The sequence below is a fragment of the Vanessa cardui genome, chromosome 25, assembly GCF_905220365.1.
Source record: "Vanessa cardui chromosome 25, ilVanCard2.1, whole genome shotgun sequence".
NCBI classification, from domain to species: Eukaryota; Metazoa; Arthropoda; class Insecta; order Lepidoptera; family Nymphalidae; genus Vanessa; species Vanessa cardui.
In genome coordinates this window covers 7,207,584-7,275,205 of record NC_061147.1, presented here as the reverse complement: position 1 = coordinate 7,275,205, position 67,622 = coordinate 7,207,584, and the positions used below count along the sequence as shown (strand labels likewise).

Genomic DNA, 67,622 nt, shown 5'->3' with positions numbered 1-67,622 from the left:
ATTTTAAGTTAATTTTCAATTGAAATAGTTTGAGCGTTTGAAAAGAAAATAAGAGATAAATTTAAGGTTTGACTATGAATGCTTTTACCAAAAATAGTTTCGATATATCAAAAAACATCTAATGTTAAAATCTAACGGACATCACTACGCTATTCCGATGCAAGACGCAACACTATTAGTTGTATGCATCGTGCATTGGCCTGTACTGCCGCGTTCCTACTTACACACAAAGCGACATAACTGCAATATTTGCAAATTTTAAACCCAACTTAATTCCAAGAGTAAAAGGTTTAAAATCGTTTGAAATATATTGTTATTATGCGTCGTTTATGCTAAAAACTTTTTTAGAAGCTAGTTCTTATACTTATTTCACTATGAATTTTAGCTATAGTATTAGGTATGGAAAGAATCGCTTGTCTGTAGGCGTAGGTTTCTAGGACGCTGCTAGAAATCTTTGGTATAGCGGTATAATTAGGATGGGCTTGGCTTGTGGATTTAATAACTGAATAACTTTTTTAGTGTTAGTATTTATTGTACGACATTAATGATTTACTAAAATGTATTAATAGTGTTATTCTCAAATTGAATGCAATGTTTTTTGTTAATTGAAAATGTTCTAAAAATGATTCTTTTCATTCATTCTTTATTCGGTTCTATTCTATAATTTGAAAATGGAATATCCTTTCGATATATATTTAAAATTGTCAGTTGTATGTATATTTTTAAAATAGAACATTATTTAATGCTATTTATAAAAAAAAACGTATCAATATGTTTTATTTATAGAACAAAAATATAGTACATAATTATAAACAAAAATCACATATTTATTTAGTAATAAAGAGTTACAGAGCTGGTTTGGTCCAGTGGTTATGATACGTGAATCTAAGCCATAGATATCGCGTTCAAATCCGCCAAATAATTAAAGGCACATGGAGTGCTTAATTTATGTTTTTAATTAATTGAATATCCGATGAAGGAGAACATCGTGAACAAATTTGCATAAGCGGATGAGATCTAACACACACATATGAGTAAACGTCAAATTGTTCTTTTTTTTTAATTAAACAATTGTGGGCAAAGATCAAAATTTAAACAGCAAAGTTGACAGATGCATAATAAGCTGTTTACTGTTGCTGTTATAAATGTATTAAATAGACTATTTCAACGGACGTGTTCCAGTGAGCTTGTCTCGTCCAAGACGTGAATTTCTAAGTGGAATTAAACAATAATGTGTTACTTTACTTTACTAACGCTTCATTTTACTAACAAGACCGAAACCTGTCAAATGGTGAAAGTTTAATTAAAAACTTTCCAATCGCTATCGTTTTATGCGCACATAGCCTTATAAATTGACCGTATTATTTTTCAATGTGAAACATTCTTATTTTGTGAGCGAAATTTGTCTTGAGTGTATGAGGAAAAATTATAACTCGTGTAAATTTGAATGTGCACTTGTAGGACTCGGGCAAGACCGTCTAAGTAAATATCACCTACTCATATATTACATTGCCAAACAGCAATACTTAAAACTACTGTATTGCAGTTTGAAGGGTAAGTGAGTTAGTGTAACAGACACAAGAGACATGACTTATTTCCCAATGTTGGTGGCGCATTGGTAATATTTGAACTGATTAATATTTCGTGCGGTACTAATGTTTATTAGGTGTGATGACCAATAATTACCATATCCAATCCAATGCAAGCATGGTATCCAATATGCAAGTCTTTTTTTATACTTTCGGGTATATGACTCCACTCAATCTGAAGGTAAGTGGAAGTGGAGTCCAAACGCGAAGACAAATACAGTCAGTAGAATGACCTGCACTAGTCAGCCTCGCCATGATTTTTATATTTTTATGTCTACCAACTGATGAAGTAAAAAAAAACTTACATCTCAAAAAAAAATTTCATAGTGAAACATTTCATGGTCAAAACATTTCTTTCACGTGCTTTTAATTCTTGAACAACAACAACAACAACAAACAACAACCGCCTGTAAATTCCCACTGCTGGGCTAAAGGCCTCCTCTCCCTTTGAGGAGAAGATTTGGAACATATTCCATTCCACGCTGTTCCAATGCGGGTTGGTAGAATACACATGTGGCAGAATTTCTATGAAATTTGTAACATGCAGATTTCCTCACGATATTTTCCTTCACCGCTGAGGACGAGACGAATTATAAAGACAAATTAAGCACATGAATCAGCGGTGCTTGCCTGGGTTTGAACCCCCAATCATCGGTTTAGATGCACGCGTTCTAGCCACTGGGCCATCTCGACTCCTATGGATAAAAAAAACTATCTTGTTACTGGCAAATTTATATGCATCACTGTAGGTACCATTCAATGAACCTTAAGCCAAATAGCGACGTTTAGTTTTACTTTGTATGTGTGTTTATCGTTTCGGTGACAGGTTGCTGCGCCGTCATACAATGGGTACCATTCATCCATTCACCACTTGTCAAATATCAATAGTTCAATTTACTGTTTTGCTTAAGTTATTTTTAGTATCCACCAACCCACATTTGAGTAGCGTAGTGGAATATGTTTCGAACCTTCTCTATAAAGGGAGAGAAAGCCTAAGCCCAGCTGTAAGAAATTTACAGATTGTTAATGTAAAAAAAAATTTGCTCAAGTTGAAAACTCAAAATCATTGTATAATTTATTTATTTATTTCACACACAAGTTTTTGTTTACATTATTAAATGCCAGCCCTGAATTCCAAACTAGCTTTCGCTGTGTTTTGGAAAAATATAAAAATATATAATAATAGATGTCAATTCACTAGAATACCAATTAATGATAGTTTTAAAGCAATTTTTTATTAAACTGTAACAACCACATTAGGGCGTTTATTATTGACGACACTCTAAGTCTCTAACCTTTAAATACCTGGGGGCAATTCTACTAATATATAACGGTTATAGAACGTTCCAAATTCAACTATCCCCAAAAAAATATCAACTTATAGGGCTAATTGTACTTATTTTTATTGGTTATGGTTACGACCGTAACTTGACCGTTGTGTTCGTAAAATAAGAAAACAGATGAACAGCAATGATATCGTTTGGATTCGATTGCGATAAAGTCATTATCCTTTAGAAGAATCGGCGCCTTGACTAGAGTTTAAGAGCCTGAACGAGACAGATATTGTTTCAAAAATCGTTTTAAAAATATTTAAAATTGTCTTAAAGTTAATGACATATATCTTTAATATAAAAAAGGTATTCGTTCGTAAGGTTCTGATTGATTACCAAGTCAGTTATCTGTATATATTTAGATTCAAGAAAAAAATAAATTTGACGACCTCCATGGTTGAGTGGTGTGTACACCGCTTTTCATGGGTACGCCACTCTGAGGTCCCGGGTTCCATTCCTGGTTGAATCGATGTAGATTACCATTAGTTTTCTATGTTGTCTTGGGTCTGGGTGTTTGTGGTACCGTCGTTACTTCTGATTTCCATAACACAAGTGCTTCAGCTACTTATATTGGGATCAGAGTAATGTATGTGATGTTGTCTCATAAAAAATAAAAAAAATATTCCATCCACTGTATTACACTTATTGGAACTTACAGTACATATAGTAGGTATACATGTTGTATACCAACAACCGATCTTTATATCTATTGGTGTGTGATTTGTACAAATCAATGATCATTGAGCCAGTGTAATTATAAAAATAAGGGAAACAAAACATTAAACTATTTTTAAGGCTTAAATTTATCTATAATTAAGAATGTCCAAGAACACAATCAAAATAGCTATAGTTAAGTTCAAAACTTGCTCATTTAAGTACGAAATGTTATTATAACGTTAAATTATAAACATAAGTTATTATTATATTGCAAACAATAAAGCTGTAAGGAAAAAGGTATTGACAAGCGAAATATATACTTTGAAATTTTCTTCGCCCACGTTTTGCTCTTTAAAGACTTACCGCACTTTGCCCGCGGGCCGCGTGAGTAACTGACCGCGCCATCTTAGTCATAATAAATTCAATTAAATTTTCGTTTTACTGTTAATACTTAAATATATTATAATATATAAATTTATTACAATGAAAACTGAAGTAAAAACCTTACTGATTCATTAGTGTCGATATTTTTTCGAATAGTCGAATAGTCGAATTAGTTAGTACCTACTATATATTTAGTTGTTAAAATATTACGTCCTGAGTGTGTTAATAACTACCAATTTAATATTTTTTAAATGTCATTAATTTCGTATATATATTTTTATTCAAATATATTAAAAAAATTGTATCAAAATCACGCCGAAAGAAAAATAATCATAGACAAGATATACTTTAAAATTTTCAACGCCCACGCGTTTTCATTTCCTAACGAGTTACCGCGCTTTGCCCGCGGGCGGCGCGCATAAATACTACGAACTAGTAATATACATATATAATTGCCTAAACCATTCAATAAATTGGTATCCATTTAATTTTTCAATTTATTTTATTATTTTATAAACGAGACATAAGGACATCTCAGCAAAAAAACTTAAAAACATAATTTATATTATTTTATTATTATATTACTATTTGTAAATTTTATGATTGTCTTTGTATTTATACATGTGTATATTGTTTTGTATATTGACCACCTGATGGTATGTGATCACCACATCTGGAGTTGTAACAAAAGCTAAACATTTTTTTTATTTAAGATAAAAGATAATCGCGAATGCGCCATCAACTTTGAGAGCTAAGATATTATATCTGTGTACCTCTGGTTACACTGGCTCACTGACATTGTGTGAACACAAAAATAATGAGTATAATATGGTGCTTCCGAAATAGTCTTGCTAGCCCTACCACCAACTAAAATTAAATTTATATAATAATTAAATTTAATAAATATAATAAATAAAAATTAATAAATACTTTGTTAAAAAGTAAAACATTCGTTGAAACGCGCTGCGTCTTCTTATTTAAGTTTTATGTGTAGCTAACTTAGGCAACTTTAAGTCATACGGTCCAGATATCTAATCGATATACTTAACATAATAACTTAACAAAGTTTTTAGGTACGACACTTTAAAATAAAATTGTATCAATTCAAACTTATCACAAATTCTGATTACAGACTATAGAACCTAGTTTATTCTTTTTTATTGTAGACCACACAGTGAAATAAAAAAAAAAATACAAATGACAAAGATATGGCCTAGATATAACAGGCGTACAATTTTGGCGACCTTATCGCTACATAGCGATCTCTTCCAGGCAACCAACAGGTGTAGGATAGGTCATAGAATATAAGGTGGGTAGTGCTCTACTAATAAATAAAATAATATGAATCTATTAATAAAACTATGAAATAAATATAAATATAAATACACAAATTATATATCCATTATTTATATATTATTTTATTATTAATAAATTATATTGTCAATACATATAAAATAAATATATATATATATATATATATATATATATATATATATATATATATATATATATATATATATATAAATCTAAATACAACGAGTAAGAATATAAACGATGTCTTCAAAAATAACGAAAAAATAAATAAATTAACAGAATAAAAAACAGAAAAAAGAAATCATTATCGTAAAGGAACTTGAGACAGAAAGTGATTTTTTAAAAGTTTTTTAAAAATAATTAAGGTTTTGGCCTCCCGAATATTTAAAGGAAGGTTGTTCCAGAGCGTAATAACCTGAATTGTAAAAGATTTTTTATAAAAAATAGACTTATGTTCGGGCACCCTTAAAATCAGTCTCTTCGTAGAACGAGGGTGTTCTCCGGGTTTTCCTAAAAATATAAATTTTTCCTTTAGGTAAGGGGGAGTAACAGGGTGAAACAACACACAGTAAAGTATAGACAGGACATGCATATTCCGGCGAAGTCTGATGGGTAGCCAATTGAGACGGGAACGAAATTGTGATACGTGGTCGAATTTTCGTAATCCAAATATAAACCGAATAAGGGTATTTTGAAGTCTCTCAAGTTTATTTAACTGGTCTTCGGTTAAGTCCACAAAGCTTGTATCAGCATAATCCAAAATAGGAAAGAGTAGAGTTTGTGCAAGTATAATTTTGGTAGGAATGGGAAGAAAATTTCGAAGACGACGCAAAGAACTCAGAGCGACGAACACCTTCCTGCTGATTTCATTCACATGGCGAGTCCAGCTAAGAGAATTATCAACGAAAACTCCAAGGTTTTTGACAGAATCGCAATAACGAATGACAGTATTGTCAAACATTATCAGAGGCAAGGAGGACCAGTCGACTTTGGATAATTGTTTCCGGCTGCCAATAATTATGGCTTGAGATTTACTAGGGTTGACATTAAGACCAAAAGTTTTACTCCATTCAAGAATGATATTGAGGTCATTATTCATCCTTGTGATTGCCAACGGAAGATTCTCCACAGTCGACTGGGTGTAAATTTGGACATCGTCTGCATACATGTGGTAGAGAGAAGAAAGGTTGTGAGTAATAGAATTAATGAAAATAGAGAAAAGTAGCGGTGACAAAACGCCACCCTGTGGTACGCCAGCATAAATATCGCACCACGACGTGTAAGGATCATCAGTACGAATACGTTGCCGACGACCACGAGGATAACTGTGAAACAAGTCAATGACTGCAGGAGACACGTTAAGAGAGCGCAGCTGACTCAGCAGGACATCAAAGTCAACACTATTGAAAGCATTGCTGAAATCCAACAAAGTCATAACAGTGAGCTGTTTACTGTCCATGCCTAATCGAATGTCATCGGTAACTTTTATAAGGGCAGTAACCGTACTATGTCCTGGGCGAAAACCAGATTGGAAAGGATTGAGCAAGTTGTTCTTGTTTAGGAAGAGATTTAATTGAAAGTGAATTAGTTTTTCAAGAACTTTTCACAGGAAGAGTAATATACAGATAGGACGAAAATCAGAAAAGGTAACAGGATTAGCTTTCTTCGGCAGTGGTAAAATATTAGCGCTCTTCCATGCTTCAGGAAATACACAGCATGAGACACATTCATTTAGAATATATGTGATCACGGGAGCGATAATATCAAGGAGAGGAATGATCATAGTACGGCTAACATTATCGGTACCAATGGCATTAGATGAGACGGACAGCACGCTTTTCTTAACATCACACACAGTGAACTGACTTAACACAAAAGGAGGATGAGAAGGAGTTGAAGTCATAGAAAGTGAGTTAAGAGTACGTGATTTAGCTGAACTGTCAAATGAGTTCGAAGGATTAGAAAAATATTGATTTAGGAGTTCTGTATCAATATTAAGAACAGATGGATTATGAGAAGATTTACCAACTCCAACAGTCTCAAGAAATTTCCAAACTCTGTGAGAATCGCTATTCTCGACTGAAGCATGAATGTGGCGACGTTGTGCATCCCTACATAATGTATTGCAGCGATTCCTAGCTTTAATATACTTACTACGAATTTCGTCAGAATTATTTAATTTAAATTTACTTTTAGCAACATTTTTCCTGTGAATGCTAGTTTTTATGTCTTCAGTTAGCCAGGGTGTAGGAAGATGTTTCAGCTTTACTTGGTGAATTGGCGCATGAACGTCGTACAATTGATTGAGCAACGAACTAAAGACATCAACCCCTTGCTCAATACAAGACGCCGACTCCACTGCTGACCAATCAATATTACGCGCATCAGCACGTAGTTGTTCAACATCCATTCTAGCAAAATTACGCCGCAGAAGTATCTTAGGCTTAACTTTAGGAGGGCGCAGTATATACGAAAGAAAAATTAAATCATGATAGGAAAAGGCATCGGCAGAACACTGACCGTGCTTGGAAACGAAATCAGGAGAAGACACAATTATAAGGTCAAGAAGAGAAGGAGTGGAATTTGGATATCTGTGGGTCGCTGAAAGGGGAAGAATATGCATGTTACACGCTTCGCAAACAGATACAAGCTTATGAGCTCTGCTGTCATCCTTCAGTAGACATGTGTTGAAGTCGCCCATTAATATGGTGTGACCATAATTTGGGAAAAATGTTTCTACAAGGGCTTCGAAAGAAGAAAAGAAATTCGTTAATAGAGAGGGACTGTAAAAAACGCCAAGTAAAATTTTTGTCTGGCTTAGAGAAACTTCTACTAGTAAGTGTTCAGCCGAATCAACAGGAGGTGGCTGACATGACGAACTTACAATTTTAAAAGGAATGTAGGATCTAAGATAGATCGCCACACCACCACCAGTCCTGTTGCTTCGATTATTACGAATGAGATGGAACCCTGGCAAAGAATACGAAGTAGACGGTAAACAGGGCTTAAGCCATGATTCCGATACTAAAATTGCATGAATATCACGGGACTCAAAAGAGGCAAGCATGTCAGGATAATGGGCTGGAATACTTTGGGCATTTATGTGTACTACGTTAAGATTTTTCACACATTCAGAAAAGAGAGAATTAAGATTGGCGTTAAGAGGAAGGGAAGAAATAGCACTTTGAAGACTTAAGTCACTCAATGACTCATCACCCGAAGATACCGAAAGAAAAGTATCACTAAGAATACTACAATTTGAAGACATTGTAATTATAAATATATAACAATAAAATAAAAGTTAGAATAATTAAAATATGTATGTATATAAAAAATCTACAAGAGATTCCATATTTTTTTATTTACAATATAACAGGATATTTTATTACATGAACAGTTCAAAGTTCTACTTAAATTTACATGATGTTATAATATGTATCGAAGTGTAGATAAGTAAAAGGAACGATTAGAATAATCTTCCTTGGTAATGATAATTAGTATAAATAGTTTTAGCTTGTTAAACTTCTATTTAGGTATTTTCTATTAGGTTTTAATTTTTCTAATTTTATATTCAATAAATTTAATACATATGTATAATTGTTCCGTGTCGAATTGTTTGTGAAAGTCATGTCATGTACGCTAGTTATTGATATATATATATATATATTAAGAACATGATTGTCTACTACTGAAATTATGTAAGTGTGGTAAATATATATGTATATTGTTAGCGTGCTTAAATAAATAAATAATTAGTATCTTGTTTGTAATAACTAGGACTAGCATGACAAGTTCCTGTAGGTGAACCTTCACCAACAATATATAATCAGACATAGATAATACAAACAGACCATAAAGTAACCTCTTATATACTTTAAACTGCAATAGTTATTTGTAACTAGTTGTCGTCCGTGATTTTGCTCGCGTTTTAGGGGTTGGTTATCAAATATGTTAGACAAAAAAGTAGCCTACGTCCTTTCTTGGGGCTCAAGTTTGCTTCATTCCAAATTTCGTTAAAGTCGATTCATTGGTTGGTAGTGAAAAAGGGAAAGACAGACAGACAGAGTTACTTTTACATTTGTAATATTAGTATAGATTTTGTAACGTTCGAAGCAAAAATTTAAGTACAGGTAAATTACAGTACAGTACAGTAAATTTAGGTACATACGTGTACTGAATATTCCGATCGTTTTATCTAAAACTATCTAAGCCATTAAACCAACGAGGCAGAAGAGGTCTAATACTATAAGTATATAGTAAAAACAATACATTTACAAATGTACAATGAATTGAACATAAAATAATATATTGATAAAATAACGATAAAAAATCCGTGCAAGAATAAATAAAAAAAAAATGTTATTGCATCTCTTGTCGATTCTTTAGACTGTAACCAGAATCTGTAATGACTTTTTTGTAGTTTGATTTTATTAAACGTTAATTTTAAATTTTTAGTTAAAACTTTTTTTACAATTATAATTTATTTTCTTAATCATTATTTTTTGACGTTTCGGGATTTTAGGGTTGTATTTGCATTGGGTAGATTCGATTTTACCTTCATTGTATTTGGTGGATAATGTAGTACGAAAATGAACCAAATTGTATCCAAAACTTTCAGATATTCTCAGAAAATATTACTTGTCCACTGACCAGTACATTAATATGTTTTTATAAATAACCAAAGAACAGACGGTTCAATACCTTTTTCAGCTCTAATTGTCAAAAAATTTATTACTTTTGTTATCTGTCAAATTCAAATTTAGAATACAAAAAAAAAAACGAATTTCGACCACTAAACTACTACTATACTAACTAAACTTTGCCTCAAGATGAGAGTAGGTGTAAATGCCATTGTGTGTGAAAACCCTTCACGATCGATAACAGTTCAGGCGCACGCCATCGGCTTTACGTGTTATCCGAGGCACGGAGCCTTAACACAGCTAATTAGAAGACTAGAAAAAATAATATTATGTACAACACATTAAAAAAGTCTAATACATCTTTAAAGTTAATAAAGCTGAGAAATATTCAATTCCATGCAAATAATAAAACTTATTATAGACAAAGTAGTTTTTAGTACCAAACCCGGAATCGAACTCGCTACACCGTGAAACCGTGGCTCACGTCGCCACTCGATCAGTACAAATGCATGCAAAACATCGCACGACCGCCGTAATGTAATAAGACACATTTTTCTTTCACAAAAACATATGTTCTTAATGGTGTTAGAAAATTGATGTGAGTTCAACGAGGCGCTCGCATGAATAATGCTCTACCACGTATGTTACCATATAATTTATTAATATTTTTCAATATTTTAATTAAAGTAAAAAAAAAATGGCGCGATTTTATTGTTTTATGTATACTTACGTCAAACGTTTAAATTCAGTGATCAGTGAATGACCTTTGTTTTAAAGTTACATATTACTATTAGGCAAATATTAAATAAACTTAGTTGAAAATTGTCAACTATTTTTCGAAAGAAACGCTGCTGTCTAATAATGCTAGCTTAGTTACAAAATTAGATTTAAATAAATTCATAAAGATCATATCACAAATTTTAACTGGATATAACATTATTATTAGACATTTATCATCATCAAATCAAATAAGTACAATAGTTAACAACAATACAATATCTTATAAACCACTACAAGGATTTAAGCGAAGGTTAAATTCCGTTACAGAAAATAAATAAACATTATCTATGTCAATCGGTTAGACGTAAGAACAATCATATTTCATTAATATTTTAGTGTTAAAAACATAGTAAAGGTAAGAGATCGTTTTGTTTGTCGGCATTTTAGGTATTAGCATAATACCTACTGTTTGATTTATAATAGTTCGATTAGTATGTTTATCATTTATTTTTAAATATCTCGTGATAAAATACATTAAATAGATATTATATCCTCTACGATGTTTATTAAATGTCTATCTCTGACTATCTTGAAAAATAATGTCCCTTTTTTTTCAAGCCTACAATCCACTTATGTAACACTTTATTTCTTTGTTTAATAAAGTGCGTTTGGTTTTTTTTTGTAAAGTATTTTGTAAGAAATTATTGGATTTTTATAATATATTTATTACAAAATCCATGATTTGAAATCAGACAGAATGACAAACATCGTATAAAAAATTAAAGTATCCTTTTAAATTATTATCAGTGTTAACTTAAAGTTTTTTGACGGTTTTAAATATTACAATCGACATTCCAATCTGACAAGTTCCCACAATTCAAGCTATTGTAAAATTCTGTTACAATTTAAATAAATGTCACGGATATTATCTTGTTTTATTAAATACTATCTCTAATAGCAAGCTTTTCTTGGTATCAATTAAACTTTAACAATGTTTTATATATCTCAAAAATGTACGACAATTAAAGGTGTTATATTAGACCTTTATCAATCCAAATCGCATTGGTAAGTTTCAAGCAAAACTACACAATATTTATATCAAATGTATTTTATAATATTATTATAAAAAAAGATTACATATATATTTAATATTTAAAATATCTTCGATACTTTTTTAATGAGTGTATGGTATAAAATTAACAAGTTTGTTGTCGAGTCTTTTGATTATTCGATAGTTATATATTTATCCGTACTGAGAGTTAAAAATAATAATTATAACAATATAGTCATATAAAAGTTTCAACATTATGTTTACAGTGAAATGAGTATAGATTTCATTACAACCAGCCCAGTGACTGCTGGCATGCTCAGATAAATGCACAATATTTTCCATTTCAGAAAATATTGTTTTTTCCACTTTATCGATAATAATGTCACTCGCGATTAATCTTTCCGTATGAATGTGCAGGCGCGGTTCATTACATTGAAAGCAATAAAAATGGGAATTTCCTCGAACAAATCTCCGGTTTGAGGGATTACTATTCGAATTTCGAAACGTTAAACATTTGATAGTCAATAGGTAAAAGTGATTCTGATGATAAATTAAATACAAGTAGAGCATACTCCAATACCGTAGCATTATCAGGCAGCTCATATTTTTTACCGAGCATTCTTCGTCGCTGCAAACATTGCATTCCTTTGACGCAAAACAAGCCAATACGAACACCATGTACTATCATCATATAAACTTTACTATTTTTGCATATTAGTTTTAATAGGATAAGAAATTTTAATTGATATTAATTGGATTTTTTTTTGAGAATTTCTTTGTGAGCTGAGGCGACTTGAACACTCGAATAGCGGGTTCACCAGATTAGCGTCGCTCAATTTTCATGTTATTTAAATAAATAAATATTGGACAACATCACATACATTACTCTGATCCCAATGTAAGTAGCTAAAGCACTTGGGTTACGGAAAATCAGAACGACGGTACCACAAACGAGTCGAGATGGCCCAGTGGTTAGAACGCGTGCATCTTAACCGATGATTGTGGGTTCAAACCCAGGCAAGCACCGCTGATTCATGTGCTTAATTTGTCTTTATAATTCATCTCGTGCTCAGCGGTGAAGGAAAACATCGTGCGGAGACCTGCATGTGTCTAATTTCATCGAAGTTCTGCCACATGTGTATTCCACCAACCTGCATTGGAACAGCGTGGTGGAGCCTTCTCTTTAATGGGAGAGGAGGCCTTATCCCGCAGTGGGAAATTTCCAGGCTGTTACTTTATTTTACCTGCGGTTCGGAAAAGGATACACACTTGAGAAGAACCGGTGAAAGAAAATCAGCGGACTAATCTTTTTGTCTTTTGTTATATACATACATTGAATATGAAATCTCCAAAAAAGACAGATAGAGCTATGGGAGATGAGATATGCTCCGTCATGAAAGACATTGAATACAAGAACATTTTGTAAAACCTGATGGTAAGTGGTATTTTAGTTATCAATTATCATAGCATATCATCCCTATTTCTTAATAATTCTATTATGAATAGTATTGTTGTTGGTACTGTGTTAACTCCAGATGACATTAAAAGTTGGTAAAGTAAGCTTTCGTAAGCGTCTTAATTCAGACTTAAAGTTTTCTCTCTTCTTGGGTTGGTTCAAATCAGGTGAAGCAGTTAAGCGTTATATGGTAACGTATCAATTATAAGGGGGGTTTTAAAAATTTATCTAATACCTTACATGAACTTCTCCAAAATACGTTGTAAAAGAAATGCAAGATTTTCTTTAGAATTAATAAAATATAAAAATAACATTTATTACTTTAAAAATGTGTTCATCTATATGTGCCACGAATCGAGTAGACAAAACACTATACCATACGAATAGAACATATAGGCTTTTGTAGGTATTCCACTAATACTTCCCTATATGTATATATTTATGTTATGAGCCGACAATATTTTAAAGTAAAATAACATTGGCACAAAAAAAAATCATACGATCAAATTTGAACCTATGATCATTATTTACAATGTACATTTGTTACTAAGTCATCAGACTTTTAACAACGCAATTATCTAAGCCTAAACATTCAACTCAGACGATTAAACCTTAAAACAAAATCTTAACCGAAATGATACACCTAAAATATTCAAACGTATAAACAAATTGCGGTTACGCCAAACCAGCTTTACCAATAAAGGGCTATAGATTATTAACACCCTAAAAGCTTGAATAATAAAGGAATAGGTACCAGACTCCTCTATAAAGTATAGTCCTTTTATTAAGATAAGTGATCCACTGATGAAATATGAATCGTGATTTTTCGCAAAGATTTTATAAATAACTCTTTTTAAAGTTACGAATTATAGATCAATATCTCCAAGATTGTTTAAAGTTTAAACTTAAGCTTTGGAAGAACTGAAAGTTATTAAAATACTACGAAGGATTTATATAGTAATAGTAAAATGTAAAAAATCTTAAGACTTGTTTTGATTTAGGATTGCCTCGAACATGCTTTGATCCGTAGTTAGTCAGTGTCGAAGACTGTCTTCCATCAGACGTTATATAGTTTTTGTTAGGTACGTGCATAAGTCGATGTGATAAGTATATAATATCATTAAAGTAAGAAGCCGCTTTATTGACTTCGAGCCCCTTCAATAAAAAGCGCAGCGCGTTAAGAAACGACAGGGGACGGTCTTAAGCAGTGAAGAATCGCTGAAATAAATTTCATCCGACCAATCATAGCGTGCACGAGCAGATTGGATATCTACCTACATATAAAATTTAAAACCGTTTAATGAAAACCCATCAATGTTCCACTAAAGCCCGTCCATAAATTCCGAACACGCAGGCGGGGCCGATAGAATTTAATACAAAATCCGCTGAAATCCGCCATATTGATATATACATTTTTTCCCCCACCGACCCCCCACCCTACATAATTGAGCGTTGTGAAAACTATCACATTGGTAAATGACGCTCCCCTTTCCTCCCGCAGTTTTCCGACTACCCGCAATCAATAATTTGGCTGGGCAATGACTGCGATGACTTAGGCATGCGCAGTGCACCCCTCCCGAGTCATCGGCAAAACCTGAACTTGACTTGACGAAAACGAAAGTTAGAGGCGAATGTTTCTATGCCATTCTTGGCATTGGATACGCATGAGGTGCCACCTAACGTAAGCTAGACAATATTTTGATACATTTCCGAGACTTGAACATTTTCAGTGACATTCGGACACGCCTTAAAAATGTCGTCGATGACGAAAAAAATTACGACGATAAGTATTACGATGGAATGAAAAATGAAGAAGTATTCAAATCTTAACAATATCGCGATAATTTTGAAATTAAAAAAATAGCGGATACCTATTTAAAATTTACTGTAGACGATGATTAAAAGACTGATGATATACACGAACCTCATGGGAGCGAGAGAGACAGCGTTACCGGTTATTTCGGTACAGGTTATGAGTTGGACTTTCATAATGATCGAACAAATTTCGAACACACAATTTTCATATAAAATAATACAAAGATAGTAAGAGATGAGAAATACATTTTACAATGTTACAAAATGCTGATACTTACCTATCGTGGAATCTTTTGATTTTCGTCGTCAGTCTGGGTATTTAGTCGCTTGTAGAGAATAAGTGAATCTTCTTGTTAGAACTGCGTTCTATCTTCTTCTCCAACTCTTGTGATTGGATTGTCAGATTTGTCTTTTATTATATTGTCTTTATTTATTATGTCTAGTTTATTTTTAAGCCCGTTCAATTTTATATATATATATATTTTTATATATTTACTCATATAAAACGTTACAGGTATAGAAATAACAAAACATTTAACTAAGTCTTAACTTTAATTTATTTTTAATTTTGTACTATTAAAGAAATCTAGAAGTCGTTTCAACAGGTAGGTAAACTTGGTTAATTTAGATTTATTTTTTGTAGTTTTTTGGCGTAATTTTATCTTACCTTTTTACTAATAATTTAAGGCCAATTTAAGGCACGAGTTTTTTTTTTCTTAATTTGTTATCATCTTCCGTATAATCTGAATCGGTCGATGAAATTGGTCGAAACTTTTCCCAAAACTTATTTGCCAAAAGTCTCAAATATCACTTAGCCTTATGTTTAGGTCCAGAGTCACTAGATTACTTTCACTATAATATATATGGAGAGTCTGCTTATAAAAATCAAAGTAAATCAATCGAAAAGTTCCAAAAATAACCAGTGTTGTTTAAATGTACTTAAAAAACTCAAATTCTTAAATTCTCTTTTCTATTGTTTCCTTATAATAACGGTTGATATAAACGTAAAACTTGTTCTATTGCGAAAAAACGTGTTTCTTTATCGTCAAATGGCGGTGGCTGTTATTTGTTTTTTTCTAAATTTCCTTTTGCTATAAAATCTTGGCTGTTTTCAGCTTCTTGCGCATTTAACTTAGTTGTTTCTGCATCTATGGTACCACGATTTCCTTCGTGAGTGTCCCATGGATTTCTTTCTTCGTGTAATCGTTGCTGGCTGCTCCTCCCGGATGGTTGTAGATGTTAATTTGCCCTGTTACAACAAATCCGAGCTGACCTGCCTCTCAGTTGCCTTAACACTAGTTTATAGTTTACAGAAATGAATCCGGTTCTCCGATCTATTGCCAGAGTTCAAGTGTTGCTGAATACTATTGGTTAATAAATCACTTAAAATCTAAGATGAATATGTGAAAAAACTGAATATCGTCTATTGCATAAAACTATTCTTGAATGTGTCAGCGGGCGGCAGCGATGACTCTAACGCATGCGCGTAATTTCGAAATTTTTGTTAAACCAAAAGATTGGTATTTTTAAATTTTCGATTTTTTTTTCTGGATTTTAGGCCGTTTGAAATTTTTTGTAATATTTTTTGATATTTTTTTTGCGCGGTTAGTTTTTTTGCGCGCGTTGCGTAGGTGGTAAACACGCGTCGTCATCAGGCTCGCTGGCCACACTGATGTCGGAAGGTTGCATTGCTGCTGCAATGGCCCCATCAACGGGGGGATGGGTTGCACCTCCCTCCCTGGGGTGACCCCATCCCAGTCTCCCGCGTACACCTCGGAATCATCAAATAATGATTTTGTGTTTATTATAAAACTCCATATATATGCCCACCCGTGCAGCCTCTAGTAGAACCTGACCGAGGAATTCAATTTACAAATTACACTTTCAATGTGTGAGTGTATTTTGTACGGTCGTTTAGAATAAACTATTTGCTTGTTATTAATTTCAACTGAGGTGTTATCAACACGCGATCAATACCACGAAATTTGTGTACATAAAGATTATATATACAAAATGGCACTTTCTGAGTTACATAATATATTGGCGGCCATTACGATAAGTATATATTAACTATATACTTATATGAAATTTTTTTCGACTTTAAGCTTTTTGTTTCGAAATATTTAAACGGTCATGATTAAGAATGTCGAATCGAACCGCATCTAAAGATTCCTTAAAGCTGTTGATCTCAAGGCGTTGGATTCAAAATATTGTGATTCTTTTTCCTATGCACATAAGATTCATTTTAGTAAGTCGCATATCTGTCTATCACGCGTACTGTGGTCTATAACTAACCTGCCCTAACAATTTCGTACTTATTGGGTTAGATGGACCGATGGCGATTGTTAACATGTGGATTGAAGGTTTGAGGTTCGATTCCTGCCTATTTTTATATTATACATTATTTTAATGTTACATTTCTACAATATTGTTAAGTTTCCAAAGCTGTATAGACAAAATAAGTTATTTTTTTCTTACGTAATCATGTCACGCCAAAAATTCTTCCCTCTGGATACTTTTCGTATTGGTTGAATATTTTACTCAATCGTTCAAGCATTATACTATTTAATTTTAAAATAAATAAATGATTGCTAAAGAAACTTCATAATGAAACTATACTAGAGACAACTTTATTTACTACTTGATATTCTTTATTTAAATATTAATTATGGTTCAAATAAGATTCATTTGACGTACAATGTAATACATATTTATCATTCTAAATATCTTAATTAATTAAATAATATTAAGTTGCTATGATTCTCCAAAAGGTTGTATTATCGTGCAAGCTGTCATCTTGAGTTAGTAAAATAATTATTATATAATTTTTTTATTTGTTTTAGGCAGACCAGCAAATTACCTTCGTCCATAAAATTCTAGTACGAGATTAAACGAATGCTTACAACATTAATGCGTCGCCCGTGGGATCTTAAAGACTATATCCTTAATACAATGTATAATTACACTGGCTTACTGACCCAGCGTATATGCGTACTATTAGAATATTCTAAACATTTTTTTTTAATACTGGCAACCTTATAATATTTAGTTTTTTTGTCTTTGAATAAAAAAGTTGCCATATATTGTGAAAAATTTTATAACATAAATAAATAATACATTACATATTTTCTACGTCGAATATATTTTCAACGTGTAATTTATAACATTTTTATAATGTAATGTATAAAAATCATGATCAACAGATAATTATGTACATTAAAATATGGTGTCGGGGGCCATTCATTTGTGTATTACAGATAAGCCTGGATCAAGGCTGATCAAATTTCTATTTGTCATTATTAAAACTGGCTTTATAAGTGTGAGCTTTGATCATGACTTATTAATTGATTGGAAAAAAGAAAGAATATGAATAAAAAAAAAACAATTAAATTAATATCAGCTTGACCTACAATTTTATACATATAAAATCTTATAATTACGAATGAAGTATTTATCTCAAAATAGGTTAACAGAAAAAAAAATGCTTGACGATAATAATTTTTTTAATAGTTTTAACTTAATGTAAATATACAATATACTATTTAATGATGACAATTTGATAATAAAAACAGTAATAATATAATCATAATTATAATGCGTCAATGTCGGAAGATTATCTTTCCAATTGTTCTCGATGTTTCGTTGAGCCTCGTGAAAATATACGAATATTAACTGTTTCATTTGCGCTTATTAAGCCTTATGTGCTGGCTCGGAACAGTGAATATTGTGCAAATAGCATGTCAAGGAACATTATATAAACTGCATATACATACCCGTAGAACACGTTCGAAATTTAAAAAGAATCATCGTTTTCAATTCGAATGTGGAAATGTAAATCTATTCGATTTAAATTTACATTTAATCATATACATACACGCAGCAAAATAGAACTCATTCGAAATTTAAAAAAATAATCTGCTTTATTTATTTTTAAATTGGAATTTTTTAAATGTAGTATTTTTGGTAAAACGATTCGTATAGACGAACCATAGAGGTTTATTTAAAATACGATAAATTATTTCTATCAAGCGATACCCTAGATATGTGTTCAATATTGTATTCTTAGTCTTCTCATCACAACGCTGATTTGAATTATCATATTATTTGTGTAATACGTATACATAATATATACACAGTTTACAAAATGTAGTTTCTCTAGTCTGATGTCATAGATCATAGATTCTGTTAGAACATGACACTAATAATCTTGTCGCGATCTGTAAACATATACCCCGGATTAATACATTAATATATAGGAAATTATTGTACTCGTATAAGTGGTTCAAAATTCCGATCGTCTGATTGATGTTTGTCATTTCCATCGTATTTATTGTTCTGTGATTTTTATGTGAAATAAGCATATAAGTTAAGTATATATTATGCAAATAACTACCACGTCTGTGTTGGAAGTAACGGATAATTTCTTTCATGGGTTCCGCCATTTTGTAAAACGTTTAATATAAAACGAATATGATCACTTTTACAATCTTACAAAACTGTTCCATATTCAAAATTAGAAATTCAGATTCTGAAACAATATGATATTCTATATTCGAATATGTAATATATCGATATATAGGGTAGTAGCAAATTCAACTTTATCTATAATGTGTTTTGGTTGAAATTCTTTTATCATAAATATTCATATTAGGACTAGATGACACTGAAATGAATCTATATGCTCGGGTCATCTTTAACATTTCAGGAAGGATTTCATCTATACAATAGATTAAAGAATATATACATAGTTGATTTTTATTAAAGCCATTTACATATATAGGTTTAGAAACGTTTTTGTTATTAATGAGTGACTATGATCCAGAAATATAATATTAATAATAATTGATCGATCTTCGATTGCGGGTATTATTAATAATACAAGGTTTTAGGTGAATTCCATTTATTTATCAGATATACCATAATTCTTATACGTTAATTACGAGTAAAATATAACATAATGTTTTTAATCATAATAATAATTTAAATTAAGAATTGAACACGAAAAATTATATCGTTGAAAGGAGGTCGAGTGTATGTCAACCTTCTTTGTTACAATATACAAACTGTTCTAGTTGAGAAACGGGGATATACCTAGTGACTTTTTCTCCTTAGTTTTGATACGTGCATATAAAAGCTATTATACAATTCATCCCCTATTTTAAGGAAAACGAAATATTATATTATATGTATTTTAAGAAAATGGCGTCAGAAGCTTTATTGAGTTTTTGCGTAAGTAGTTGTTATTTATATCCTGTTCTTACATATTTGCTACCAACATACATGACAGTCAAGTTTCATCATTTTCGGGCAGTTATTTTTTAGTGTTTTATTTATATTAAATACCAATTGTTGCGCACACGTTTTAAAGTCTTATGTGTTGAGCATAAAAATTAGCCTACGTCCTTCATTGGAGTTCAGATTTGCTTCATATCAAATTTCATCAAATTTGGTTCAGCAGTTTGCTAGTGAATGTACAGACTTGTTCTTGCAATTTTATTAAAAGTTTGTCGATTATTGACGATACAAACATTTGAGCCAAATCATTGGTCCAAATGTAATATCTCTTGAGGAGATTTTTCTTTACTTTTCACGCATGTGTATACAAATAGCTAGGTCAAATGTTTGGCGGGTGGTACCCAACGAGCTGGACCACCTACTAGCCATTGATATTAAATTCACGTTCGCGTAATAATGGAATGTCTCGCTATATAGATAGCGGCGTGCCATACAGTTTTTAATATTAGACAACGTGCCACCATTTTGATTAAAGCATTTGCGCTTTTGTCGCCGTCAGCTATGCGTTTAAAAATTTTAATAATTTACTTTACCGACTGGTCCGGTCGTTTATCAATAAGGCGTAATAGCAGGGAAAAACGGGTAGCATTCAACGTGCTTATACACGACGTAGGGTGAAACAACAGAGCTATAGGTATCCTAGATAGTTTTTGTCTCGCTGTCCCGCTCTAGCACTTGCGCAGACTCGTCATCATCATCATGACTCCCCCCCCGGGTGAGGGTGACGGGGTGCACCCCCACACATCAATATACAGCAAACAGCGTAGATAAAATAAACCCATACGAATGCATTTCTGTATACGTATGCAGCCACGCGTACACACACAAACTTAAAACATAAACGCACACACGTAAATATTTATACAAAATTGAAGGCAGATAATTACATTAACATTATATTCTATCTGAACCTATATGCGGTAGGTATACGTGGGTGGTTTTCGGAAAATGGGAAAATGTTTTTCGGGTGATTTTTCGGACGAAATTTTGCTGTCGATACGCGATTTAAATGCCGGTGTCGGGGCTTTCGACTGTAACATTTTATTGCGTTCCGTTTTTTTTAAAGTGCAAAATTGACGAACGGTTTTTATTTTTCCGTCTGTAAGGCGGTTGACGGCTGATTGATATTGAAGGGAACACTGAAAGGGAATACTTAACGATATTAGATGGTTTTTATTGTATGACGGTATATGCCAACTTATTCGCTTCCTATGTACGCGGGATCAATACAGCCTGTTAGGCTTCATTTAAATAAATCCCTTTGTTTCCGCGTGGTACAGATAAAAAATTAAAAAAGAAAATAGAGTTTTCCACACACTTCCACAGACTATATATTTAAGATTATAATAAGTAAAATCATGTATACTTTTAAATGTAATATAAAAGTAATTATTATTTGTAGTATTGAATTGTTTTCTTTGTTATTAAATACAAAACAATGTACGTATTTTTTCTGCGATATTATAAATAACCAAGTTTGGTAATAAAAATGTACTCTATATAATACTATTTTGATTTCAAGAGATACAAATATAGCTAAAACTAACTTTGTATTTGTTGAGTTATTAATATTAAGGAACAATTTATATTAAAAGTATTTTTTTAGAGTATTTAAATTGAATTCAACCGTTAATTAAAATAAATATAACTTCTAATTCTATAGGCAGTATAAATTGACGGTTACGCATTGAAACGACCATCGTCACCACAGTGACTAACGCTTTGAAGAGTTATTGGGCTAAAATACACATACAGATACAAAAGATAAATGGAATTGTTTTTAGTACAGATAAAAATCGAATAGGTTCCAAGTTTAAATGTCTGTCATATTTTATCTGTGATAACTTATATTGATTTGAAAACTAACGAAAATAATTGACATGAAAACCGTGAACTTTTATGTACTATGTTTAGTACATACACAGTATGTATAGAATCATTAGCATATATATTTAATAAATGAATATACCTCCGAAAAAAAATTATGTACCTATACCTATACACACACAAATATAATTATATTTTATACAAAATAGGTGTTTTTGTTGTGTGTTTTTTTTTCGAAATTGGAACGCTACGCAATTGAAAAAACACTAACTAATAAAAAAAATTATTTCCGTTATTCACAAATGTAATTTTAGGATAAATGGTAAACAATTATAGCTTTTTCTAACAATATCAAATCAATAATAACAGAAATAGTAAACCCAATGCTTAAAGCAGCAAAGTGCACAACTATGATCTGAAATTATTTATTCTCATAAGTCTAACTAAGCCTTTATATTTTGAGACATATACTAACAATCGTAACAAAATTTAAACTTTTAATTAAATATTAACGTAATATAACAAAACTATATATTGCTATGAGTGAAAAGAGAGTTAGTTTTCATGGAACTGATGTCGTATACTCGTTTGAAGGCTGTGTCGCGGTAGTCGCAGACAGGGTCTGTCAATCCAATGAATATATAATATGGCCCTCGTTCTCACTTTAAATCCCTACATCCCATACAGGTATAATATACATATACTGGTATATATGTAATATATGTAATATACATATACCTATGTACTCTCTACTCTGTTCTTTCTCGAAACAATCAGAATAAGCCTATGCCTTTGCATAGTTTGAATGAAATAAAAAAAAATAAAAACAAAACTGCTTCTGTTCGATTTTTAAAATTTGGAAAACATCAAAATATATTATCTATGAGGACTTGTAGGTATCGTTTTTTTTCGTAGTATATCATTTATATTCTTTTATGTAAATAGCTTATGTAAATGTAAAATTTGTGTACTATTTACATAATAATTACATAACTAAATAATTGAGCATGGGTCAGTCTGCGGTCAAAATAGTTGCAAGCTCCGTAGCGAAGTGTTTGTGGCGCAGTTACCTAAGTTATATACGAAAATCAAACGCCGGAATAGCTCAGTAGAGGCGAGTACATGTATGTAATACTATGGTATGGGATTCAAATATAAATAGCAATATATATAAATAATTAGATGGGAAACATATTTTCGTTTTTATTCAACGTTAGTAGCATAGCTAACTTAATTTTCATTTAGAATGACACATTGCCTAAAATATTTTGTCCTAAGCTGTTGGGAGTGTGGTTTTAAGCAAATAGTTTAAGACTCAATACACCACACTACTTAAAATTTGATTGGTGGTATTACATACGATATCCTTGCGATGTTTTCCTTCACCATTAAGTACTTATAGGCACAAATATCATTATTGAGTTCATGAAAATTCAGTGCGCTTTCGAAATTCCAAAAAACACTCTTTTTTCAAGATTCAAATGTTGTAATGATACTAGTGAATAAATATAATAGAGTATAAATATCTTAATTAACACAAAAAGCCTTACTTAGCCACCTTAAAATATATTTTGTGTATTATAACAAAAAATTCGTACTTAGCATATACATATGTATATACTACACGCCTGTATATATTCTTATCCATTGTCTTATATAAGGGCTGGACACATTGATATATACGCCGGGCACGCGTCCGCATCCAAAACCGAATGACGACAGACCTACAAGTTGACCATATGACACGGCACCACCGCCACTGTCACCCTGGAAAGAGACAAAATTATCTCACAGTATAGCCGAGATGACCCAGTGGTTAGAACGCGTGCATCTTAACCTATGAATGCGAGTTCAAATCCAGGCAAGCATAAAATATTCATGTGCTTAATTTGTGCTTATAATTCATCTCGTGCTCGGAAAGAAATCATCGTGAGGAAACCTGCATGTGTCTAATTTCATAGAAATTCTGCCATATGTGTGGAATATGTTTCAAAACTTCTCAAAAGAAGGAGGCCTTAGCCCAGCAGTGGGATTTGCAGGCTGTTGTTGTTGTATAGGTTATTGACCTCATCAGGGTGACCACCCTCGCACCCGATCCAGCTTCATAGCGCTATGTGTTGTCTGTCGTGAAGGGTGAATGAATCACTGTTAATTACACTGGACACTGAAAATTGACAAGAATCAAACGGAATACCATCCTAATTTAATGTATTTTATTTATTTCAAACCAATGACTATTAATAATAATATGTATTAATTTTTATTAAATTATATTATTAGTATTATAACAGCTTATGTATTTGAGTATTTCGTGTTGTAATGTTTATGTCTTAGTCTGCATTAAATACATTTAAATATAGAATAAAGTAGGTACATATTTCATACATTCGACAGATGACAAATTCTTTAAATAAATATAGCGACTATAGTACATTTTTTTCAATCTTAAATATTTGCAATATGTGTTTTTAAAGGGCACAGACTATCACTGTTTTGAAGTAATATCTAAGAGGCTTTAGACATTAAAATATATCACATACAAAAAATGCTTGTATATCTGTTACATGTATCTCTCGATATATATTCAATACAATATCATAAGACTATGAAACAATCAAAACAAATGAGTACGATAAAATCTGTTAGGAGTATAATAATAGATAACATTACCAAATGTGGTAAAGAAATCTATAGAATTCGGTATTATTTGTCGGTTACTAGTGAAAATTAACACAGTACTAACGGGAGCGTTGATCTATTGAAACCTAATAAATCTAGACACAACACAATACCTAGTGTTCACAATCAAGTGGAGTGATAAAATCGATTGTTTGCGCTCCATGCCATGCCTCTATCATTTAAATTGTAAATATGTGTGCTATTGTATACACCCCGTATATTTTCTTAAACAAATCTATCGTATTAAAAAAAACAAACATCCAAATGTATTGTTTGAATTAGGATTTTCTTTATACACTCTGTATCGTGTTACAAATCTTTCATATTAAAAAAAAAGTAAAAATTCAAACGTTTAAATTTGGAATTCAGAATTTTTAATAATGATTATCAGTTCAGTGTTTAAATTTCAATCTCAATGCACAAACATACGGGCTTGTGTTTACATATTGCGTACATTACTAGGCAAAGTTGTTAGACCTTTGACTAGTTTAAACCGGCTAATACTAGTTTTTTGAAGAAATTATTCAAAATTTGAGATGCTGATCTCACCTGACAAGCATCACCATCTTCGTCACCAGCGCAGAACATTCTAGAAGTAAGCGTGTTGTTGTACCAGCTCTGTTCAACCTTTTGACATTCTTGTAAAGAAACTAACTGCAATTTAACTTGTTGTAACATATCTCTATAGTCGCCCTAGAAAAACAAAAGAGTTTTCAAATGAGAAACCTTTTTCAATTCCCTCAATTTTTAAAATTTCCTTAATCTCGTATTTCTACACGGTGTTAAAATAATGCAGTTATGTAACCAATGCAAATTTTATAACGACAGGCAGATAGTTTAACATTATTTATTTGTATATATTGTATATTTCGTGACTATTAATAAAAAACCACTCAGCTTATGAGTGTAATTATGTGTAATTATACATTTAGTCCAAATGATACACATATAAACGGACACAAAGATATTGTAATATTGACCTATTCATTTAATATTTGTTAAACTAGCCATCACCGTACATACTATGATTTTCAGTATTTTTTATATTTATTTCAATTAAGTATGTTACATTGTAAACTACAATTAATTTGAAACAAATCCTTATTAGTTGTATCCGTACATCAGCAATCGTTGTCAACACTATATTAATTAAAAAAAAATACTATTCGAATCTTCCGCTAGACATGATTAATCATAAAGACGATAAAAAAACGTAGATTTAATACTTGTTGACTTGCACGATATATTGCATATACGTGACTGTATTTTTAAATGTTAAAAAAGAGTAACCACTGAATTTCTTGTCGGTTCTTCTCGGTAGAATCTACTTTCCAAACCCGTAGTAGCTTCACTTAATATAGTTATTAAATGACGATTTAAAAGTGCTTGTAAAAGCCGACTCGAATAAAGTATCTTTTAATTTCATTTGAAGTAATTTATATCACTAAATTTCGGGTTTCTTGACCAGTGCACATTTTAGGCACGAGATATTTCCGAGTTCTTTCATTTAATATAATTTGAGAGTCCACGCTGCCTCTATCTACGAACCGTGATGAAATAACATTCAACTGCATGTCATCACAAATATAAGATTTTCAAATCATTAGACAATTTCCCTACAGAATCATTGAGGATTACAATATATCTCGCTAACATTCACAGATGTCTATACTAACGACGAATACCGACTACGATCTGTATTTATTTATAATTTCTCATCAGTTATTCTACCGCCAAATAACAGTACGCAGTATTGTCGTGTTCCCGTTTGAAGTGTGAATGAGCCAGTGCAACTACAGGCACAAGGGACATAACAACTTAGTTCCCAAGGTTGTTGGCTCATTGACGATGCAAGGAATAGTTAATATTTCTTACAGCTTCATTGCCTATGGGTGATGGTGGCCACTTACCATCAGGTGGCCCATATGCTCGTCCGCCCACCTATACTATATAGTAAAAAAATTAAGTATGTTAATGTTTTACTAATATTAAATGTTTAATTTTAATATCTAATGCCAATATTAACACAGTTGTTTAGTCTCGAAGAAATCGCTGTTTAATAGTGACGCTTATGTATACCATTTAAAATAGCATTAAACTTAATAATTAATTTTCTTGATACATGTACAATAAATAAAATCACGTAGTTATATATTACTTCTTATAATATATGAAAGTTTCATCAAACGATTAATACGAACCGTCGGATCTGAATCCGCTACCCATATCCTATATACCAGACAGGACATGCATTAAACGAAATATTAATATATTATTGATCTCTCCACATCAGAGAGCACATTAAGCTGTCATTCGGTTATCATTCCACGTTTGCTGATTTTCACGAAAATGTTTGTAATAATTTAAATTTTGACGAATGCTTTTTATATCAATAATTCATATCCTCCTTTTATATGCAATCGAGAGTCCCGATTGCTTTCCGAGTACAAGCGAAAAAGATCCCTAATGATAAAACAATAAGACTGGTATTTGATGGATCAATATATTCCTGGTATGTATTAAAACTTTGACCGATCAGTCAGACGTCATAAGCAGGATAGGATTAACTCGTAACTACAGTTCGAATGATATCTTTATTTAATGATCACTTTTTTGGGAAAATCTGAAAAGAAATCTGAAAAGTCTGTCAGTAGCTGAATAATTCCTATGCGTTTGTAGCAAGAGTTGCCAGCGATAAAACTCAATATATCCGACTTTAATGAAAATCTGAGTTTTTAGGCAACCTTGATTAGCAGCATATTATTATGTTTGATTCGTTTGAGAATATGTTTTATGTAAAAGAAAGGCTAAAATTCGTTCGAAAATTGCATGTTCCTACTTATATAATGACGAATTTTGTATCTTATATAATTTTCCATTACCGAAATAAAAAAAATTAAAACTAATTATTGCTTAGATGATAACTCTTTATAAATGAAACATTTTTGATTTCGGGGGTGAATGACCTAAAGTAACTACAAGTATAGGAGGTTACTTATCATACATGATCTGTAGAGTAATAACAGACAAAAAATGTCTTTCCAATTCAAACACCAATATTAATAAGAACGAAGGTTATATCATGTAACTTTGTAAGACTTTCAAAAATATATTTAAAATAAGAACAAAGTTACCTTCTCCTCGGAATACCCCCAGCCGGACACGGTTATGTGATCACCACAGATTCCATCATTGATTTTTATATTCCTCACCCTGACTCCGAATCGTAAGTCTCTGTATAATTCAAGAAGCTGCACATCATAATCAAACAAATGGTCTTTTTTGTATAGTGGGTGTATGATATGCAGTTTTATTCTTATTCTCGGTCCCTTTAAGCGATAACGGCTGCCAACTCGGATGAAGTCGCTTTCATTCCTATAAGAAATATTTATTTATTAAATAAAAAAGGTTGTATTGTACTTTTGATAAAATTTCCACATTAGCTATACCCAAAAAGTAACAGCCTGTAAATTTTCCACTGCTGGCTTAAGGCCTCCTCTCCCATTGAGAGGGTTTGGAACATATTTACGCTGTTCCACTGGGGGTTGGTGAAATGCACATGTGGCAGAATTTTGATGAAGACACATGCAGGTTTCCTCACGATGTTTTCCTTCACCGCCGAGCACGAAATGAATTATAAACACAAATTAAGCACATACATATATAGTAGTGCTTGCCTGGGTTTGAACCCGAAATCATCGGTTAAGATGCACGTGCTCTAACCAATGAGCCATCTCGTGCTATACCCAAAGTATTTGTGAATATTTTTTGATGTCATTTAAGTGTATGACCAAAAGTAGAACTATTAATATTTATTTATCCCCATCTACACATGTAATAAAATTGGAGTGTCTGTTATTGAAATAACCGCTTTTTGCTAAATACGTATGTATATACATGGTACATATATATACCAAAATTATATTTTTTACAATTAATGTTTGTCTATCTGTCTGGTTATTCCGGCTAATCTCATCGACGTCTGGACCGATTTAGACAAGACTTTCACTGGCAGATAGCTGATTTAATAAGGGTTACCTCTTATTACATCACATCTCAGGCATATATAGGCACAATAATACTTTTTGTTTAATTAAATTGCACACGAGTCCTCAAATGAGACTCAAATGGAAGGAGATTGGCTATAGGACCGCAGTTACTTACAAGTTCTTTCCTAAGTATAGAACTCTATTGCTACTAACTTAATCGATATTCTTTCAAGAGAGAGAGAGAGAGAGAGAGAGAGAGAGAGATAGAGAGAGAGATTAAAAAATATATATTTCATATCCGTAAGAATTCCAGGGACTTGTATATATAAAATACAATATTCAATGTTTGTATATTCTTCAAACAAAATATAGGAGGTGGTAAATTTCCATTTTCAGGTTGTAGGTATTAGGTGGTCGTTGCGTCGCATTCAATACAAGACGAGGTTTGATAGACTCGGGTTATTTCGGGAAAACACTGAATCCAAGATTGTTTCCGGTGATTGGAAGTCTTGCCGAAGCTTTGAATTTCTTATCACAATAACTCAGAAAGTGAGGCTTAGATATGATATAATATTATACAAAATATTGGATGTTTTTCACTTATTATAATGACTTGGTAAGTACATATAATATAGTATCCTCTATGTATAAAAATATTTATTGCTAGAGAATGACTTTACCGATTTCATTAATAGGCTCTTTTTTAAGTATTTTAAGAATTTGTAGATGGTTCTTTTTAAATAGAAAATTACATAGATTTTTGGGCAACCAGTTCACAATGGTTTTCCTATATTGACTAAGATTAAAACATTTATGTATTAAATATTCATTACTAAGATATGAAACGTCTTTTGGGTTTGCTATTGGTATAAACAGGCTACATCTGATTTTAACTACCAGTATAAATTGAACCCGTTAAACGTTTATTTTTTTCTTTTTTTTTATGGTATAGGTTGGCGGACGAGCACATGGGCCACCAGATGGTAAGTGGTCACCATCGCCCATAGACATTGACGCTGTAAGAATTATTAACTATTCCTTACATCGTCAATGTGCCACCAACCTTGGGATCTAAGATGTAATGTCCCTTGTGCCTGTAGTTACACTGGCTCACTCACCCTTCAGACCGGAACACAACAATACTGAGTACTGTTGTTTGGCGGTAGAATAACTGATGAGTGGGTGGTACCTACCCAAACGTGTAAATTATTATATGCATTAAGGTTCTATTAAATTGGTGGAGAACATCTTGCCGCTTAAATTAGATTAGATTTGTGTTTCCTCAAATCTTTAATCTCACCAGTATAAATTGTATAAGAAAAAAAAAAAAGATTTATATAGCCCATTGGTTAGAACACGTGCATCTTAACCGCTGATTTCGTGTTCAAACCCAGGCAAGCACCACTATATATGTATGTGCTTAATTTGTGTTTATAATTCATCTCGTGCTCGGCGGTGAAGGAAATAATCGTGAGCTACATGTGCATTCCACCAACCCGCATTGGAACAGCGTGGTGAAATAAGTTCCAAACCCTCTCCTTATTGGGAGAGGAGGCCATTAGCCCAGCAGTGGGAAATTTACAGGCTGTTACTTTACTGTTTTTTATATCCATATTTATTTATTTCATATTAATTTATTAGTTTATTTTAAATTGGTGAAGAGAGCCTTGTAGAATTTCGCAAAAAAATACTGTGTTCCTCGTCATCTTAAACCAATCAAACAATCCTAAATCGAACCATTTAATTAAAATCCACGTAGAAGAATAGCTGAGAATGTTTACCCACAATGTGCGGCCGTCAAAACCCACTTCTTATCCAGCAACACACCACCACAGATATCACCATAGTTCACATGATATGACGCGTGTTCTATATCTACATCCGTACCACCTAATATGCTGAAAATATAATTATTATATGACGTGTGTCACCAAGTTAGTTACGATATGGAATTAGAACTTGCTTGACTGCACTGGTTTAGCTTTATATATAGTTTCTATATATCACTGCTGCTTCCGATAAATAAATACCTCATTTCGAATGTATGTTTTTAATTGTGATATTCAAAATAGTTAAAGTTTTAGCATTATTAAATTTATTGATCCTAATGGAAAATCTTTTTAAAAAATTGGATTAGAATTTTTTTTGCAATATTTTGTCCTGCCTGCGTTTTTATGATATAGATCTAATAAGCGGCAAATAGACAAGTTGGGTAGTGGTGACCAATGTCGAAAACCATTGGCACTCTAAGAAATAACCATATATACAATAAGTGACCGTATATCTTGCATAACCAATACACCTACCATAGAAATACCATAGCGGTAGCATAATATATCTGGTACTTAAACAAATGGCCTTGCACAAACCCCTACTAACAAGGAAATAAAATACATATGTATTTTTTCGATCAATTTTGTAGGCAGTCTTGTTGTAGAGTTCCCACATACAGATATTTAGTGAACAATAAAGAAAATATGAATACGTACATTATTCTCTAATCTATCTTATAACGGCTTTTATTAATACGCTGTCCGGAAGTCTAATCTAATCAATCGAAATTACGTTATTTAAAACAAAAGATTCAAAGTTAACCGATCTTCACGAGATAGAGTACTGATTGGCAGATATTGACGTGGCAGAAAGTCGTAAGACACACAGTTAACCTCAACATTTTTGCTTTAATCACTGAGTATGAAATAACACATAAAAACTCAATAATAAAAATAAGTAAAAGTTTGCTAATATACTTTTGAGGATTCTTGGATCTACCACGCTGTTCCAATGAGGCTTACACGTGGCATCATACACCACGTGCAGGTTTCCTAACGATGTTTTCTTTCACCATCACGGCATATTAATACTAAGCACAAATGAAGTATGTGACAATTTAGTGTTGCTTGCCCGGGTATGAACTCGGAATCATCGACTAAGATGATGAAGACTAAACACTGGTCCGTAACGGTAAATGAAAATAAATAAAGAATTATTGATAACTAACGAAACTGCACCGTCAATATTTATTACTACAAGAAACAATATAAAACGTTTCGATGTTTTCATTATTCTATTTCGTAGTACATTGTTGTAATCGTGTATTTTTAATTGAATTTTCATATTTTGTCTAATGAAATTAATCAATACATACAGTCAAATCGAAGTGTAAAAATGTCTTGCTAGTAATAATTAACTTTATATAAACAAAAATTTTTTTTTTTTATTAAACTTATTTATTGCTATTTTTTATGGTATAGGTTGACGGACGAGCATATGGACCACCTGATGGTCACCATCACCCATAGACAATGACGCTGTAAGAAATATTAACTATTCCTTACATCGTCAATGTGCCACCAACCTTGGGAACTAAGATGTTATGTCCCTTGTGCCTGTAGTTACACTTTATTGCTGTATAAAAACTTACTTGTAGCTTTAACAAATACAACATACAATACATACAATCTTTAGTACCCTAAATATAATATATATTAGGATATTTAGTACTTTCATTATATTACTGTATTATAGTTTCTCCTTTTTAAAAAAGAGAGATTAAAAGAGCATATGGTGAGACCGTCAAAATAAATCGCAAAATCATTTTTATTGCCGCCTCTAAATTTCCAATTTACATTTTATATTATAAAGTCTGCCTTGATATTCTAACAAATCTACATTGCCTTCCAAATTTTTAGAGACGGCAAAGGGCAGATAAAATTTAAATTCGTATTAATTTACACAGTTAAGTTAGTAAATAGAACACTATGGACCAAAATACCATTAGTCACACGTATGTCCTATTGACCATTGAAAATGTACGATTAGTTATAGCTGTTTGTACTATAAACGGATACACCTTCAGATTTCTACTCGTATCGAATAGAATTTCATTAAAGAAATAGAATCATTGTTACACTTGGTCTATAACCAAATATGGCTGAGCTGTCACAATACCATACCATTTACGTCATGAGTTACGAACAGTAAGAGACAAGAAATAAGTGCAGTTAATATCGGTATCTAAACAGATATAAAAGATCTCAAACGGGGTCATCGACCGATCGTTATAAATTTGTTATAGACAATATGTATTGCTTGTATTGGGCAATTAATACTATTATTATGACTGAAAGAAATGTATCTACAATAGAAATTTAATTTTATGTGCCATCGGTTTACAGGGTCAGTAAGCCAGTCTACGGGTACAAGAGATATAACATCACAGTTTCAAAGTTAGTGGTGCGTTAGTTATGTTGGATATGGTTAAAATTTCTTTGAAACACAATTTTTATGGGCAGTGGTGACTTTGAAAAGTGACTCATTGGATATATTAAATATTTATTCATAAATGGTCGCATTTGTTATTTTTTAAGAAAAAGACACGTCACTCTAAAACAATTTCAAAATATACTTTAAGCAAGTTGGCTTTTAAAAGCACTTTTGAATCGTCATTTAACAAACTATATTAGGTGAAGCTACCATCGGTTCGGATAGTAGATTCTTCCAAAAGGAACTAACGAATAAACTAACAAGTTATACTATTTTATAACATTTAAAAATACAAAGATTTTTCCTTTATATATACGTATACGTATATCCTACCTGGAAGTTAGCTACGGGCTTTTTTATCATCAAATATAATCCAGCCTGTGTATTGTGTAACTACAGGCACATTAACATATTAGTTCCCAAGGTTGGTGGCACATTGACGATGTAAAGAATAGTTAATATTTCTTACAGCGACATAGTCTATGGGTGATGGTGACCACTTACCGTCAGGTGGCCCATATGCTCGTCCGCCAACCTCTATCATAAAAAACATCTTATATTGAATAATGTACCGTATTTACCAACATATTTTTTAACAAATGGTTTAAATTTATGAAGCGGCAAGGCAAAAAATGTCTGCGGAATTTTAATATAGTTACGGATACCAAGCCTCTAACTAGATTCGCAATTATATATATCAAACGAGGAGATCCGTAGACGATCAAAAATAACCAACGTTGCGAAGCGAGTCGGCGTGCTGAAGTGCCAAAAAAGTTCTTGAGTGGAGACCACGTACTGGCAAGCGTAGCGTAGGGTGTCCCCCCAGGAGATGGACCGACGATCTGGTCAAGTCCGCGGGTATCGCTGGATGCAGGCCGCTACTCACCGGTCAAGGTGGAAATCATTGGAAGATGCCTATGTTCAGCAGTGGACGTCTTACGGCTGACATGATGATGATGATTATATATTATATAAGTTGAAGGATCATATATTCTAGTAGTTTACTGATATTCTTTTTACTTCACTAATATTACATACGCAAGGCGTATAAGCACAAGCTTACTTTACGAAATACGTTAACAGCACCAAGAAGATCAAAGCTTAGAAGTAACAGTTGGTACATTCCCCCACTCCTAATATCCTCTCCTTTTAGGAGAAAGTTTAGGAGGTTCAGCCACGCTGCTTTTAATGCTTATTGTTGGGAACATATGGTCAATTTTTCATTGACTTAAGCTGATTCCCTTACGACGTTCTTGACGACGAGATGAATAATTAAAACAAATCTATCATATAAGAATTTAGTGAAGCTTATCTTGGTTTAAACCCACAAAAATCAGATAGGATTCATGTTCTAATGGGCCATCACGGATCATAATTAAGAATATGAAAAGGAAAGCATGATGATAATGTTACTCATAAAAAAGAAGATTAGGAACCCACGTTCAGCTCCATGGTGGTCAATTATTATGCCCTAATTAATTAAGTAGACACGTTAATGAGCATGTTTGGCAAATTTCCAATATCTAAACATCAATGCATAATCGTAATAGCTTTTTCAGTCATATATTCGATTTTCCATAACCCATATATTTGAAGGGACACATATTGTTTCGTCGTTTAAAGTTATAGTCATTTTTTGTCAAATACTCTTCAGAGGATTTGACAAAAACTTTACTTGGTGGTAGGGCTTTGTGCAAGCCCGTCTGGGTAGGTACCACCCACTCATCAGTTATTCTACCGCCAAATAACAGTACTCAGTATTGTTGTGCTCCGGTTTGAAGAGTGAGTGAGCCAGTGTAACTACAGGCACAAGGGACATAACATCTTAGTTCCCAAGGTTGGTAGCGCATTGACGATGTTAGGAATAGTTAATATTTCTTACAGTGTCATTGTCTTTAAGTGATGGTGACCACTTACCATCAGGTGGCCCATATGCTCGTCCGCCAACCTATACCATAAAACAAAAACAGAGGAATTTTTAAAGGTAAGTGAAATAAAATCATTATTTATAAAAAAAAAAAACATTTAATTCTGATTCAACTTAATCCAAATCCAAGCCTGTAATTTCTTTTATCCAAGGTCTGATTTTAGCCACTTTGCTGTAGACGCCAAAAGAACCAGGTGTGGCGCATCCATAACCAAATGATACCATACCCAAGAGTCTATCATAAGCGACGGCCGGTCCACCCGAATCACCCTGAAATAAAATCACCATATGCTTAAACCCTGTAATTGAGAATTCGCGAACACCAATCCGTATTGGAACAGCGCGTTGGAGTATGTTCTAAACCCTCTCCTTAATAGGATAAGAGGCCTTAGCAGTTGGAAAATTACAGGCTGTTACTGTTACTGTTTCACTGTTTAAAAATATACCTGACAGGCATCCTTCTTCCCTTCGGAAAATCCAGCACAGAACATTCTAGAAGTCAAGCTTCCGCGGAAATATGGAAACGGTACCAGTTGACAGTTCTCCTTCGATATAATTGGCACTCGAACGGCGCGTAAGACATTCGAATAAGGACCCTGAAATGGTCGAAATTAATAATTATTTACGCAACGAGAATAATTAACCTATTCTATGACATTTCGTAAATGCCACGTCACTGTTATCACGAGTAAGAATCAAACGCAGTACCGGAGGATTATCACAAAGCATTTGTATTTGTGTTTATATAGCATATAAGCATATGTATTTGATATTAATTATTAATTGTGTTCAATAATGCAATCTTATTTCGTGTAATCTTATAATGGTATAAAAACATTTGTTTGGAATTACAAAGTTAAAACGAAATCACTAAGTAAAAATGTCGGTCGTCCAAAAACTGTTTTACTGGCACGATTTTTATTTGAAGCAATAAAAATTGATGAGGAACAATTTAAACAGATTAAAAGTAATGCAATACAAAGGAAAAAAATCTTTAAGTTTAAAAGTAAGGTCGTTAAATTATTTTTTCTTTGAACGGTTTTTTTTATTCGATTCATTTTATAAATTTTTTGGACTTAAACTAATACTTCCATCCCCATCCACAGTGAAGTCAACAGGACTACGAGTAATATAGATAGAGATCATGATGTAATTTGTTTGATATTAATTCATAATATTTTACTTACATTTTCTTCAGTATTACCCCAACCAGTAACCGTAACGACTTTACCGATTACCATGTCCTCTAGATGGGCAATTTTGACAGGTTGTATGTTTTCATCCAATTTCAAAGGAGCGGCAAGTTCCAAAAGTTGGAAGTCGTAATCGAAGGGATGTTCCTTATTCTTCGCCGACCACATTGGATGGACGAAGTTTCTTCTTATGGGCACTTTCTGACCTTGGTTCAAGTATTTTGATCCCACTCTTACATATGGTTTCTTTCTAAATATTAATAGTATAATTATTAATTTCTAATTATATCCATATTAATATTATAAATGTAAAAGTAATGTGTCTGTCTAAAGTTAACGTTTAAATGTCTTTCACGACCAAACCATTGAACCAAATTTGATGAAATTTGGTGCGAAGCAAACTAAGGACGTAGGTTAACTTTTTGCCTAACATCAAAACTATATTTTTATAGTTACGTTTATACATTCTTAAAATTGTTAAACTTTTCTTGTTTTTATATTTTATGAAAAATCGTCAAATACTTGGTGACATCCAGGCAGAATATATTGTGTACATATATCATTGTATTTAACTATCATGACTGTATTTTTAAGTGTTGAAAAAGAGTAACCACTGACTTTTTTGCCAGTTCTTCTCTGTAGAATCTACTTTCCGAACCGGTAGTGGCATCACAAAATACAGTTGTTAAATGTCAATACAAGAATATTTGTAAAAGCCTATTTAAATAAAGTATATTTTGCTTTTAGTTTAGTTTAGTACTTACCCACAGTGTCCAGCTGTTAAAACCCATTTTTTATCAATTATCGCTCCTCCACAATTACTCCCATAAGCAGCATGGTATGGATACAAGTTGATATCAACCTCAAAGCCCCCCACGATTTTATCCTCACCATAATTAGCTGAAAAATCTTCGCCTATTCTCTGAGGACTGCTGTCTTTTTCTGAAAAGTATATATTATCGCGATCCTTGTTATAATCGAAGCTATCGATATCAACTAGATCAGTTGCTTCATCGTAGGGTTGCATGTCCAATTTTAAATCTCCCTCATTATTTTTCTTATACTTAGACCATACATTTAGTTCATCTCTATCGTCTCTTGTTGCACCTTTTACATTTAATAATGGTATAATAATTATATCATATTCTGAAACAATAATAACATATTTATTTTGATAACTATCTAAATTATACGAATATAATTTTGAAATATATAGTCTGAATATATTACTATTAAAATCAGCTGGTATTATATTATGAAATATAAAATATATGAAAATTATATATAACATTATAAAAAAAAATAAAACAATTTCAATCACACACAGCACATTACATTCGATTTAATACTGAAAGCTTTAAATTAGTCAGATCAATCAATCACGTCGTGTGTTGAAAGAATTAGCCGTGAAATTAATAATTTGTTTTTGCATGTAGTACGTAATAGGTAAGTTGACACCACGCGTGTTTCATTCCAAATGTACTTAATTAATACAACCACCATTTTTTAATGACAAATAATTGAAATCGAGGCAATCAAGGATTATAATATGTTGTTTATTTTTGGAAAGTCGAGATGGCCCAGTGGTTAGAACGCGTGCATCTTAACCGATGATTGCGGGTTCAAACCCAGGCAAGCACCGCTGATTCATGCTTAATTTGTCTTTATAATTCATCTCGTGCTCGGCGGTGAAGGAAAACATCGTGAGGAAACCTGCATGTGACAAATTTCATAGAAATTCTGCCACATGTGTATTCCACCAATCCGCATTGGAACAGCGCGGTGGAATATGTTCCAAACCTTCTCCTCAAAGGGAGAGGAGGCCGTTAGCCCAGCAGTGGGAATTTACAGGCTGTTGTTGTTGTTGTGTTTACTTTTGACGACCTCCGTGGTCGAGTAGTGTTTACACCGGTTTTCATGGGTACGCCTCCCCGAGGTTCCGGGTTCGATTCCCGGCCGAGTCGATGTAGAATGTCATTAGTTTTCTATGTTGTCTTGGGTCTAGGTGATTGTGGTACCGTCGTTACTTCTGATTTTCCATAACACAAGTGCTTTAGGTGCCTACATTGGGATCAGAGTAATTTATGTGATGTTGTCTCATATTTATAATTATATTATTGCCTTTGTTAAGGAATCAATGTGTATTCCACCAAAAGGCATTGGAACAGCGTGGTGAAATATGATCCGAACCTTCTCCTCAAAGGAACAAGAGACCTTAGCCCAGCAGTGGGAAATTTACAGGCTATTTAATGTTGTTAACCGTCAAAGGAGAAATAGATCAACGTTTTATTCTTTTAAAATATAATTTATATTCTGGGGTAATACAGTAAACTATTCCTCTAAACAAATCCTAGTAATAGCTTAAGTGTGTTGTACGTAACATTTTTGTTAGTAGGAACGACAACAATTGATTAGATCAGGACTTCTTGGTATGCCGTTAAGGAATTGAGAATCTTGGTCAAGGCAATCGGGCGAAATCTCTCCCTGCGGGCAGTCGTGTCGGCGATGCTACGCAGTTAATCGGCGTGGGAGGCCGTAGTCTCCTTCTGTGAGACCGTCATGGTCCAGAAGGAGATTGTGGAGCGGGCTCGGGAGAGGGCCGATCCCGCAGCCTCTCCGTTTTCTGTGCTGATGGCGGCCATCGCATGGTTTTAAGTGAGTACAATCTCACATAACCCGACAACCCCCAAAAGAGTCGGGTATTTATGAAGATTTTCCTTGCGCGAAAAAAAGAAAAAAAAAAGGTATTGAGAATCTCGGATCATGAAACAAAAGACAGGCAGCGTGGAATATCATAGTGAAGCGAATATCAAATCAATAGTGACGTCAATAATTAGTAATTAGTTGGAGAGCTTTGACGTATTAACAAAAGACGTAACGTTTCGCATTACCGGAAATTTTCATTTGTTTTTCAAATTGTATTAACTATTGTTGCTTAATTATAATGTTACACGCGCCCATTTTTTTTAATTTATCGTTATAAACTTAAAACGTACAAAACTAAAATTATATAAATAAGACTTACTTCTTTTGTCTATTACAAGATTCTTTTTAGATTCATGCATTAACTTTACATCATACATATATTTGCAGTTTATATGTGCCAGCGTAACTTAGTTCAGAGTAAGTTTAAGTTTACCTTTACCTTCGGTTAACCTATTAAACGATGTAGCAACAAATACGTCCTACGAACATTTAATTGTAACATCTTAAAGAGAGATTTCTCAAAGTGACATCTAGATTTTGTATCAATATTAAAGTTTAATTGATAAAAATGATGTTATGATCAATTCATAGGATAACTGATACCTTATTGATGAATACATTGATTAATTGTTATTTAATAAAAAACAACTAAAGTGCACTTAAACGAATCTTACTTATTTTATTAGTAAAATGAATGCAAAAAATAAAAGAGGAAGCAATGTGACACCTTGTGATATACCTCTGTTGAGTGTATGTTAAAAAAAATCTCTTTAATTCATTCATTCATCGATAAATATTGTTATTGCAATCTGGAGACACACCAATAATTCACCTCAGGAATTTTGTTAAGAGGTCATATTATAGCAATTTTTATTTCGAAATCTACTGAATGCAATAAATAGTTCTTTCTTCTCGTTTCTTGTCAATGAACATATCGAATCTAATGCGACTCATTACTCCAATTAAGATTGTATTCGTACTTTCACCGCAATAGAACCAGACCCAGTGGTTAGAACGCGTGCATCTTAACCGATAAATACGGATTCAAAACCAGACAAGCACCACTGAATATTCATGTGATTAATTTGTGTTTATAACTTATCTCATGCTCGGCGGGGAAGGAAAACATCGTGGGGATTCTGCATGTCCCTAATTTTATCGAAATCTGCTACATGTGTATTCCGCCAACCAGCATTGGAACAGCGTGGTGGAATATGTTCCAAAACCTTCTCCTCAAAGGGAGAGGAGGCCTTAGCCAATGAGCGGGTAATTTACTTGTTGTTGTTGAATAGTTTTTATTATTTGTGTAAAAATTAAACTTTTGTAGTTCTACGTTGAAAATTGACAACCTTGTTACAAAAAGTAAGTTAAGGCTTTTTTTACTTTTCGCTGTAACGAAAAATTTTGCTCTGCCCATAATATATTATATGAGACTTCTCATAGGTTGAGTTAAAGGATTTGAAGATCATCTCATTATCATAATTTATCTTTTGCTCTGCTAATTATTAAGACCAAATTATATAATTGTCGTTTGTGTTAGATAGGTACATATAAAAGGCATAGTAAATATAACATAATTCAAATATTAAACATAAGTCTCTTTTATTCTTTATTGTACACCACACACAGAAATAAAAATACATTTAACATAGATATATTCTTAATAGCACAGGCGTTCAATTTTGGCGATCTTATCGCTAAATAGATCACTTCCAAGCAACCAACGGTGTAGGATAGGTCATGGAATATTTGGTTTAAATTTGAAAAAGACTTTCTTGAATTTCGAAGACTCTTACCGCCACTGCATATAAGACTTGGTAAAATCTATGGCTAGATATAGCGTCGCACTGCAAAGGAACTAAAACGAACTAAGAAAGTTTATCTTGGTGTGCGTGATACATGCTAAACGTCATACTACTTTATGAGTGTGCGTGCATTACTTATTCATCGTAACTTTTTTTTTTTCGACACATACATTACTTTGGCAGACTCCCTATAAATAATTAATGTGTTACAGATAATAAAATTTTTTGAATTCTACAAATACAGACTTTTCGTCTTGTTCAAACTAAGTCTGTTTACTTTAGGGAGTAATACTTCGGAATGTTTTTAACAGAGTTAGAATACTAAAACTTCTTCACAATGTTCTTACAGCAATATAATATTTATTATTGCACAATACTAAAAAATATTGCCGATATTGTGAAATCGTAATATTAATAAAAAGGAACAGACACAAACATTACTACTGTTACTCAGCTGTATAGGGAAACTATATTGTGGAGAAATGTACACGGTTTTCTTGCAGATAGAGACTATATGCTACCTGCCAGTGTTCCTAAATTTAATTTCAAATATTGTATACAAATGAAGGTTACGATCCAAAGAGTTTTTATTCACATTTAATATAATTTGTGAGTCGCGAGTGTGAGAGACATAACTTGGGAACAATAAATGAGATTTTATTATCTTTTTTTATCATAGGTAGGCGTACTAGCAAATGGAACACCCGATGTAAATTAGCCAGAGATTAATGTAAGAAATATTCACCATTCTCCTATCAGCAATGCCTAACACGATGGGCATAGATTACCTAGATTGCATAAAGCCCTATCACAAATAAAAGTGGTATTACTCATAAAAAAAAAAATTATGTCGATTCTTCTTGGTTATTGGTAAAATACAAAAACAGAAAAACAATATAAATATTCGAATTTTTATATTCTAATGCTTTAACTTTAATATGCTTTAACAATCGAAAAGTCGTCGTCAGCTAAGATTTCCATATTAAATACATAATTACAACATTTAAATTTTAAAGTATTCCAAGTATTGAATAATACACACGAGATCTAAAGGTAAGATAAATAAAAAATTCTTTATTATATTATAGGTGTGTGTTCAAATGGGCCACGAGATGGTATGTGCTCTCCACCACCCATAGACATCAGCGGTGTAAGAATCATCCCTCATCTACAATGAACTACCAATCTAAATGTTAGGATGTTATGTCCCTTGTGATAGTCCACTAATCAAACAAATCAGAACATAACAATACTAATTATAATTATTGGTGGTATATACGCAGACGGGTTTATATTAGGCTCCACCGCCAAGTATATTTTTTAGGTAGATTTTGGAAAAAAAATAATAAACACTACAATATATTTTAACGAATAAAATGTTTTATGCATGGTGCTGCCATCTAACAAAAGTAGTTGAAATCACAAAAACTGCGAGTTCATAGCGACATCTTTCATTGATACTTGACACTAAGCCACTAGTTTAAGTTTTCTATTACAATAAAAAAAATACATTTTTAATGAAATCTGTAATATATTTTAACTATCATAAATTTAAAACATAGTTACAATACAAAATAAGTTACATTAATGTATATAAATTAATAATAACTAGTGCAATAGTTTTGGTTGCAAGCGCCATCTATTGTCGAATAGCAATTACTAATATTATCATTTTAATAAGTGTAATTTAGAATTCGCAATTACCACTAGTGCATTTTTAAATAATTATCTAAATAGCTTAAATTACTTCACGAGTTCATTTCTATTAGTAGATTAATGCAGTGTACTTATATTTATTTCGTAACCTTATGCTAGCAGCGTAGGTCAGCGTCTTCAAGAAAGTAGCGGCGCATTAAGATGAATATCATGCCCAGGCCAGGCTGTATAGCCTATGCACAAATAGGATGAGATTCCATCAAAATATACAAAGGAAGCTCAATGTTTCTTCTTTCTTATCAATTGATTACTCACAACATTAATAAATTATTATTATTATTTTTTAATCTTTTATTTATCCGTAATATACAATTACAACCACGCTGTGAACTCTGTTGCATCTTTCGCTGGTGATTTTTCCGAGCCGATACGAGTTAAGAACCTTCAAGAAAATAGCGTACTCATAAAGGCCGGAAACTCACCTTAGTCACTTTCCATCAGATGAGTGCTGGTTTGTAAACTATAGCATCAAAGTATTCACGCAAATATTTAATTGCTTAATAATTTAATAGACGTTTTAAAATTAATAATCAAAATATATTACTTATATATTTTGATATAATATTTTTTTTATAAATTCCAATTGGAATGTTCTTTCTTATGGGATAGCTCTTTATTTTGTTGAACTATCAATTGACAGGCCACCTGCATGGTATAATAGTGATATATTGTAGTACCCAAACTGTGTAGTTTCTCTTGCACACGTTTTCCCCTACGATCGAAGACAATTCAAATTCACGACCAACAATATCATTGAAAGAATCCATTGCACAGACTCTGTGTTGCTACTGATATTTTCGCCTTGAAAACATCATAATTTATAGACGCAAATCATAGTGTGAGCCCAGGACTGATACGGTAACCTTATAAGCAGTCATTATTTCAAAAAAATAAAAACATTTTTTTGATTTCGCATTAATTACTGCCTCGATAATATTTTTATAAAGCGATTCGTTTTGGGGATTTCGTCGTGGGGCTAATTCCACTGGCTCACTCTGCCTCGACTAAAATGATACGTTACTGTTTAAATATATATTTCTAATTTACAATCGCCTAGCTAATTCTGCAGGTTGACAACATTTGTAAACAAATGCAAATGTAAATAAAAAATCCGCTGAATTTCTTACTCCAGTTATTATGAGGTTAAGGTTTATGTTAATTAATGTCCGTTGTTAATTATTGTGACAACCGTTTGAAAATAGAATGCGTTTATATTGAATTATTTAAATATTTAAGAGAAAAAGTTAACGAAGCGTCATCATCATATCTCCAGTTATCTAGAAATGATCTCAAATTCACTTCACTGAACGCATATTCCTTATTATTAAATCATTTCTTATAATAATATCTAAGAATAAATCAATCCTTATACGTATAATGGAATTTATTATCTACAAATATTTTTACACAATGATATCCTGCATAAGAATAATAATTCAATGACTTGATAATCAATTCATATTAGCAAAGTATAATCGTCTTCGTTTATTAATAATTATTATTTTTATATTAATTAATATAACTGTTGGGTTTTGTGCAAGAATGTTTGATTGTCATTACACCGCCAAATAGTTGTTCTTATTATTACTCCGGTTTGAAGGGTGAGTGAGCTAATGTAACTAAGAACACGAAAGTGCATAGGTGATGAAATTATTTGGCTAATATTTCTTACAGCGCCACTGGCTATAAACTAACATCAGGTGGCCTTTTGTGCATTCGTTACGATAAAATTAAAAAAACAACTTTTAATCTTATAATGTATTATAAGAAACTCAACATTAATTTTAATTTCTTTATTGATTTACCGATCATTTAGTTGAGTTAATCGTAGTTTTTTTTGTTATTTTTTTTATGGAATAGGTTGGCGGACGAGCATATGGGTCATCTGATGGTAAGTAGTCACCATCACCCATACACAATGACGCTGGAAGAAATATTAACTATACCTTACATCGTCAATGCGCCACCAACCTTGGGAACTGTTATGTCCGGAGGTGTTATGTCCCTTGTGCCTGTAGTTACACTGGCTCACTCACCCTTCAAACCGGAACACAACAATACTGCGTATGGTTGTTTAGCGGTGGAATATCTAATGAGTGGGTGTTACCTACCCAGGCGGGCTAGCAGAAAGCCCTAACACCAAGAAGTTTGGTTAGAATTTAGATAAATACCTCTTTGTTATTGTCTTGACACTACACACGTACATTCTAATAAACATCGGTGTTTCAATGTATTATAAAAAATACAATATATTCCTATACTGCATATATTACGAAGTGTAATGTCTAAGAGGGCGTCATTGGAGGGTCAAACTAGAAAATGAACTCTAGTATTCCCAATCCCGTGACGCTGAATCATCATAAATTATACCAAGAAAGAAACACCTTTCAATCTTATAGAATTACATAGATTAAACATTGAGATTAAATAATTAAGAAAAAAAGCTACATAATTTACATAACATATTTTATTTTTATTGTTTATTATGATTACATAATTAAAAAATCTATAAATGACAAATTTATGCAGTAGTGCAGTTTTGTTCAATGAATTCAAACATTTTTTTTCTTTTCTTTGGATGTTACGATTCTCTAAAAAAATGAAACTTTTGAACCAGATATTAGTTGCACTATTATATTATTAATAGTTATATGCATGCATTAAATAGTGAAACACTTCAAAACCAATTAAATAAACCCAAATAATTTATAAGTAACCATTATATTTGACTACTCACAGCCGAGCGCCATGATTACCTAAATAATCGAGTTATCATTCGAATAACATATAAACTTATAAAGTAATTAATCGGTAAATTAGAAATTAATTTAAGCCGTCATCATTTGTTTTACTTCTTTTTTACACCATTTAAGCATAAAATATTCGGACAGTGTCATTTATAAAGAAAGCACGAGTTACATAATATATAAATAAGATCGAAAAGTAAACAGCACTTCTGGCTGTAAAGATATGTGTGCTTAATGTTATAAAGAAGTAAAATTTATTTGTTTGTGTGTAGAACGTAATCTTAAGAACTGATAATCTTTAAAAATATTCTAAGTGCTATAAGGAATAAATTATATTTCTATTAAATCATTTTCTACATTAAAATTCTGTACGTAGTCGGGGCGACTTGCTAGTGTTTTAAAAATAAATTATTTATACACAAGTAAAGTTAGACTAATAAGGATCATCATAATAGTATCAATGTATGTGTATAACAATTAATCTTTAAGATATTTTTTAATTATACATTATTATAATTATCAAAAATACATGATACAGTGCACCTTATAGCGATCTCGAACAGGAAATTTTGACAAAAAAGTTTGCTAAGAGAAAGGATAAAGGCAGTAATAAGAAAAAAACAAACACATTTTTTTTGTATAAAATATTTATTTTTAAATCGCAACTATACACACAACTTAGTATTATGTTATTATATACAGATAGAGTATAAAATTTAATTATTAATAATCCTCTAAAATTTACAAGACGATAATAGAATAGTTAAAGAAATATATTAATATTTAATATACATAATTATTTTTGACAACTCAAAATTGCCCTTAAGTAAGTTCAATGTACTATTCATTATGAATAGTTAATACAAAAACAAAATCTCCAATAACAATATAGTTTGTCAAAGGTTATTTAAAATGATAAGATTTTCTAATACATTTCCAAAATACCCGTCGATTCGTATCCCGAAGTTATCTTAAACATCCTCAACAAAAGAATCTTCATCGATATTTCGAACAATAACCCCCCCAAGTAAATAAGCCGTGGGGGATGAATATATAATGAAATTTTGCCCTCGCCGTCCGTTAATCAAAAACTGCTGCAGAGCGGGCTCTGGAAAGACGTAAGAAAATGGAAATTTTCCTACCCTCCTTTTTCCTGTTTACCCCCCACTCGCCTCCGAGAGGTCGGACACCCTCCTTAGGCATAGATGTATGGAGAGGGCTTCGATTAAAAATATTTATAAACAATAAATATTTCAAATACGTTTACAAACAACATTTAAAATAAAATAATATGGCAATAAAAATATAATATGTGTATGTGAAGCACAGTACATCTATTGCTTAGAAGAACGTTATGCAAACTAACTATATACATATAGGTGGTTATAGTCAATCGGTTTATCACTCATCGTGTTCTAGTTCGAAAGGTCCACAAATATTAGGTGTTGTGAAGACAAGTAACATCTGAAGCCTCTAGGTTTGAGCTGAACAACTTACATGATTTTATTTTTTTATATACAATGTTTTCGTAGCGGTTCTTCTCATTGCTGCATCTGATGCAGTGATAGCTTTGAAAATTAAAATAGCGATTTTAATGTGCTCGTGACAAAGCTCTTAATATTACAGTATATTATTTTTACAGTTTCGACGACCTCCGTGGTCGAGTGGTGTGTACACCGGTTTTCATGGGTACGTCCCGGGTTCGATTTACGGCCGAGTCAATGTTTTATGTTGTCTTGGGTCTGGGTGTTTGTGGTACCGTCGTTATTTCTTATTATCCATAACACAAGTGCTTTAGCTACTTACATTGGGATCAGAGTAATGTATGTGAAGTAATTTCAAATAAAACATTGCATAAAGAAGAGGTAAAAGTAGAAGTTCCATAGAAACAACATTCTTTAAAAGGTAACATCGTTATCTATACTAATATTATATAGACTAATGTAATTTATGAAATTAATTCCGACTATCTATCTGTCTTTTATTCCTACCCGGCAAACCACTGAACCATACTTGATGAAATTTGGAATGAAGTCAGCTTGAACTTCAAAGAAAAACAGAAGCTACTTTTTATACCTAACAACTGTCAATGAAGCCAAAAAACAAAGGCAAAGCCAAGGGCATCAACTAGTATGTATTACATACACTATTCATTTTAATAATCAATTAATATACCTATTACTTTTATATTAAAGTAGTTCACGATACATTTCATAATTCCGTATCACGTATAACATATTGAATAAGTAACACACAAAAAAATCAATCAAACGATTTTAGCGTCTGATATTGAGTTAATCTAGTATTATAAAGATCAAAATCGAAATACCAATCAAATCACCTTTAAGACCCTTTGTTATTATGAAGATATATAATAGAGAAGTGTTCTCCGTACCGCTGCCTCCCTCCGCCTGCATTACGCCGCCAGCCGAATGCAAATTTTATAACACGACGCCCGTTTTCTTATAGGCATTGTCGTAAACCCGGCCGTACTAGCTTCGCTTCGGTCATTTGTTCTGATTGTGTTTCTATACTATACCTAACGTCTATAATATTTATATATATCTCGAACGATATTATATATATATATATTATAAACACAACAGTATACGTCTTCAATTAGAAATAATTAACTTTTCTTAATTCAATGATAATTCTATATGACTCATGATAACAGCAATTAATACATAAATATAATGTATATTATACATAGTTTTAAACCTGAATTCAAATTAATAATTGATTATGAATCCGCAGTCGTAAGTTAAAATAACATTTATTAAATATTGTGCCATATGGGCTATTACTTTGGACTTCAGAATCATCTCGTATGTCACCTGATAAGGAAAAACAAATAATACTCAAAAACTCAATCGTACTTACTCAGATTTAAACCTGAAATCAATGTATTTCTTACACAAGGCTACAAGCAAGGGACTTACCAGAAAAATACTAGTAAAACATAATTTTATCAACACAATTTTATTTGTAGAAATGTGAGCCTTCTAAGAATCCCAAAAAGCTATTCCAATACCACTAGACCATGTCGGCATCAGTATTATATATGTAATCGGATAAACTATGAATTAACGTATAAATACCTTTTCCAAGAAAAATATATATTTGTACGTCAGAGTCAGATGTCAGTGTATAAATCTTAAACAAATAAAATAACATTTTATACGTTTTAATAAATAATTTATCTTTTATGAGGAAAGGGCGGCTATTAGCTAGTATGTGTGTTGTGATTGTTTTTTTTTAAATGAATAATAAACTTTTGTATTTATTATATTAGTAGCATAATACATTATATTTGCCTTAAAGCTTTTATTAATCTCAATTAATAAGTATGTAAAACATGCCGATTTAAAATTCCTTTAAAATTATTTAATAGACTAAAAAAATAAAACATAAATATTAACGACAAGAGATTATGCCAGAAGTTACGAATTATCTCTGGTAATATTAAAGTCTTGGCATGCCAAGAGTTTGGACCGAATCGTGATTGTAATTACACATAAAACACCCGCCAATAACACAAGTCGTTGCCAAATTTCGAATTCAAAAGAACATTTTTGCTCTACCTGCCTCCCTCAAGATAAGTGTAATAAAAGTTCTCTAATGCGAAAACTTGGTAATGTTATCGGGATACGTGATCTCGCCTTTTCGTTGAACGTTCCAACTAATGTTTTTCGATTTTCGAACTTTTCGAAACAAAAAACGTAATTCGGTTGATCGTGATTGGAGAGGTAACTATTTGCTTTTAAATCGATTATCTGTTAAAAATATTTTTTATATATAAAACCTTTTTGGTAAATTTTATTTCAAAAACTTTGATTGGGTGCAAAAAAAAATCCTACTTATTGGCGAAAAGTGTGTATAAGATTTTACTCGCGTTTAAAATTGCCTGAAATAAAATAAATGTTTTGAAAAGACAACTTGAATGTTGCCTGTTTTGTGGTGGATTATTAGAGGTCGAATCTTATATATATTGTATATATAAGCATGTAAAATTTTTCAAATGAATTTTGATTCGACCAATGACCACACGTACCCTGTGACACACTTTCATCCCTTTTCATGACGTCACTCTCACAAATTGCAGGAAAGCGAAAGGTGATATGTTGCACATATATAAAAACTATTTAAAATAAAGCTTTAATTGCAATTTGCTTCTTAAGGCATTCATATTAAATCATATAGTCCCTTGTAGTGCACAAGGGTGTGGAATATTTCAGTGCATTCAGCTATAAGGAACTGATCAAAAGAACCCACACATATTAATACGAGAATTAACAAAGAGGTCGTTGTTAATTGGCGTTACTAGATTTGAACCGGCGTTCTATTAAAACAAACTATGTCGTCTCTGGAACTAGATTCGAAATTTAAAATTATTTAATTTTTTTTTAAATTTCGTTTCGTGAAACAGTAGTAACTCATTCAGCCAAGCGTGCTCGGCAAATTCTTTAAGGCATTATCCGCTAAGTTATTATCGGCTCTACGGGTAGCTACGTACGATTCGCTGTTGAGTCTCTGCATATGATACTTTTCATACATTCTTATGTAATTAACAGATTATAAAAAAGTCGAAAACGTTTTATGTGTTTAAAAATTGTCTCTGATATTTTTCTTCCACTAAAAAAAACTATCGTAATAAATTTTCTATTTATTGGCCGTTTAATTCAAAATATTATTTTTACATTAATTGTAATGTCCCCGTCTCTTCCTTGAATCTGAAACAAAGAACACAGATTATTATGACTAAATAAATTGTATACATTAATTAAAAAAAAATAGTAATCAAAACTCAGAAAATATTATCGTATTATCTAAACCACACTAACTCGACAATAACACAGATTTAAATCACACAAACACACAAATCACATTTTTAATATATAACCTGAAATTATATAAGAACTTTTTTCATTAACTTTTTGTTTTAAAAACATTTTAAAATTTTCCCATCTTATTTTCACTGAAATGTCTTTCATTTTATAATCAACTACAAAGTATCTTCTTTATAAAATAAAATCACTTTCATTAACAATAAAAGACTTTCGGTGTCCCCTAAAACAAAGAACTTAACATTACAAAGTGAAATAGTATAAAATCCGCATCAAATATCAGCGTGTAGGTCCACTATCAGAGGTCCAGGTAAATTTTAATTTCCATGCAAATGTAAGACACGGTTGGTTAATCTAGAGCTTAGCTCTGGATCGCGTTTAATGAAGCCCGCTTTGGATTTTCTTCTAGGTTTTAAATAATTCTATCAAATCAAATGGATGGAAAAGATTTTTTCAAATTTGGAATTCAAAAATTTAAACATGGAAAGGATTTAATGCACTTTTAAATATTGATACTATTGTAACGGCTTTTTCTGACATTTTTTTTTTTCTTATAAAATTCTATATTGGACAAAGGGATATATTTTTATAATCTAAAATATTTATAGACAATGTTTAATTCTATTTTTAAATTTCAATTGTCATAAATTTATTCTGATAACATAGTTTGTTTTTAATATGGTATTAATTGTTTTAGTATGATATAAAATGTTGAATTGTGATTGACAAAAAATATATTAATTAATGACTCAAATAATACATAATAGAATAAAACACAATTAGTAAATGAAAATCAATATAAGCATATATCATTATGATTTTTTTTTTTTATATCCAACAAATAAAATGGAATACCCGATATAAAAAACCTATAATATATAAATAATAACCAGAAAATTACATCCAAAGTCTTGAGGTATTCGCCAAAAGATATTCGGTGGAATTAAAACAACATTCGGAGAGAAAAGTGGTTCCCCCACCACCCTCTCTCCACGGGGGGGCCAGTCGCAAGATGGCTCCTTTTAAATGGGGTGGACGGTGGAATAAAAGTGTGCACCTTGGTGGGTGGGGGCATTCGATTTGCTGCGAAATTTTAATTGGTTGCTTGGTGTGGTGTATTTTTAGATATTTTTTTTTTATTTTATTTCTATTGTAGGGCTTGGACGATATTATATACGCGACTATTTGGAGGTGATTGTACTTACGATTGTATTTGAAATGATTACGTGCGTAAAAGAAAAACAATTTAAATTTAGAATTGTTTTTTTTTTAATACGTAAATTATTTTTTCTATTCTGAAATATACATATGACTATAATAGTTCATAAAATAATAATATTAGATTTATTTATATTCTTATGTCTAGTTTTATGTAAGAAATGAATTATTACGAATTTCCCTAGAACCCTAATGCATTAATGTAGTTATCTTAATACTTTTTTATATTTTAGTAAGACAGACAAGCAAATGGGCAACCTGATGGTAAGTGGTCACCAACCATAACCAATCGCACTATAATTAATATTGACCATTCGCGCCACCGACCTTGAGAATGTTATGTCCCTTGAACCGGTAGATTGTACACTGACCGTTCAACCCGGAACAGAATAATACCAAGCATTGCTGTTTGGTGGTAGAATATTTAACGAGTGGTCAAAATAGTGGCGGGTGGACAAAACTATACTACCAAGTAATTATTTAAAGTTCTTTAAGACTTACTTTTTTCAAATATTTTTCTCGTTATATTTAAAAATATGACATCCTTTTTATGGTTAGACAAAAATCTTTACTAATACGTATTATAAATGCGAAAGTAACTCCGTCTGTCTGTCTGTCTTTTGCTCTTTCAAGGCCAAATTACTGAACCCAATTTGATGAAGTTAGGTATAGAGCAAGCTTAAACTCCAAGGAAAATTATAAAGATACTTATATCATTATATAACACTTTCTGACAAATTTCTAAAACACTACCGAAGCCTATTTATTTCTATCGTAACTTGGTGGTAGGGCTTTGCGCAAGCCCGTCTGGGTAGGTACCAGCCACTCATCAGATATTCTACCGCTAAACAACAGTAAGCATTATTGTTATGTTCCGGTTTGAAGGGTGAGTGACCCAGAGTAACTACAGACACAAGGAACATGACATCTTAGTTCCCAAGGTTGGTGGCGCATTGACGATGTAAGGAATAGTTAATACTTCTTACAGCGTCATTGTCTATGCTAATGGTGACCCATGTGCTCGTCCGACAACTTATACCATAAAAAAGGCCAAATTACTAAACCCAATTCGATGAAATTAGGTATATAGCAAGCTTGAACTCCAAGGAAAATTATGTAGACACTTATTTCATTATATAACACTTACTGACTAATTTCTAAAACACTAGTGACACCTATTAATTTATCTATTTCTAACATAGTGATGTATGTATATATGTTATAATTAATAAAATTAGTGTTAGAACATTTCAAAAATATATAAGCGACAACGAAATATTTTGATTCATCTATTATTATTTATGAAAGTTTTCAAACGTCTACGGAAACTTAAACTTCAAAACACATGTGATCTTGTCGAGTTTAGTAAAATTAAACTTTATGATTAAAACTTAGAGTTGAAAGTCGTTTAACGTATTATTTAACCTTTATCAGAATGGGTAACGTACGTTGATTCATTTGAAGCCTTGAAATAAGGTCAGCGTGATACACAAACACATGTAAAGTAACACACATGCATAAATACTGTAAATATTGCATTGGATATTCTTTTTTTAAATTGTTTATTTTAAAAAATATGTATATTAAAAAAGCGTGGAGTTAATACCCGTTGACTTCCAAGCAGGATATATTAATTTAAATAATCGTATTTGACTAAATTGACTTTGTATTTTTTTAATGTTGAAAAAGAGTAACTACTGAATTTCTTGCCGGTTCTTCTCGGTAGAATTTACTTTCCGAACCAGTGGTAGATTCACTTAATTGTTAAATGACGACTCAAAATCACTTGAATAAAGTTTATTTTGATTTTGTATATGCGAGATAAAATTTATTAATAAGATGCTTAAAACTAATGTAAAATACAACGAAGGTATACTATACAGGTCCTTAACATTGATCAGCAAATCCGCTTGGATTGAGATTCTGAAGTATAGTATGAATATATATATGTATGATAAAAGCTGTTTAGTATAATATAATTTAGGCTAATAGCCACGTTAAGAAATTTTATGTTATATCATATACTCGGTAATGTTATCGTAATTCTCAACAATCATTCATATATAATATATATTATACTTTATTGTGTTATAAAAATGTCATATTAATAATGTGAGATTGTAGAATAATAATATGTTTTTTAAATGGTTTTTAGAATTTACATAATTTATATCGCACAATTGTCACAATTATTTTAAATTACGGTTACAATAATTATAAATAATCGTTTACAGTTTTGTAACCTAAATAGTTCAGGATGACAAATCAAGTGCTTTTACCAAATTAAATTAAAAAAAAACTGTATTTCGCATTCTAAATTCAAACTGCGGTGTCCCGTTCCAATTCGTCTTCAGATGACTCTTGCTTTTTTATTCCGCCATAATTTCGAAAGCATAATTAATCGCCCACCGCCCGCCTTAATTGAATCACCCCTTCCCCCCAGCGTCCCCCAGGAAAAACAACCCTTTCTTATTTTTCCTTGTCCCCCTTGCAAGACGATAAATCCTTGGTAGAGACAGCGGGAGATATCTTGCAAAGTTTTTGCTGATGAATAAAATTTGTCTACGCCTTATCTCAGTGTAGTAAGAGTTGTTTTCGTTTGATATATCTTTAAATTGTTGATATATAAAGTAGGTTTTTTAAACAAGAAAAACCCTACGCAATTCGTCATTCGAATTCCGCGGGCGTATAATGGTGCTTCCATTTTGAAATCTTAGCGTTTGAATTAAGAACGTTCTTATTTTCTTTCGACTGGACGCTTAAAAACTTTTAAAATCAATGAATACTATTTTTTTTTTATAAATAGTTTAAAGTCACACCTTCATATGCCTCCTGCATATTGGTTAAAGTTTTATTTAACTATTTAATTCTTGATACATTACATAACAGTCGCTATTTAATATGTTGTAATATATTTTGTCATTGGCGTTTGAATTAAGAACGTTATTATTTGTCTTCGACTGAATGCTTAAATTTTTTTAATGAATAATTATATTACATTATTTTTTTTCTGATAAATATATCAACGTCACAATTCATAGGCCTCTGTATAATGGTTATAGCTTGGTTAACGTATTTAATTCTTGATATGTTAGATAACTGTCGCTATTTTATGAGTATATGGTAATATATTTTGTTATTAGTAATCTGTTGTATATTACAACAAAAATTTATAGTCGCTTTGAATATTAATTTTTAATTTTTGAAAATAAAATGTAGAGTACATAAATCGTGTACTATGTACCAACATAGTTTATATCAAACATATAAAAATGTATCGAAATTTTTTGTAAATTTTTCAGCATCAATTCATCATATATTCTACCAACAACCGAAATACTTAATACACTATACGCACAAGGGAAATCTTGGTTCCTAGTATTGGAATAGTTGATATTACGGTAACTATCTCCTATAGGCGCGTACCACTGACTATTAGTAGACCGAATTTACCCGTCAGACTGTTAAAGCCATTTAAAAACTATATTCAATTTTAGCGTGTACTGGTAACATATTCAAAAACAATTGTATAAGAACTTAATTCAGAGCAATTGTACTGTATTAAGCTGAAGTAAATCCATACTAGCACTAAAAACATGCTCATTCTCATCACACTCATTTAAAAGCAAAGCTACAAAAATAAAAATTCTTTAAAATAATATGCTTAACATTATAGTTACATACATAGTCAATTTAAACAGTGGTTTTGTCTTTTAAATCCTAACATTTATTACTAGATCTGTAAGCTGGTACACTTTTAAATCTGAACTTTTATTATTGGAACTATGGTTTGGTACATTATCACATAAAATGATTCATTTAATAACAATAAAAACCAATCATTGAAAGAAGAACGAAAACCGACAAAAAAATATACACAAAATATTTTTTAATGATATTTTTTTTGTATACAATATAAGTATTATTTTATTGGACAAAAGTACCTACTGATTCAAAGAGTTAATAATAATAAGACGCGATCCTACCGTGACGTACCACCCTCGATTAAGACGGGGTTTCGTTTTTTAGGGGCACCATTGCCCCCTAAAACGTCACCACTCAAGGCAGACCTTTAGGTCCCTTTTTGTTTATCTTATATACCGTTGACTAAAATACGATTCATACGAAGGGAAGGTCAATTTAAAATTGACGCCTTGAAGGGGAAAATAAGAAATAAATGTACAGGGGTATTTTAAATTGCTAAGAGAGACTGCTTCAGCGATTTGTTTCGTTTCTTTGAATAATTTTGCATTTCACTAACGTAATTAAAATTTGGAAAGTTCAATTATGTGTCTTATTGGAATGGTTTTAAAAACGCTTTTATGTGTATGGGATTTTTTTAATATGACCTTATAATATATATCTTTTACAAGTTCAATATTTAATTTCTCGGACTTTATAAGAACTGATGAAACAACCTAAGTGTGGTTTCAAGAACAGAATTGTCAATTGACCTTATGTCCTATTGGAGGAATTTTGAATAAATTAACCAATTTTAATACTTGCACTGCGTTTATAATTGTTGAATTTCTCTAAAATTAGTTATAATTTTAATACATAAACTTTTTATTTTTAAAAGCTCAGTTGTATACGATTAATACTAATTAAAAAGTAATAAGAGGCTTCATAGCAAATTTACCAAAAACTTTGAAAATCCATTATTAATTTGGATCCCTTGAAAGCACCCTCGCACCCCCATAATGTACACCATTTTATATAAAAGCCCTTCTAAAAATGCACTCAGACATTTAAAGATATAATTAAGGGGGTGGGCACACCCTTAGGGAAATTCGCCTTCTTTTGACGTTTTAAAGACCCCTTTTCTTGCCCTTGCATCAAATAAGTGTTTTAGTATTATAAATATCTGGATAAGCTAAAGCAATTTCTTAAGGTACCTATATATAAAACTATTAAAAATCTCATTAGCAGTCTCAAATATTCATACGATTTTTTTGGGTGGAGAACTCTATCTATCTGATTGATCATTTGATTTTCAGACTACACAAAGAACATAGATCATGACGCTTCAGAGTACCTATCACTTTTCACACTTCTTGAAATTACGAACTACGATCATATTTTAAAAACAACAATGTCTATTGTATATGTTTATCATTTCATTGATATAAAATAACATATAATGATTTATGTTAATTAAATGTTTTTAAAATGAATCGTCTCTTCTATTTCTTTACATCGATGTTATTTTCACCCTAGGATCGTTTAAGTGTATATAGCTCATAATTACCGAACGAACATAGCCCAAAGTTTTATAGTACTTCAGAGAAACATCTTCAGATATTATTATTCCTAATGACTTATTTATATTTTAATGATCAACATTAACGTATTTAAGGAAAACATAATTCTTTTTTCAAAATAGTTTATCACAAACACTAAATCAAAGTCAATTAATAAAAACACAATCCTAAAACAAGGAATAATGAAACAAATAACGACCGGACGTTAATTGAGAGAGGAGGAATAAAAATTCCCATTAAAACGACGACAAGCACAACATTTGTCCTTCAAAATTGGCGGGTAAATTTCCCACGTCACCGACGAGGGACGTGTCGGCGTAAAAAACAGTTAAAAAGGCGGGAAAAATAAGGAAAAAGCGAAGAGAACCGGGTATTATCCATGTTAATTCCCGGGCTAATTTAATTCACGCCTAATTCTATTTGCCGAGCAAAACGGGGAGGTGATAATTGTAGGACAGTTTTTTGTGACACGGACGAAGGAAAATGGGGATTTTTTTCAGCGTTAAGTAATCCTTTCTTTTTAAAGCGTGGGAAACGATCCTTTTGTATAAATACGACCTTTTTACACTCACCTTTTTTAATTTATTTTCACGTTCACTTTTAGAATTTAAGATCGCGTTCGACTTGACTTGTCACGACGATCACGGTTAAAGGTAACTTCAAAACTGACCAACGCTTTTGTTAGACGGTAGGCGACATTAGTAATAATATTAGAAACTTATAACCCTTTTGATTTGATACCGGTTTTGGACAAAACACGTGAAAGTGACCGGCGTGCCCCAGGGGTCAGTTTTAGAACCGTTATTGTCTATTTTTTGAATAGGACTGGTCAATCTGGTTTCGCTGACCCTTCCTTATCCTTTTTAATGTTTTGTAAGTGTAGGGATTTCAATGTGCAGCTGCTACTTTGGGACTGGTTTGGCGACGAAACAATTTTGCTTACCTATGCTTTAATATTTTTAGAGTCTAAAACTTTAGTATAATTTTTAGTATTTAAATCTTGTTCTAGTTGTCAATACTAAAATATATTGCCAACTTAGTAAATATACTTTTTAATCATTTAAAATAATACTTATTTTGTGGTAGATTTTCAGACTCCGGATTTTATGCATGGCCGGAATCCTTCAGAGTAGGTACCACCCACGCATTACCTATAGTACTGTCAAACATCTATAATTAGTATTGTTGTGTTCCGGTTTGAAGGGTGAATGCGGCAGTAAGTATACAGGTATAAGGGTCAAGACTAATCTTAGTTCCTAAGGTTGCTTTTGAATTAGCAATGTAAGGAATTGTTATTTCTTAAGCCACCGTTGAGTCGTTCCATTTTCTCGTCCGCTGTCCTATATAATAAAATAATAAAATCAACTGTGATATGACATACATACGTGTATCATATCAGATTTCCTTTCTTAAAAACTTACAGAATCTATCAATATAATAAATAAAATAACAATTTACAGCTGGAAATTCACAAAGCATTACTTTGCCATAAAATAGTATTCGATGAATTAAAATTAGCAGGAAGTGGTGTATAATTTGAAAAAGGCTGTAATAAACAATTTATAATGGCCGCCCGCACCGCGCTCTGTCATTAGATATACTTGCGTATTTTAAAATAACAGTTATTTTAAACGCAACGTAAATTATCAAACTCGAATGATATTCAGATAGATTTGTTTGTTTTAGAACAAATTATTTAACGTAAAACTTATACTACACGTAAAATACTATTGATTTTTGTAACAACATTGATTAATGAATAGTATTGATCATTAGCATTACTTTATCAACCGACTTCAAAAAGGAGGAGGTAATCAATTCGTCTGTATTTTTTTTCATTATGTTTGTTACCTCATAACTTTTAAATTGGTGGACCGATTTTGATTTTTTTTTGTTTGAAAGCTAGTGCTTCCCATTTTAATTTAATCCAGTTCTGATAATGGTATTCTTCTGGCTTTTCTTGGCTGACACCGCCTTCAAATATCACAATAACTAAAAGTACGTTATATAATCGCAAATCGACTTTTAAGTATTCTAATATTTTTCATTTCATTTCACTAAGGAGGTCTTCAAAATTACATATTTTGAATACGCAATTATTTTTATTACTTTTTAGTGCATATTTATTTGTTTTGAAATACTGTTTTGTTTGAAGTCGGTTTTTCTTTTTGTTAGATTTTTTATTTATATACGTATGTAAGAGAGTTACCCTAGCCTCAGATACGGTGTTGTCATTTGGTTCTGTATATTGATTACATCACATTGTTGTTGCATATTATGTATGTAGAAACATACTAATACTATTTAATTTACTTTATTACATACAGTTATTATTGTAATTATTTGACAATAATTTGTAAGACTGTACCTAATTAATATTATTCTGTACGGCATAGCGTTTAATACTGGCATGTAATACTTTTTCTTATTTAAAAAATGATTGAGCTGTCATTATAAAACAATTGAATGAAGGCGTTGTAACAAAAATAGAGAGATTGGAGCATCATTGTAAAACATAATTATTTTCCCATCCTGAACTTCCGAAATTACACGTATTTGTTTGCTAATGCAAAGTACATATATATTATGGGACTTATGGATTTCGAAGTCTTGAATATCCAATCAGAAAAATATACCCCTCGGTTCTTTCGTGTGTTTAACAAATGGAGGATTTTTAACTACCCGACTATTTGGAAGTTTATTGTCACAATAACAGTTAGACAAGGAAATATAGCTAGAAAATAATGGCAAAGTTCAGATCGTAAAATTCGTTGAAAACATTTTATAGTCCTTTAATAGGTTTTTTTAAGTATGGTATTCCTAATTGTTTGTGTGTAAGCCGAATTAAAATGAAATCGTTTACGTCGAAATAAAAACTAATCAAATTAAGGTGTGACCTTGCAGCAATGATGTTCTAGTAAACAGATATGTTATTAACGCGCAAAAAGTGAAGACTAGAAAACGTCCCAATTGGGACGTTTGCCTTTAGTCGTTTTACGTAATAATACGTTATAATACATCATAATTACGTAGTAATACGTTTTGCGTAATTAAAACATCTAGTTATCCCTTTTCCTTATTGTTTTTATCAAGCTATCCTTTTTACTTGTAACGAAATGTAAAAAAATAAACTAAAATAAACGGTCCCCGGCGCGGCACACTTTTTTCTGTTGTTTAGTATGGATATAACATATCTGTTTATTAGAATATCATTGCCTTGCAGTTAATTAACGTTAGGTTTCTTCAAATTGTTTTCGTAAACGAGAGATGTCAGAAAAACCTCAAGAAATTTTTCCAGCCATGTACCTTATGCGTCTTTTGATCACAATCGTTCACGTGAAGTGAGGCACGCGAATTCTCGATAAAATTCAATCGAAAGTTGTCGCTTTTTATCGATTATTTTACAAATTCAACTCAACACAACTGGTACCATCTGATTAGGTTAACTTTCTGGATTTAACTTGTTTCTGTCAGGCTTTTAGACGTAATAGCTGTATAATTTGTCAAATTGTGAAATATTGTTTTGAGAAAATCTTCCTCATTTTTCGTCCCTGTTTTTTATATGGTAATGTAATGTCTGATGGTAGCTGATCACCACTTTTAATTACACTGGCTCACTTACTCTTAAAACCGGAACATAACAATACTGAATAGTGCTGTTTGGCGGTCTGATGAGTGGGTGATACTTTCCCAAGGTTGGTGGCTCATTGGCGACGTAAGGAATAGTTCATATTTCTTACAGGGCCACTGTCTATAGTCGGTGGTGACCACAGATCAGATAGCCCACTTGCTAGTCCGCGTACCAATACCATAAAAAAATATTTAAGTCGGTTTGAATAAAAAACGTTTGTAAAATAAGACTAAAACATTTTACAATCGATATAAGAACTCATTGCTCGTTTAACTGACCGAACCGGAACAAACCGGTTTCAACCGAAGATTTGTCAAAAAAATTCCAAATTTGAAATCAATGAACCATTACGTAACGAATATCAATAGGAGCGAATATTTTTTGTCCTTCTCCAACCCTTTCACGCCACATGTCCTTTCTTTAAACACAAAACGTGACTGCGAATAAAAAAATGTATAATACTTTAGCTTTAGACCGTTGTCCATATGTCCTTTTGTTGTTTTTTTAATAATAGTCGATAGACACACATCAATGCAATTTGGTTATGGTCAGTTTAGGGTTGCCATTATTGTAATTTTATAGGAAATGCTTATAATTTTATACAAATAAGTGGGTAAATTTTAAATTAAATACAGCTAAAAAATAGGAAATTTCATGAAATATATATCCTGAATTTGATATGGATTTATAAAATTTTAGTCTTAATATTAAAAGTCGTAATAAAAAATTCTTATCTATACGTAGATATATTTTTTATGCTTACAAAAATTTTACAAATAACATAATATGTTTTCTTATTTGTTTTATTTTATTTAATTCCTAATCTTAATTTTGTAATTCACAATAAATTAAAAAGTCCAGCAATATGTTTTTTGATGGTCGCTTCCCGCTAGTTTAAACCGGTTGAAACCGGAACCGACTAGATCCGGTTCTGACCAGTTGGTCACTGTTGACCCTTTCTTATACTATTATTTGGGGTCAAAAGGTCCTTGAGCAGATGTTAACGTAAGCTGATAGGTGTTAAATTTTTATCTGCATCTATTTTTAACATTACGTATCAAAACGACACATTTTATTGAATGAGTTTCTACAGAATATTATTTTATAAGTATGATTTTAAAAATGATATATATTGATCTTATTTTTTATCGGTTGTTCCTAAACATGTTAGTATGATAAATTCGCACTTGAGGAAACATTCCAATTTTGAATTTCAAATGTGAATCTTTAATCTTTTAAACGATGAGCAAATAGTATAATATTATTAGCAGTGGATTTGAATAAAAAATAAGTATTCGTAAGATTAAGTAAATATTAGAATAATTCTCAAAACGTCGATTGATTACTTGAGTCATGTTTGTAATAGAGGTCATCTGGAAATATCAAAAACCAATTTAAAAAAAATTTTGATTGATTTTAAAAAAATATGATTTTATTGGTAGTGGTAACACTAATTTTACTTAGACTTAACATAATTATTATATTTATTTAATAGCGTAATAATATCTAATGTACACATCATTACACTCTAATCGACAATAAAAACTATGAATAGTTTAACTACCATAAATTAATCAAAAACAATCTAAGAAGTGACGTCACAAAAAAGTACTTTCTACCTGCTTTCTGAATTAATTCGGTTTTAATTATTAAAAGTATAGCTCTTCATATTATTATTTTTTATATCATTCATTGTCATCGACGCATAATACTACGTAACAAACTATTCAGTCATAAAGGCGCGCCCCTCCTCCTCAAATCATTATCGGAGAGCATTAGTGTGCGTAGCGCGTGTTTACAAGATGTCTTAGTGTGCGTGAGAGCGCAAAAAATAAATTCTATTTTATTTTTAAATGACATTTTGGTTTTTTTTTTAATGTTTTGTAAGGCATGGGGAACATTTCTTGCGGCTTCATTGTCTATGGGCTGTGACCACAATCAAATAACAAATCAAGAAAATTTTCTAGTAACACTAAAGTTAGTTACTAGAAAAGTTCGAAGCGATGTGTAGTTCTGGAATTAGTCAAACAGATAACGTGTAAGCATTCTTAAAACACCCCGAGATCGATATCTGGAACGAGCACGAATGCGACTGGTACAAAGTAGGCGAAATGTTAATGCGGACTTTCCCAAATATCCCGGTTGTTTCGCAAACAATTTGTAAGGCAAATTTTTAGTGTGACGGCGCCCGGATTTCCTTCGCAGAGTTAACTATTCCTCTCGCCGGATAACCTGTGTAAATCTTACATTAGTACTGCTGCGTACAGTCGCAGGGGATAATGGTGCGTATTTTATTCGGTCTCTTTATGCTATAAAGCAATTTATTTGGACATTAGACCCGATTATTATTTATGTACATTTATCCCTCTATGGGTTGGTATATATGAAATATTTGTAGTAAAGTGTAGGCTTAGAATTGGAAATTAGGGTTATAAAATTCATTGTTCGTGAAATCATTGAAGTCTTTACTTCTAAACTAATTGTAAATGCGAAAATAACTGTCTGTTTGTTTCTCTTTCAAACCAGAGAACTGAAAATGGTGAAATTAGGATTGAAGAAAGTTTGAACCCCATGGGTATGGGCTACTTCTTATACCTTCTCGACGATCAACCAAATTAATGAAACTATTTTTGACAATTAATATTAATGCAACTGATATTGAGTTTACTCATCATATCATTATATTTATATCATTATCATTACATAATATAAAACAAAGTCGCTTACCGCTGTCTCTCCTTATGTATGCTTAGAACTTTCAAATTACGCTACGGATTATGATGCGGTTTTTAATAGATACATGGACAATATACTTAGTAAAGAAACACTGATAATTTTAGAAGTTTCTAATGTGATGTCGTAAATAAACGAACTATGTAGTATATTTATTATTAGTATTGCACACGTGCGAATCGCTAGTACGCAATATTGAACTTTAAAAAAGTTTTACCTACTTAATTTTAAATTACTCAATGCTCACTCTGATGAAGCTGAGTTACTTTTTTAGCCTCTTATGCTCCTTTTATTACGTTGTTGACATATATGACATATACGTATAACTGTAGCGGTTACAGTGTTTTAGATGGGTAGTAGGCGGCAAAGACTACGAAACACAGGGCATAACATTTTATTCTCAACGGATTATATGGGTGGTGATGTAGGCGATGTAAGGATTGGTTATAATTTCTTACAAAGATAATCTAAAGTTGGTGTCCAATGTTAATCCATTGGACTGACAACGTCCCTATCTAACATCATCTAGTACATTTTTTTAACGAAACTAAAATAATAATAAATAAATTAATTACATCATTAAATATAATCTAGTTAGTGTATACAACAACAACAACAGCCTGTAAATTTCCTAAGACTAAGGCCTCCTCTCCCTTTCGAGGAGGAGGAAGGTTTGGAACACATTCCACCAAAAATAGTAAAAAAAGTAAAGTAACAATCTATAAATTTCCCACTGCTGGGCTAAGGCCTCCTCTTCCATTAAGGCGAGGGTTTTGAACCTATTCCACCACGATGTTCCAATGCGGGTTAATGAAATATGCAGAATTTTTATGAAATTAGACACATACAGGTTTCCTCACGATGTTTTCCTTCACCGCCGAGCACGGTATGAATTATAAGCACAAATTAAACACACGAATATTCAGTGATGCGTCGGTTAAGATGCACGCGTTCTAGCCACTGGGACATCTCGTCTCTTACTACTAGGACGGGTTAATATATTTAAGAATTCACGTGATCACGTGACAAATACTAATTCAAAGCTGACATCTCCCGCGCCTGTACCGCATATCTGGGGAAGGCTGCAATAATTCGCCGGTGTTTTCGCGAATTCTTCCCGCGCCACACACTCGCCTTCCACTCGCATACCTCCGCCGCGTCGCTTACACCCTGGTAACTTTGTTGCGATACATTGTACACATTAGTTTTTATATTTTAATTTTAATTAAATTTATTTCAAAATCGGAGTTTATTGACCTATAAATAAGTATTGGACAACATCGCATACATTACTCTGATCCCAATGTTGAGCTAAAGCACTTGTGTAATGGAAAGTCAGAAGTAACAACGGTACCACTAACACCAAGACCCAAGACAACATTGAAAACTAATGAACTTTTTCTACATCGACTCCGCAGGAAATCGAACCCGGGACTTCGGTGTGGCGTACCCATGAAAACTGGTAAACACACTACTCGACCAAACCAGTCAAATCTACACAACTAGATTATATTTAGAATGGAATATATGAACCAATGATGTGTCGAATTGCGATCTTATATTGTGATTTATCTTTTATTAATAACCTTGGATCATAAACACAGCACACTAGTAATATAATTTTTCAGTAATATATCATTAGTCTCCGTTAGTGAATAAGCGACTATTTTACAAATTAAAATTATTTAAAAAAAATCATCCTCTGTTACACAGTTTTGGCGTATAAAATCACACCTTTGCGCAAACAGTATAATGTTAAAAAAAGAAAAAAAATCTGATTACATAATATCAGTAAGAAACGAAGACGAAATAATTTTAATAATTTAATATGACACAGTTAATTATATTTAATGACGTCCTTACATTTATAAAAAATAAAACAAAATTATATTTAAAAAAGGAAGAAACTATTCATAACATTCGTTAAATCTCATACTTACAGGAGGAGTTAAATAGATAAACACAAAAGCATTAAGAAAAAATCACACCAATTTATTACACTATAGTTGAGTGTAAACTTTTATAATCTTCAACTTAAATCGAAAAAAGACTTATCACAATACAATTGAAAAGTGCATCGTAAACGGCAGGTGAATTGTCACGATCAACACATGACAGTGCTGTGGTTTCCACAGACTATTAAAGCAACAGATGAACAAAGAGGTTTTAATGTTAAAGTTTTATTAATATTATTTACTAAACAAAAAAAAATATAGATTTAATTTTGGAATGGAAAGAAAATTGGTTCAGAGCTATATTATATATATGTAATTTGTAATGGAATTTAAAAAGAGTTGATCCACCTACCACTTGGTGGTAGGGCTTTGTGCGAGCCACAACAGTACTCGGTATTGTTGTGTTGTTTAAAGGGTGAGTGAACTAGTGTAACTACAGGCACAAGGGAATTAACATCTTAGTTTCCAAGGTTGATGGCGCATTGGCAATATAAGGAAAGGTTAATATTTCTTGCAGCGCCATTGTCTGTGGGTGGCGGTGACCACTTAGTTGGCTCATATGCTCGTCCGCCAAATTATATATTAAAAAATATATCTGTTCGGTTATAACTCCGATGAGTTTCTGAGACAGTCAACGGACTCTTAACAAACGCAGTTGTTAATAAGTCATTGATCGTCTTTTCTTTAAAATAATTTTATTATTAAATATAAAATTTTAAATCAAAGATCACTATGTCCATCCATCAAAAACTAAATTAACAATCTGTACTTGTACACTGGCTTTACAGAGTTAACCTTTACTTTTAAACAAAGATTTAAAAATGTACAGTGAATTAATTCACCTATCTGTTCTATTAAATAATCTATGACTAAACATTTCTTAACAAGGTGACGAAATATAAGTTATTCAAATCAGATTATTGAAAGTTGAAGAACATCCTTTTATCATTAACAAAAAAATAACTTTTTTATCATAATTTAAACCTTAAATTATAGCTATAAGACGAAAAGAAGCGTCTATTTTGAACGGTCGTAACAAATGGTGTGACATACTGTCGAACTCAAGTTTATACTAAAATAGAATTTATATCAAGGAGTTAAGGATGAATTTTGCATGTATTATTTGTTGTTTTTTTGTTAACTTTCGATTTTCGAATTGATTTCGATAGTTTTTTAAATAAATATTGATATAAGGGTCGGAAGTCGGTGATTTATAAGAAAGTGGCAGAATCGATTTTATGGAAAAAAAATTATCGATTGGAATTTACGATTTACGATGCTTTGAAATAATCCATATGCTGTGGTCTGTGGTTTTTGTTTTTATTTGTAATAGTTGCACTACTAAATTTTTTGTAAAATTTTACATTTGAAATTTAAAATAATGAGAATTTAGAGGTTATGAAACTTTAGACCATTTCCCATAAATATTTATGCTATGCGAATCTTTTGCCGGTTCTTCCCAGGTCTGCAAAACTTTCCGTTCGAAATAGTTGTATTGAATTTAAACTTGGAATTAAGAAAGAAAAAGAAGAAGAATAAGAAAATCCCTATTTGTCTGTGGTGAATCACAGCCAAGCTGCACCAAATTTGATGACGTTTTGTACATAGCAAGTCCGAATTCCAAGGAGAGGTTTTTTGAACTAACAGTCAACCAATCTCTTCAGTGACAACAAATGAATATAAACACAATGAACAGTGTAAAGAGTTTTCAGTGTGCCGTCATCTTGCGTATCACTTACCTGCGTCAGTTGATGTTATTCATCGTATTATGACCATAACATTTTTTTTTCAAAGTATTTTTGAATATACCATAAATATAAATATAGCAAATGTCTTAGTGATGATTGCGGGTTCAAACCCAGGCAAGCACCACGGTAGCTTCACTTAATTGTAAAATGACGATTCAAAAGTGCTTATAAAAGCCTACTTGAATAAAGTTTATTTTGATTTTGATACAAATGTGCTTAATTGTGTTTACAATTCATCTCATGCTTGGTGTTGAAGAAAAACATCGTGAGGAAACCTACATGTGTCTAATTTCATCAAAATTGGAATCCGCATTGGAATAGTGTGGTGGAATATGTTCCAAACTATCCTTGATGGGAGAGAGCCCAGCAGTGGGAAATTTACAGGTTGTTATTGTACTGTAATGTCTTACTGGACTAGATGGTAATATTCATATTGAGATATTGTAAGTACATCTAATACATTACCTAAGAAATGCAAGTCATGCTTTATTCAACACGCTGTATTACATGTATTTTAGCGTTTTATTCTCGTATAATAATAAATTAACTCACTTAGGGATGAGTGAGTTAACAAAACATATCAATTGAAGATATTAGTGTTCATAATAAAGTAATTGATACATTTGTACTAAGACGGTCCAATACCCAAATCAGTTTTTCTTTGCCGTTTAGTAAATTCAAATCGTTAAAATACATTGGTAGAAAAAGCATACTATTCGATACAATTATAATATCATCGATATCTTATCTATCTATAAACTTTATATCGATATATCGATATCGATATAAAGTTTATTTTGATTTTGATTTTGATTTTGAGTGTCAATAATATTGTTAGTTAAAAAAAATGTAAAGACATTTCATATATATGGTAATAATTTGTCTAAAGACACATATACATGGTGTTGACATTTCAAGAATGCATTTTTCTGGAGCTAATCTTGGTCGAGTATATAAATACAAAAATAATCAGGAACTGAACAAATTTTGGCTCCGATGGATATCTAGTCAAACCAAATTAAATCAAAATAAACTTTATTCGAGCAGGCTTATACAAGCACTTTTGAATCGTCATTTTACAATTAAGTGAAACTACCACCGGTTCGGAAAGTAGATTCTATC

General features: G+C 31.9%; 3 protein-coding genes across 4 annotated transcripts; all 3 read right to left on the bottom strand.

The window, feature by feature from the left end:
• Positions 1–6,878: 6,878 nt before the first annotated feature.
• Positions 6,879–8,543, bottom strand: LOC124540384. Its single transcript, XM_047117885.1, has one exon. It carries the CDS (start codon positions 8,541–8,543, stop codon positions 6,879–6,881), a length of 1,665 nt encoding a protein of 554 aa, XP_046973841.1.
• A 15,156-nt stretch (positions 8,544–23,699) lies between these two features.
• On the bottom strand, positions 23,700–30,782 carry LOC124540383 (trypsin-5-like). Its single transcript, XM_047117884.1, has 5 exons — positions 30,778–30,782; positions 30,529–30,645; positions 27,893–28,133; positions 25,308–25,451; positions 23,700–23,846 (listed from the first exon to the last, which is right to left on the bottom strand). Exons 1-5 carry the CDS (start codon positions 30,780–30,782, stop codon positions 23,700–23,702), a joined length of 654 nt encoding a protein of 217 aa, XP_046973840.1.
• Positions 30,783–35,047: 4,265 nt separating this feature from the next.
• Positions 35,048–37,484, bottom strand: LOC124540533 (trypsin-7-like). 2 transcript variants are annotated; one of them, XM_047118181.1, is made up of 5 exons: positions 37,364–37,484; positions 36,898–37,279; positions 36,128–36,383; positions 35,387–35,536; positions 35,048–35,210 (listed from the first exon to the last, which is right to left on the bottom strand). In XM_047118181.1, exons 1-5 carry the CDS (start codon positions 37,422–37,424, stop codon positions 35,055–35,057), a joined length of 1,005 nt encoding a protein of 334 aa, XP_046974137.1. In that variant the 5' UTR covers positions 37,425–37,484; the 3' UTR covers positions 35,048–35,054. The 2 variants fall into 2 exon arrangements, with proteins under 2 accessions (XP_046974137.1, XP_046974138.1); XM_047118182.1 differs by having other exon boundaries at positions 37,469–37,484.
• Positions 37,485–67,622: the final 30,138 nt, after the last annotated feature.

What these genes read in the sequence shown, in the direction of transcription:
- LOC124540384 (XM_047117885.1), bottom strand. Translation starts at nt 8,543, where the DNA reads ATGTCTTCAAATTGTAGTATTCTTAGTGATACTTTTCTTTCGGTATCT.
- LOC124540383 (XM_047117884.1), bottom strand. An exon ending in TTGACGGCCGCACATTGTGG is followed by an intron (nt 28,134 to 30,528) that starts GTAAACATTCTC and finishes TATTTCTTATAG; the next exon opens with GAATGAAAGCGACTTCATCC. An exon ending in GGGGGTATTCCGAGGAGAAG is followed by an intron (nt 25,452 to 27,892) that starts GTAACTTTGTTC and finishes TTGTTTTTCTAG; the next exon opens with GGCGACTATAGAGATATGTT.
- LOC124540533 (XM_047118181.1), bottom strand. Translation starts at nt 37,424, where the DNA reads ATGTTATATATAATTTTCATATATTTTATATTTCATAATATAATACCA. An exon ending in GGGGTAATACTGAAGAAAAT is followed by an intron (nt 35,537 to 36,127) that starts GTAAGTAAAATA and finishes CGACCATTTCAG; the next exon opens with GGTCCTTATTCGAATGTCTT. An exon ending in GGAAGAAGGATGCCTGTCAG is followed by an intron (nt 35,211 to 35,386) that starts GTATATTTTTAA and finishes ATTTTATTTCAG; the next exon opens with GGTGATTCGGGTGGACCGGC.